Below are 72,089 nucleotides of genomic sequence, written 5' to 3'. Positions count from 1 at the left end.
GCGAGCCTGCTATGGATCTGGAGTCGGTCGGCTCCAACGATTCGATGCTTGTCGACTCCGACACCGCATCGCTCGACGCTTTCCCCACCAATGTGGTGGTCTTCGAAGATCCTCTCCCACGAGCCGACAGTGGCGGCAGCACCGTTACCGAGGTGCTGGTCATTAGCCACGAAGTTGCCTCCGGCGAGAACACCCATGACGCCCTGCAAGAGGCGCGACAGGACTAGTCCGTCCCCATCCCGGCCGACACCGACGCCGAGGCGCTAGAGGCACGCCGCCTTGCCCTCGTCGTGGAGGGCCAGAAGCTAGCCACCATGAGACGCCTCACCGAGGCCCACCAGCACGAAGTCGACCGCGCCGCCTTCGGCACGCCACCTCCCGATGGACCGAGTCGGGCCGGTGTTGTCCAGAAATGCGGCGCGGCCATCGCCGACAAGCTAGGGGCAGAGCGCCCAGTTTACGCCATGCCTCTTCAGAACCTACGCGCCGCCTAGTTGGTCGTAGATGAGCTGAACGGGGTAGGGGCCGATGAGCTACCCTACATGACCAGGCGAATCCAGCAGCTGATCGACGCGGCCGCAAAGCGGCACGAAGCCGGCGTCCGCGCCCAAAGCCCTCCCCCACGCCGAGAACATGATGCAACGTCATGTACACCGACTGCGGGCGGAGCCCGCACAAGGCAGGAAAAGGAGCCGGCTGCAAGTCGTAGCCGGACTCGAGTCACTATCGAGCGCGACGCACAAGGCTGCCCTCGACCCGTGGAGCGACGAGGCGATCCGCCTCCTCCTCCACCTCGTGGGGATAGATTTCCCACCCCACTGCCTGTCACGCATCCGACTCTCAGCGGCCAACTAGGTCACTGCGAAGGAGTCGGCGAAAAGGATGCCCGCCATCGGATCGACCGCCTTGCGCAATCCCTGGCGTTGGAAGAAGAATATGATGTCGGCCCACCTTGCTTCGGCCCCCGCATCCGCGACGAGCCCTTCCCCAAAGGGTTCTCGCTCAGAAGAGACACACCCAAGTACAACGGCTCCGTGAAGCCGGAAGATTGGCTGATTGACTACTCCACCACAGTCTGCATAGCGAACGACAACAGGCATGTTGCCGTGAAATACGTCCCCCTGATGCTCCAGGGCATGACGCGCACCTGGCTCAATAGCCTCAAGCCCTACAACATCAACAGCTGGCTTGACTTCACGTAAGCCTTCATCCGCAAGTTCACCAGCACCTACAAGCGGGCTCCCAAGCCCCGGCAGCTCTCCTTGTGCGTGCAAGGACCCAACGAATCGACTCGCAACTATCTTACGCTTTGGGCTGAGCTCTGAAACTCCTGCGAAGGGGTGCACGAGGTTCAGGCCATAGAGTACTTCACGACCGGGTGCCGAGAAGGCACCCTCCTCAAGCACCGACTCCTCTGTGATGAGCCAACTACCCTCGACGAGCCGACTACCCTCGACAAGCTGCTAGTCATCGCGGACAAATGCGCCCTGACTGTCTCCTCCATGAAGACCGATCTCCGAGTAGATGCTTCCGGGAAGGTGCTCGCGCCGGCTCCCAAGACGCCGGCTGGAGAGTCCACTCGGCGCCCGTACCAGAGTGACAATAAGCGCAAGGCTCCGATGCCGACTTCCTCTAGTCGGCAAGTAGCCACAGTCGAAGAGGAACAACCTGAGGGGCGCCCCGCGCCCAAGAAGCAAAAGGGCGGCAGGCCGGCTTGGCAGCCGGGTTTCTCCTACGAGCAAGCCCTTGATGCCCCCTACAAGTTTCATAGCGGCGTGAAGGCCTCCAACCACACCACTCGAAAATGCCATTGGCTCACGCGAATCTCCAAGGCGAGGGACTGGTGCCGCCTCCACCTGCTGGTCAACCACCTCCGTCTCCTCAACCACCGGTGGCTCGGCAAGCAGTCGGAGCTGTCCACAACGAATTCCCTGATGAGCATGCCGCCTACATCATCTTTACAAGCCAGCGAGAAGATCGGCGAAGTCGGCGCCGACAACACCAAGAAGTCAACGCGGTTGCATCCAACAACCCTGAGTTCATGCACTGGTCGGAGAAACCTATCAGTTGGAGCCGGGCCGATCACCCATAGGTGATGCCATCTCCCGACTCTTATGCATTGGTTTTGGATGCCACCCTCGCAACAGATTGACGGGCTGCCCGATTCTCCCGCGTGCTGATAGATGGCGGAAGCAGCATCAACATACTGTACCGTGATACTATGGAGAAGTTGAATATCGAACCCAAGCAGCTCATGCTGAGTCGGACTGTGTTTCATGGCATCATACCTGGTCTGTCCTGTGCTCCGATCGGCAAGATCAAGATAGACGTCCTCTTTGGAGACAATGATCATTTCCGCTGAGAAGCCATATGGTTTGAGGTAGTGGATTGGAGAGCCCTTACCACGCGCTGCTTGCCGACCCGCCTTGGCCAAGTTCATGGCTGTGCCCCACTATGCCTACCTCAAGATGATGATGCTGAGTTCCAAGGGCGTCATCACCATATCCAGAGACTACAAGAAATCCGCCAAGTGTGCGGCTGCTAGTAGCCGGCTGGCCGAGTCCCTCGTGATTGCTGAAGAGAAGAAGATACTGGACCGGGTCATGGCCATGGCCGGAAAGCAGCCAGCCTTGTCCCCCGATCCCAAGGAATATGAAGCTCAGTTTTCTTTCTAGCCAGCCAAAGAAACCAAGAAGATACCTCTAGACCCGGAGCACCCGAAGAGGTACGCGGTCATGGGAACCGGCCTTGACAGCAAATAGGAAAGCGAGCTCGTCGATTTCCTCCATGAGAATCAGGACATCTTTGCATGGTCTCCAAACGACATGCTGGGTGTTCCGATGGATTTCGTCGAGCATAAGCTACACGTCCGGAAGGACGCCAAGCCGGTCAAGTAGCCCTTGCACCGCCTACCGTTTGGGAGTTGCCGACTGACGAGATCTCGGCAAGACAAGTCCAACGCCGAGCCAGAGCTTACACAATAGTGAACCGAGAGCTTGTTAGACGCAGTGTCACTGGAGTCTTCCAGCACTGTCGAGCCAGAGAAGGGCATCGCAATCCTCAAAGATATACACCAAGGCGAATGCGGCCACCACGTAGCCTCAAGATCACTCATCGCCAAAGCTTTCCGCCATGGTTTCTTTTGGCCGACTGCTTTGGACGACGCCAAGGAACTAGTCAAACACTGCAAAGGGTGTCAAGTCTTCATCTCCAAGCAACACCTGCCAACTTCTGCCCTCAAGACCATCCCCCTCACTTGGCCCTTTGCCGTTTGGGGGTTGGATATGGTGGGCCCATTAAAGACGGCATGCGGCGGCATGACACATCTGCTTGTCGCCATGGACAAATTTACCAAGTGGATTGAAGCAAAGCCGATCAAGAAGCTGAATGGGCCGACTGCCGTAACATTCATTGCAGATATCACAACCCGGTACGGCGTACCGCATAGCATCATCACTGACAACGGCACGAACTTCGCCAAAGGAGCACTGGCACGTTTCTGCACAACTCATGGCATCCGACTGGACTTAGCGTCCGTTGCCCACCCGCAGTTAAACAGCCAAGCCGAGCGAGCAAACGGCCTCATCCTCTCCGGCATCAAGCCTCGATTGGTCGTACCACTGGAGCGTTCATCCGGCTGTTGGCTCGACGAGCTGCCGGCCGTCCTCTGGAGCTTGCGCACTACTCCAAACAAGTCAACCGGCTTCACTCCTTTCTTCCTTGTATATGGTGCCGAGGCTGTCATCCCGACTGACATTGATTTGACTCACCTCGGGTTACCATGTACACGGAAGCGGAGGCGAAGGAAGCACGAGCAGACGGCATCGATCTGCTGGAAGGGAGCCGGCTGTTAGCCCTCAGCAAGGTCTACGCCGTTACCACAGTCGGAAGGTCAAGCCGAGATCCTTTCAAGAGGGCAACCTTGTGCTCCGGCTGATCCAGCGAACAGCCGGCCAGCACAAGCTCTCGGCCCCTTGGGAAGGCCCATTCGTCATTAGCCAAGCCCTAGACAACGATTCCTACTACTTGATCGACGCACAGAAGCCGAAGGCATGCAAGAGGGATGACTCCGGCAAGGAGTCGGAACGACCATGGAACGCCAATCTCCTCCGAAGATTTTACAGTTAAGATGCAGTATGTACTTCGTTACCTTTTGTACTAAGTATGAGACAACGGGCTCCCCGAGGAGAACTCCGGGACTACCCTCCTTTTATCTATGAATGATGGGTATCACACCCACGTCTACGTCATCACATTCATTATCTCGTCCGGCACCGGGTTCGATCAGTCGGCCCGGGGACTTGCCGTCTTGGTTTATGTTTAAGTTCTACCTGAAGTCAGACAAGTAGTGTGCCGGCACCTAAGCCCTCTCTTGTTGAAAGTTGCAGCTCAAAGAACTGATTGTCCGACTAACAAGAGCCAAAGGCAGGAAGGGATGCCCACACGAAAAACGGCTAAGGACTAAACAAACTAACATAACTCAGGCCGGCTTCCTTTCCTACTTCGCTACAATCTAAAAAGCTCGAGTACTTGCCCTCCCAGACGGCCAGGTCCTTACCCGGCCACAGACTGTAGAGCAGCTGTCCGACTAGGAAGGCGGCGGCCAAGGGAGGGCGGCGAAGGAAAGCAGCCAAAGATGAAAAGCAACTAGGAATGGAAGCTAAGCACATGCATAATTATATTTACACAAAAAGGCCTTCGAAAGGCCGACATTCAACATAGTTTAAATACACCCCAGTGGGTGGAACTGCGCAAATTTAATAAAAAGTTGTTCAAAAGTAACTAGCAGGAAGGTAAAGGCGGCAAGTCAGGCCAAGGGAGCAACAGGCGTGTCGGGCAGGATGGTGGAGACGGCAGTGTTGGCCGGGGGAGTGGCCGGCTGGCGAGTCTCGGCTTGGTCACCGCCTGCGGTAGGCGGTGTTCCCACGCGTGTCTCATTGCTAGAGGCACGGTCAGGCTGAGGTTGGTTGGTTGCCCCACCGTCCGGCACGGCATCCTCACCATCCTCCTCCTCCTCTTCGCCCTCGTCGCTAGAGTCAATCTCCTTCGCCGAGTCCTCTCCCTCTACCGAGTTTAGCACGAACCACTCCTCCGGCTGAGCGACGCCGTCTTCGTTCACCTCAGGAGTAAAGGCGCTGGTGTCGGTGAAGTCAGCGATCGCCGAGGCACGCTGAATGATAGCCGGCCGTACCGCCTCCAGCTTCTCGTCAACCTCCTGCCGCCAGGTGCGTAGCTGGTCCAAGCTCAGCCCAGGATACCAGGCCCGGACGAACTCCAGTGCTCGCCGAGCCCCGCACTGAGCTGCAGAAGCCTTACAGGCCTCGAAGCGGTCGACTGCTACCTCCAACCAGTCGGTAGTCCGATTGGGGGTGTGGGGAATCATCTCGCCGGGCCAGAGGGCAGTCAGCACTTGCGCTCCAGCACGCTGAAGGCGGCGGAGCATGCGGTAGGCTGGCTGGAGCCGGGCTTGAATCGCCATAAGCTGCTCTTCAAGCGTCCGGTTGGCACCCGGTGTGATCTCGGCCCCAGCCTGGCGTCGGGCCTCGCGATGAGCTTCAATGGCCTAGTTGGCGGCAACAGAGTAGCCGGGAAAGTATTCTGCGCAAAGAAGAAAGAAATAAAGCAAGTCAGAGGACTGATCCGATGACGGAGACAAGCAAAGGGACGAAGAGGGAGGTGGCCTACCATCAGCGCTTGCCTCGCCTCGGCCCAGCTTGTCTCCTCTGTCTCAAACTCAGCTTCGAGGGCGGCCTCGCTGTCCTATGCCGCCTTCAAGGCCGCCTTGTGGTTCTCCTCCTGGTCGGCCAGCTTCTTGGCCAGGTGATCACGCTCCTGGGCCAAGGTGCTACACTCAGTCTCCTTGGCACGAAGGGCTGTTTGAGATATGCCGAGCTCCTCCCTCAGGTCGACATTGGCCCCTACACACGTAAAGAAGAAGAAGATGAGGAAGAAGTTCTCAAGAAAGATCTGACCCGACTGCTCGACAGTCGGCCCGCATCTCAGGGACTACACCCAGTGGGTGCGCTGACGTGCCCCTGCATGAGATAGAAAAATGAAAACACTTACTTGGGCTCTCCGTCAGATCAGCGGCCTTCTGGCCCATATCCCGAGCCTGGGAGTTGAAGGCAGCAGCATGGAGGTTGTGGTAGTCCTGCGAAATAAGACGAAGGCACAAACAAGAACAAGCCATTAAAACCAAAGCCTTCTGAGAAGTTCCAAGCCGCCTTCTTGGCAGCCGGCTCGGAACTCGGGGACTACACCCAGTGGGTGCGCTGACGCACCCCCACGGAAGAAATCAAGAAAACTTACCTGGATGGCCGACCGCGTCGCACGGAACTCTTGGGGGCACTGCTTCAATGAGGCGGCCTGGGCCTGAAGCCGGCTCCGGATATCTTGCGCAACTACGTTTAGCACGGCCGCCCCGCCGCCCGACGTCCATCCCGGCAAGCTGACACAGGCCGTCTCCAGGTCATGGGACAACGAGATGGAGCCCGCGGCCCTTTGGGGCTCTGGCGGAAGTCGGCTTGCCTGCGCGCTGACGAGTCAGCGAAAGGACTACGAGATCTGCCCCCACGGCCGGGTCGCCTCCAGTCGGCTGTGCAGGCGGCACTTCCGGCCGGCCGCCTTGGCCCGTCCCGGCCAACGGCGGCGGCACCGCTTCACCCTCCAGGACGACTACTTTGCCCCCCTCCCTCTCCATTGCCGGTTGGTCGAGGCCGGCTTCCTCTGGCGGGGGCACCGAGACTTCGGGAACCACGATGCAGAGGGGGATGATGAGTCGCAAAGCTGGTTACGCAGGGCCTCCGCCGCTCTCTCCGCAGCCGCGGCCTCCACTTGGGCCCTAGCTGTCGCGTCGGCCTACGTCTCCGCTGACTCCGCCGTCGTCTCCTGGGTCGCCCTGGCAGCGCCCGCCCTCTGCTCCTCCGCCTCCTGCTCCCCCCGCGCCTCCCGCGCATTCCGCTCCGTCGCCGCCTGGAGCTCGTCGCGGGGGTCCACGCGGCGAGAGCTTGAGGATCCCCCCGCCCCTCCGACTATGGAGGCGGCCGAAGTCCGCTCAAGAGTAAGCGGGGCCCTGTTCAGCAAATTAAGAAAGGCTTAGAAGGATGCCGACCGAAGAAGAAGAAAGAAGAAAGACATACGAGAGTTAAACTTACGCCGAAACCGCTTGCGGCTGCTTCACCACCTTGCGGAAGCGGGCTGCCTTTGCGGCCGCCTCGTCTCGCTTGGTCGCCGCTGCGGTACCCTTGGGCTTCTTCGGTCGACTACCAAAGAGAGACGGCGCCGCCCGACGTTTCCGTATGCCGCCTCGGGCAGCCGGCCTGGCAGATGAGCCTGCACCTTGATGGTCGGACGCCGGCTGGCGGCGCGGATTCGGCTCGGCCTCGTCGTCGTTCGGCCAGTCCTCGAAGTTGGCGAAGACCCTAGAGCCGCTTGCCTCGCTTCCTCCCCCCACGGCATCATTGTCCAAGGCAGCTGCCCCCAAGTCGAGGTCATCGAAGTCGTCCGCCGCGCGGTCGGGAGTGAACTCACGTTCCGCCCCCACGGTCCCGGCCGGCTGATGAAGGAGGGGATTCTCGTTAAAAGAAGAGAAAGCCGACTGGTCGGAAGTCGGCCAGAAAATAAAACTCGGCAACAAAGAAAAGAAAGAAAGAAGGTTTACCATGGGTGGTGGATCGGTGCGAGAATACGGCGCCTTGCGATACTGCCAGTCTTCAGTGAGCTTGCAGTTTGCGATGTATTTCACCATGTAATATACCTCGTCGTGAGGCATCTCCCTGGTGCTGAGCCGACATGGGTTGAAGCGGACGCTCATCTGGCTTATCAGATGAGTTCGGCCTTGGAGCGGGAGCACCCGACGCTCCACGAAGGTGGCAATCAGATCGGGCCCGGTCAGGCCCTCCGACTGGATCAGCACCCGAAGCTGGGCAACGGTGCCTGCCCCAGCCGGCGTCAGCGACCTGGCCCGATAGGACCATGAAGGCTGCCTCCCAGCCGGTGCACCGGCTGTGTAAGCCGGCAGGTTGACGTAGTAGCCCTGCGGGGCGACGTTCTTCACATAAAAATAGGACTTCTGCCAAAGCTTCATCGATTGGATCAGCGCAATGGTCGGGAACAGGTTGTCGGCCATCGTCCGTCGCATGGCGATGAAGGCACCGCATGTAGCCGGCACGCCCGTGGTGACGGTGCCGAGCTTGGACTGGAAGAAGTCCCCCCACAGCTCGAGGGTGGGGAGGATGCCGAGGAAGCCTTCGCACAGGGTAACAAAGGCCGACAGCAGCACCACCGTGTTTGGAGTGAGGTGGTGCGGCTGAACATGGTAGAACTCAAGGAACAAGCGGAAAAAGCCGCTCGCAGGAAGGCCGACGCCGCGTAAGCAGTGCGAGCAGAAGATCACCCGCTCGCCCTCCTCCGGCGCCGGCGAGATCTCCCCCTCCGGCGCGAGCCAGACCTGCACATGGTCCTTGCCCGGCAGCCGCCATGTCTTGTGGAGGAAGTCGATGTGGTCATCGTGAACATTGGAGCCGTCCCAGTTGCTCGATGTTGGAGCCATGAGGACGAGAAGGCGCCTGGCAACGCACGGCGACGGAGGATGCCCGGGTCAGCGGCGGCAAGGCTGCGACGTGCCGATGAGAATGGTGGAGCGGTGGCGCGGCGAGGAGTAGCTGCTGCAGCGGCAAAAAGGAAGAAGAAGGAGAGAAAGGTGGAGCGGGGGTGAGCGTGCGGGCGTCATCCGCTCTCCCCCTCCCCCTACTTATAGCCTCGTGCGGCGAAGCCGGGGAGGCAAGGCGTGGGGGGACGTGGGATTAACTGCGCCCACTCCCCCATGTCGCATGATTTCCATGCAATAACGGCGCGCGGAAACCGCCACCGGAAGGTGAGAAGCCAGTTCAGGCCGCAAAGGATCCTCGCTTGGGCCGAGGCACCGTAGTGGTGGGCCCCGGTCTGTAGTGGCGTCCCGTCACGCGCGTGGGCTGGCAGGCCCTTCTAGCCAGAGGGCACCACGTGGCGCGCGAGCAGCGGGCGATCAACCTGCCGCCTGGTTGGCACGCCAATTAGTTCCCGCCTTCGGATTTCAGAGGAGACTTCGCCAAGAAGGCAAACATAAATTGATGCCGGCTCCTACCTACAGGCTCTTCAGGGTAGGAAGCTGATTGAGCTTCTAGTTTCCCTTCGCAGCCACGAAGCATAACCAGCTTCGGGGACTACTGTCGGAGTAAATGACCACGGGTAGCCTAGCCGGCTCCCCCTGGTTCTTGAAAAAATAACAAGGCTGATCAAGCCATCGAGCATCCAAGACACGGGGCCTCCTTCCCCTGGCCGGTTACCCCATCGGCCGACTACCAGGAGGCGGCCTGACCAAGAATCCTCCTAAAGAAAGCCGGCCACCACATGGCCGACTCAAAGAAGCCGGCCCTTGATAGGCGGCCCAGATCGGGCCCTTGAAGTTTGTACCAATGTAATGGCGACGAGATGGGGCATGGTTACAGTGAAGCGCGCCGCCCCCGAATCCCCGGGTTCGCATGGCTATAGTACGCCGTACGGGGCTGCCATGACCCGTCCGGCGTGGCACTGTTGCCATGCTGACCATGACGTCACCCACGATGGGCCGACAGTACGTCCTGCCGGCGGTGGGCCCCTTCTGCCAGAGAGACATCCGAGGGCGGACACATGCCCCCTAGTCGGCCAGGGATGAAGCCGGCTCTCCCAAGCCGGCTCATTCCCTCCCTCGTGGCATGAGCCTCATTAAGGAGACAAGACGAGGTAAGGCTACAGTGAGCGCTCGCAAGACAGCGGCACTGTAGCCACTCTTACCTCGACCAAGCCCTCGTCATCAAGGGTGAAGCAATAGTAACCAGACCACGACAAGACCCCCAAGCGGTGGGGCCTACCTGTCTACCAGGAAGCCGGCAGCCAGCGGGACCCACCAGTCGGTGGGCCCAGCTGTCGGCGGAGAAGCCGGCCGGCGTGGACACTGATGACTGGGCCCAGGCCCAGCCGGATTACCATTGTACCCCCGGGGGGTAGGCCTATATAAACCCCCCGGGGCACCCATGCAAAGGGTTGGACTCTGATAGTTTTAGACACTACTTCGAGAGGAGAAGAGAGCTAGCCCTGCCCCTTCTTCCTCCTCTCACCAAACAGCTCAAGGAGCCTCTTGTAGCTACTTGTTGATCTACTGACCATGTGGAGACCCCGCAGAGCGGGATTAGGGGTGTTATCTCCTCGGAGAGCCCCGAACCTGGGTAAGATTCGCCGGCGTGCATGTCTTCGCCTTATCCCGTTTCCAGGCACCGGCGACGTCTTATTGGCTCCTACAATGATAAGCCACCCATTGGCATATGTCGCACCTACCACCCGACAAGGAAAAAATGAAAATCAGAATTCAAGCTGTCAACTATGATCTATGTCAGATTGTGGAAGATGGCTTAACCATTTTGCAACAAAACAATCTGACTTCCGATGATAAAGCAAATCTGTAGGTGGATGCTCAAGTGAAAGATATTATATGTGGTAGTCTTTCAGAAGACATTTTCCTTTGGTTCCACTGGCTTAACACTGCAAAGAAAATTTGTGATGCTCTCAATGGTGCTCACGAAGATTTTGTTTTCCAATTAGATCCTCACATTCAAATGCTTCGTGTTGTGTTCTCTAGATTCAGAAGCCTGCATAGAGAAAGTTTAATGTAACTCACTGATCGATTGACAAACATTGTCGAACAACTATATCAATGAGGAGTAACTAATATCTCCGATAGAGATGTTGTCAACAAGCTTCTGAGTGCACTTGATGAATCCTTCAACTCTATTGTGTCTGAAATCAAGCAAAGACCTGACTATGAAGAGCTTCACTATGATGAGGTCATGACTTTGCTATCCATTCACGATGAAAAGGTGGAGCTAGAAAATGCTAATCAAGAATCTTCTTTGAAAAGTGAAGGATAAATTTTCTCACACTATGGCAGTTCTGAAGAAGAAGAAGAAGAAGAAGAAGAAGAAGATGTCAAAAATGAACACACCATCACACAAGAACTTGAAATGCTTACACAAAGGCTAAGTGATCTAAAAAGACACAATCTCTATCTCATCGATGATGAAGATTTTCATACACCAGAATCATCAAGAAGACGACTGCCTCCGAAAGATATGAAGTGCTTCGAGTGCAAATTATATGGCCATGTCATTGCTGATTGCCCTGGTTGGGAATGAAAACCAAGCAACAGATGGAAATACCTTCACTACAGTGGTTTTACTCGAGTGGACCGTCATACTAAGCTCTTGAAAGAAATTACATCTTCTTCATCTTCTTCGACGATACCAGTCACTGACGTGAAAGACAGAGCTATTGTTGGGGATATGACTATTGGGTATGACCCGCCCGGGAGGGGCCGGGTCATACCACCGGTGGTTCATAATGAGAAGGCCCAAAGAAGATGTTGAAGATGGTAGTTCATGAAGTAAGCTTACTGAAGGACCAAGACCCGGAGGAGACTTCAGGCCCACTGGCATAAATCACCATATGTTTAACTTGTATGTAAGGAAAGTTTAGTTCTGTCACCCAGCCTAAGATGTTGTGTATGAGCCGGCTGGGACTCTGTAAGCCGCCTGGCATCAGCCTTTATATATTGAGGGGTGCCCCAGCGGCGGGTTAGGGCAATAAACAACAAGTCGAGAACTAGGTCAAGCGTATTTGCTCCCTGGTAATCGAGACCCAAGCAATACAACCAAAAACAGGAGTAGGTCTTTACATCCCTGCGAGGGGACGAACCTGGGTAAATACTCTTTGTGTCCCATGTCCCGTTTTAAGCCCTTCAAGCTAACTATGTTGTGATGGCTCCACACCTAAGTCCTCATGCTAGGGCATCTGTCGTGACAATTCCACGACAGTTGGCGCCCACCGTGGGGCCAGCACATGATGGTTTCGAGTTCTTGAAGGGCAGCTTCGCAAGGCTCAAGGGATACGCTATGGGCCGGATGACCATGAGTTGTTGCGGCAAGCTCTACATCGATGATGCAGGTTGGGGCCCCGAGGCCGGCTCAATCGAGTACTGGTAGCGGATCCCCTTTGGCGGAATTCATGTCTTCATCAACAAGATTAGTGAGTCGAAAGCTGAGCCGGACACTTGCACCGACATCGTCGAGACGACTCGGCGCACGCTACCCGCCAAGGTTCAAGCTGCCCCGAAGCATGTCTTTGTTAGCTTTACTCAAGGAGTGGATCTGGATCCAGGATCTTAATCTGGTGGTGAGACGGCCGTCTATTCAGGCAATGAGTCCTCAACCTGCAAGACCAATTACATGTACCAGGATTAGGATGGTGGGCTTGGGGGCTGTTCTGATGGTGACAGTATGCCGGACCCCTAAGAACCGCCAAACCGTACAATCTTCATGACCGGTACAAAGCCAGGGCAGAATTCTTCAACTGCGGCAGCAATGATCTCCGGTTCAGCAATGGCAATGGCAGCTGGGGCATGAGGCCCTGTGCGATGTTGCTAGCAGCGGAGGTGAGCCCGGTGAACCAAACTCAACATAATGTAGACGTTGCAAAGTTAATTTATGACATAGCCCAAGCCAAGCAGGAGTTAAGTACTGAGAATATCCGGATGGCGACAGAACAAGCCACCTTCGAGAGGGAGGCAGAACGGCTTCAAGCACAGAATTTTCGCTTGAGCATGGACCGGGACGCATCAAACGTTGTCTTTAACAGAAGGCATGTGAGTCGTTTGCCCCTGGTTTACGATGCGAGGAACCTTTTCAACACGCTTGGGGCAGGGATTAGTAACCCACCTGGTGCGCATTGGGCCATTGAGGCACCGACGGCTGGAGTGTCGGTTCAGCCACGTGTTGCAAACCTCTTCAGCATGTTCCGACGCCCCCGGGTAATTTTCTAATCCTTTGGATAACATGATAGCTGCGGCCACTCGATTGGCGGCTCTCCCGGTTCAGGATGAGTTGCCAGCGGCGATGGAAATACAGAGATCCAGAGAACTTCTTCAGACAGTGGTTGCTCAACAAGCGGCCTATTCATATAGTCTTGATCGGATTCATTCAACCCCATGCCCAAGCCGGAGTTACAGCAGACACATTGATGAATCGACCGTATCGAGTAGTGAGCGGCACCGCAATCAACCTTGTAAGCCTTACCCGCCACACGCTGGTAATGAAGCTCAGACTTTGGTAGACCACGGCAAAGAGCAGCGTGAGGCGGAGTTGGCAGCTCAGCTGGCGGCTCAACAGCAATCTTCTGTTTATCCGTTAGCGTCTGTCGAGGCAGGAGTAACCTCTAGAACCTTGGGTGTGCCATGTTTAGTGTCGGCTCTGTGCAATGAGCGCTTACCTAAGGATTTTAAGGGCCCTCGCAAGGTGCCTAATTACATGGCAGATCAGCCCCCAGATGCTTGGATTGAGAGATATGAGATGTTTCTAGAGATGCTGGATGTTAGTGATGCTGTATGTGCTAAGTATTTCACCATGGTGTTTGATGGGCCGGCTCGTACTTGGTTGAAAGGGCTGCCTGCTAACTCCATCGGGTCATGGGCGTAGTTGGAAAAGCTATTTATTCAAAATTTGAAAGACACATGCAAATATCCTACGTCGACTCTGGATTTGGACTCTTGCTTCCAGGGTGGGGGTGAGTTAACAATAAACTGGGTGCGCCGGATCTCAGCTATTATACACTCATCAAACAGTACCAACGCCGGTTCAGCAGTCCTGATGTTGGAGAAGAGCTATTGTTTTCTTCCCCTTGAGCGGAAATTGGGGCGGCTTAAGCATAATTACAATGATATTGGGGAGCTCATGGCGGCTCTCATCAAGTATGCCGACTCTGATAGCACTAAAGACACTGAGTTTGATGAGGAGAAGACTAGGAGAGGGAAGAAGAGTGGCAATACAAAGGGATAACATAATACGGTGAGTCAAGGTGGCAATGGCAAACTTAAGGTGGACAGCGGTTTAGACTTCGTGGCTAACACCAACACGCAGAATAATAACCAGCGTTGTAAGAGGAAAACGCTAGCACCCTGGTTTGGAGGACCGAAGTTTAACCTTGAAGCCATGATGAATCAGCCTTGCCCAAAGCAAGGAACCCAGGATAAGCTGGCTAGTCTTCTGTGGAAGGATTGCTTCATCATGAGGGAGTATAGAAATTCTAATTTTTTCCAGAACAATCATGGTCCGCACGATGGTTCAGGCTCTGTCTCTAATGGACCTGGTTTCAGAGGTGGTGGTTCAAGCTCTGGCTATCAGGGCCAAGGCATTCAAGGTGGTTTTACTCAGCAATCTAGCCAAGGGAATCAACAGCAGCAGTCTAGTTATCAGAGCAATCCAAAGCAACTAAATAGTGGTCAATATCATGTGTTCACCACAAGTCTGTGCAAGCGATATCATAAAATCCATAAGCGGGCGGTGAACTCCGTTGAGCCGGCGGTGCCTCGTTATTTGAGATGGTCTAGCATCCTATTGTATGGAGCCGTGAGGATCACCCACCTTGGGTTGGCAATCCAGGTCAGTTCGCGTTGGTGGTTGCGCCACAGTTAGGAGGGTACAAGCTTACAAAGGTGGTCATGGATGGGGGCAGCAGTATCAATATCCTTTACTATGAGACTTTTCGTCGCATGAATTTGAATGACAAAGATCTTAAGGCGTCTTCTACTATTTTCCATGGGGTAGTGCCTGGTAAGTCAGTGTATCCATTAGGTAAGATAACCCTAGAGGTGGCCTTTGGAGACGATCAAGATTAAGAGCATGTATCATGCTTTGTTCGGTCTGCCGGCTTATGCCAAATTGATGGTATGACCTTGTTATATTTATTTGCAGCTTAAAATATCGGGTCATAAGGGCACAATCACGATGCATGGTGATAGAAAGATTGCTCTGGATTGTGAAGAAGGTGATGCTGCTCATGTTGAGTCTGCCTGTGCTACTGAGGAGTTAAAATTTTATAAAGATAATGTTGACCCGGCGGATATGACGCCTTTGAAGAAGGCGACTACAGAAAATGGCCCCCTGTTGAAGTTTAAGTCGGCAGATGACACTAAGATGGTTGATTTTGTGCCTGGCGACTCGTCCAAGCAGTTCAGCATCAGTGCTAATATGGATCCGAATAGGAAAGCATGCTCATCGAGTTCATCCATGAGAATAGGGACATCTTTGCATGGAAACTTTCTGACATGCCAGGTGTGCCGAGGGAAATTGCTGAGCACACTCTTAATGTGGATCCAAAGTTTACACCGGTCAAGCAATTTCTTCGTTATTTTAATGAAGAGAGGCGAAAGGCAATTGGTGAAGAAGTGGCCTGGCTCTTGGCGGCTGGGTTCATCATTGAAGTTTTCATCCTGAGTGGTTGGCTAACCCAATGCTGGTACTTAAGAAAAATGGCACTTGACATATGTGTGTGGATTATGCAGGCCTTAATAAGGCCTGTCCGGCTAACCCCTTTGCTCTCGCTCGTATTGATCAGATTATTGATGCTACGGCGGGTTGTGAGCGTTTGAGTTTTTTGGATGCTTATTCTGGTTATCATCAGATCACGATGGCAGTCAAGGACCAGTAGAAGACATCTTACATCACTCCCTTTGGAGCCTTCTGCTATGTGTCTATACCCTTTGGGCTCAAGAGTGCCCAGGCGCCTTACAACAGTGTGTTCAGAATTGCCTCCATGACCAGATTGGGCGCACTGTTCATGCCTATGTGGATGATATCATTGTAAAATCCAGGTAAAAGGAGACTTTGATAGATGATTTGAAAGAGACCTTTGACAATCTCTGGGTTTATAAGATGATGCTTAACCCAGCCAAGTGTGGCTTTGGCGTGCCAACAGGTAAGCTTTTGGGTTTCCTGGTTTCTGAGAGGGGCATTGAAGCTAGCCTGGAAAAATCAGGGCTATCACTTCTTTGGCTAAGCTGGCGTGTATCAATGACATCCAGCGTTAGGCGGGTCGTATTGCAGCTTTGAGACGGTTTATAAGCCGCCTGGGAGAGAAGGCCATCCCTTTGTATCAAATGATGAAAAAGACAGATGACTTTTTCTGGAGTGATGGTGCTAATGAGGCGTTTCAGGCGCTTAAGAGACAGCTGGGTGAACCGTCGGTTCTTGCAGCTCCTATTGAGAAGGATCCCTTGCTGTTGTATGTGGCTACAAACAACAGAGCTGTCAGTGTGGCAGTTGTGGTTGAAAGGTAGGAGTTAGGCAAGGAGTATCCAGTTCAAAGGCCGATTTATTATGTGAGTGAGGTGCTCATTGAGTCTAAGCAACGATACCCACATTGGCAGAAGTTGGTATACGGCATGTTCATGGCTAGGCGCAAGTTGAAGCAATATTTCCTTGGTCATCCCATCACTGTGGTTAGTTCTGCTCCCTTCGGAGATATTATTCACAACAGAGAAGCCACAGGTCGGGTAGCTAAGTGGGCCATTGATCTTGTACCCCATGGCTTAAAGTATATGCCTCAGACAACTATAAAATCTCAAGCACTTGTGGATTTCATCAATTACTGGACGGAATTGCAGATGCCTGAGGATAATCCGGATAGCACATATTGGACTATTCACTTTGATGGATCCAGGCAATTGGAAGGCTCGGGGGCTGGAGTTATATTGACTTCCCCACGAGGTGATAAATTTTGTTATGTTTTAAGGTTGTTGTTACCTTGTATAACAATGCAACTGAGTATGAAGCCTTGCTCCATGGTCTTCGGATGGCTAAAGAGATGAATCTAAGCCGGGTGAGGTGTTTTGGCGACTCAGACCTTGTGGCTCAACAAGTGTCAGGAACTTGGGATTCAAAGGATCCACTCATGGTGGCTTATTGCCGCGAGGTTCACCCTATTGCTGGTCATTTCAAAGGTTATCAAGTGGAGCATGTTGATCGATGGAAAAATGAAGCCGCTGATGCTTTAAGCCGGCTGGGGTCTCAGCGTAAGCTAGTACCCCCTAATGTTTTCCTCGATGTTTTCCATAACCCATCAGCCAAATTGCCTACAGAAGAAGATCTTGCAATTCCTGATTCGGAGGCACAATTGGTGGCGGATCTCCATGTTATTCTAGATTGGACTGTTCCATATTTGGCTTATATGACCTGGGGCGCATTACCTGAGGATGAAACCTTGGCTAGGCAAATAACCCGGAGGTCTAAGTCAATGACTAATGTCAATTGTGAGCTACACAAATGCAATGTTATAGGAGTGTTTTAGCGATGCATTTCTCCTGAGGAGGGTCGTGAAATTCCAAGGGAGATTCATGAAGGAGATTGCGGTCATCATGCCGGATCTAAGTCTCTCATTGCTAAAGCTTTTTGTCATGGGTTTTATTGGCTGGTGGCTGATACGTCTCCAACATATCTATATTTTTTGGTTGTTCCATGCTATTATATTATCTGTTTTGGATGTTTAATGGGCTTTAATATGCTCTTCTATATTATTTTTGGGACTAACCTATTAACCGGAGGCCCAGTGCCAGTTTCTGTTTTTTTGCCTATTTTAGTGTTTTACATAAAAGGAATATCAAACGGAGTCCAAACGGAATGAAACCTTCGCGAGGATGTTTCTTGGACCGAAAGCAATCCAGAAGACTTGAAGTTGAAGTCTGGGACTCTACGAGGAAGCCACGAGGCAGGAGGGTGCGCCTGGGGGTGGGGGGGGGGGTAGGCGCGCCCCCACCCTTGTGGGCCCCTCGTAGCTCAAGTGACGTACTTCTTTCGCCTATATATACTCTTATACCCTAGAAACATCAAGGGGAGCCATGAAACCACTTTTCTACCGACGCAACCTTCTGTACCCATGAGATCCCATCTTGGGGCCTTTTCCGGTGATCTGCCGGAGGGGGAATCGATCACGGAGGGATTCTACCTCAACACCATTGCCTATCCGATGAAGCGTGAGTAGTTTACCACAGACCTTCGGGTCCATAGTTATTAGCTAGATTGCTTCTTCTCTCTCTTTGATTCTCAATACAAAGTTCTCCTCGATGTACTTGGAGATCTATTCGATGTAATACTCTTTTGCGATGTGTTTGCCAAGGTCCGATGAATTGTGGATTTATGAACTTTATTATCTATGAATATTATTTGGTTCTTCTCTGAATTCTTATATGCATGATTTGATATCTTTGCAAGTCTCTTCAAATTTATCTGTTTAGTTTGGCCTACTAGATTGATCTTTCTTGCAATGGGAGAAGTGCTTAGCTTTGGGTTCAATCTTGCGGTGTCCTTTCCCAATGACAGTAGGGGCATCAAGGCACGTATTGTATTGTTGCCATCAAGGATAAAAAGATGGGATTTATATCATATTGCTTGAGTTTATCCCTCTACATCATGTCATCTTGCTTAATGTGTTACTCCGTTCTTATGAACTTAATACTCTAGATGCATGCTGGATAGTGGTCGATGTGTGGAGTAATAGTAGTAGATGCAGAATCATTTCGATCTACTTGACACGGACGCGATGCCTATATTCATGGTCATTGCCTTAGATATCTTCATAATTATGCGCTTTTCTATCAATTGCTCGGCAGTAATTTGTTCACCCACTGTAATACATGCTATCTTGAGAGAAGCCACTAGTGAAACCTATGGTCCCCGGGTATGTTTTCTATCATATTACATCTCTTTTATTTACATCGCATCTCGTTTACTATTTTGCAATCTTTACTTTCCAATCTATACAACAAAAATACCAAAAATATTTACTTTACTATATTTAATAGATCTCACTTTTGCGAGTGACCGTGAAGGGACTGACAACCCCTTTACGGCATTGGTTGCAAGGTTCTTGACTGTTTCTGCAGGTACTAGGTGACTTGTGTGTCGTCTCCTACTGGATTGATACCTTCGTTCTCAAAACTGAGGGAAATACTTATGCTAATTTGCTGCATCACCCTTTCCTCTTCAAGGGAAAACTAGCGCATGCTCAAGAGGTAGCAAGAACGATTTTTGGCACCATTGTTGGGGACATCTACACCAAGTCAAGACATACCAAGTACCCATCATAAACTCTTCTCCCTCGCATTACATTATTTGTCATTCGCCTCTCGTTTTCCTCTCCCCCACTTCTAAAACGATTTTCAAAAACCTTTGCCTTTTCTTTGCCCCTCTTCCGTTCATCCCTTTTCGTTTGCTTCTTGTGTGCTCGTGTGTAAGATACCTTGATTCGCCTTCATGGCTAGTCCTCCTATCATTGTTAGTACTCCCGATAATGAAGTTATCAATTTTAAACAAAGGGAGGGAGAAAATCAAAAAGATGCTTGGTATAGAATTTGCAATGCTCAAAATAGATCTACTAGGAAGAAATCTACTTCCATTCTTCTTCACAATTTTTACATAGGCATTACTCCTTGGAATAGACATGTTCTTGACACCATTACCGGAGGGAAGTTTTTGGGAAGCCATACTTGATTCTTATAATGCCATGATAGATCTGTTAGGCCCACCACCTATTTTGGTCAATGGAACTATTTTAACCTTGGAACATGTGATGCAAAGGCTTGATATCATTGAAAATAAAATTGCCACTATCAAGTTAATCGAAAATTTAGAAAAAAAGATCGACAACCAAATTACACAATATGGATCTAAGGGAGGAGTAACTATGAAAAAACATAGCGAAAAGGAACCCATAGTAAATGAAAGGATAGATCAAGATTCTACTAGAATTGATATACTCGAAGATACTATTACCAACTTGGGTTCCGCTTTTTCCGCCGTTAAAAATCCCTCACATCCTCCTCCTACCAAAGTTGCCAAGTTTATTTACGTTCCTAATAATAAGTGTGAATCTTTTAGTAAGGAAAATAAAGATCTCAAATCAATAAGTATTCAGCCGAATTTTTTGGATATCATTAAGGAACCTTTTGCCACAAATGAATTTCTTGATTTCTTGCCTAGAAGTTTGATCGTTAACAAAACCAAAGAACCTCCTAAGGATTATGTGTGTTCAATTGAAGAATTGCATACCGAAGATGGCAATACCTAGATCTATTCTTGCTTTTATGCCTAGCTAGGGGCGTTAAACGACAGTGCTTGTTGAGAGGCAACCCAATTTTATTTTTGTTCTTTGATTTTTGCTCCTGTTTAGTAATAAATAATTCATATAAATTCTAGTTAGATGTGGTTTTATGTTTTAATTAGTATTTTTTCCAAGTAGAACCTTTGGGAAGACTTAGGTGAAGTCTTTGCGATCTTTGTGTAAAAAACAGAAACTTTTGTGCTCGCGAGAATAGCTGTCATTTTTTACTCGAGAGTTCTTTTAGGTTGATTATTTTTTTAGATGATTAATAGACAAATTTATCACGTCCACCAATTTATTTAAGAATTGTTGGAGTTACATAAGTATTCTAAAGTTACAGATTCCTACAGACTATTCTGTTTTTGACAGATTCTGTTTTTTCATGTGTTGTTTGCTTATTTTGATGAATCTATGAGTAGTATCGGGGGGTATGAACCATAGAGAAGTTGGAATACAGTAGGTTTAACACCAATATAAATAAAGAATGAGTTAATTACAGTACCTTAAAGTGGTGATTTATTTTCTTATACTAACGGAGCTCATGAGATTCTGTGTTGAAGTTTTGTGTTGTGAAGTTTTCAAGTTTTTGGGTAAAGATTTGATGGATTTTGGAATAAGGACTGGCAAGAGCCTAATCTTGGGGATTTCCAAGGCATCCCAAGATAATTCAAGGATAACCAAAATCCTAAGCTTGGGGATGCCCCAGAAGGCATCCCCTCTTTCGTTGTCGTCTATCGGTAACTTTACTTGGAGGTATATTTTTATTCACCACATGATATGTGTTTTGCTTGGAGCGCCTTGTATAATTTTATTCTTTGCTTTTTAGCTTACCACAATCATCCTTGCTATACACATCTTTTGGGAGAGACACGCATGAATCGGAATTTATTAGAATACTCTATGTGCTTCACTTATATCTTTTGAGCTAGATAATTTTGCTCTAGTGCTTCACTTACGTCTTTTTAGAGCACGGTGGTGGTTTTATTTTATAGAAATTATTGATCTCTCATGCTTCACTTATATTATTTTGAGAGTCTTTTAGAACAGCATGGTAATTTGCTTTGGTTATGAAATTAGTCCTAATATGATGGGCATCCAAGACGAGTATAATAAAAACTTTCATATAAAGTGCGTTGAATACTATGAGAAGTTTGATGCTTGATGATTGTTTTGAGATATGAAGATGATGATATCAGAGTCATGCTAGTTGAGTAATTATGAATTTGAGAGATACTTGTGTTAAAGTTTGTGATTCACGTAGCATGCACGTATGGTGAACCGTTATGTGATGAAGTTGGAGCATGATTTATTTATTGATTGCCTTCCTTATGTGTGGAGGTCGGGATCGCGCGATGGTTAACTCCTACCAACCCTTCCCCTAGGAGCATGCATGTAGTACTTTGTTTTGATTACTTGTAGATTTTTGCAATAAGTATGTGAGTTCTTTATGACTAATGTTGAGTCCATGGATTATACGCACTCTCACCCTTCCATCATTGCTATCCTCTCTAGTATCACGCAACTCTCGCCGGTACCATAAACCCACCATATACCTTCCTCAAAACAGCCACCATACCTACCTATTATGGCATTTCCATAGCCATTCCGAGATATATTGCCATGCAACTTTCCACCGTTCCGTTTATTATGACACGCTCCATCATTGTCATATTGCTAGCATGATCATGTAGTTGATATTGTATTTGTGGAAAAGCCACCGTTCATAATTTTTCATACATGTCACTCTTGAATCATTGCACATCCCAGTACACCGTCGGAAGCATTCACATAGAGTCATATTTTGTTCTATGTATCAAGTTATAATTCTTGAGTAGTAAGTAAATAAAAGTGTAATGATCTTCATTAGAGCATTGTCCCATGTGAGGAAAGGATGATGGAGACTATGATTCCCCCACAAGTCAGGATGAGACTCCGTACTAAATAAAAAAAATAGGCCATAAAAAAGAGAAAAGGACCAAATAAAAAATGAGAGAGAAGGAGAGAAGGGACAATTCTACTATCCTTTAACCACACTTGTGCTTCAAAGTAACACCATGATCTTCATGATAGAGAGTCTACTATGTTGTCGGTTTCATATACTAGTGGGAACTTTTCATTATAGAACTTGTCTTGTATATTCCAGTGATGGGCTTCCTCAAAGTGCCCTAGGTCTTCGTGAGCAAGCAAGTTGGATGCACACCCACTTAGTTTCTTTTGTTGACCTTTTATACACTTATAGCTCTAGTGCATCCGTTGCATGGCAATCCCTACTCACTCACATTGATATCTATTGATGGGCATCTCTATAGCCCATTGATACGCCTAGTTGATGTGAGACTATCTTCTCCTTTTTGTCTTCTCCACAACCACCATTCTATTCCACCTATAGTGCTATGTCCATGACTCACGCTCATGTATTGCGTGAAGACTGAATTTTTTTGAAAATACCGAAGTATGAAAAAATTGGTTGGCTAAAACCGGGGTTGTGCATGATTAAATACTTTGTGTGATGAAGATGGAGCATAGCTAGAATATATGATTTTGTAGGGATAACTTTCTTTGGCCATGTTATTTTGAGAAGACAAGATTGCTTTGTTAGTATGCTTGAAGTATTATTATTTTAATGTCAATATTAAACTTTTGTCTTGAATCTTTCAGATCTGAAAATTCATGCCACAATAAAGAAAAATTACATTGAGAAATATGCTAGGTAGCATTCCACATCAAAAATTCTGTTTTTATCATTTACCTACTCAAGGACGAGCGGGAATTAAGCTTGGGGATGCTTGATACGTCTCCAACGTATCTATAATTTTTGATTGTTCCATGTTATTGTATTATCAGTTTTGGATGTTTAATGGGCTTTAATATGCTCTTTTATATTATTTTTGGGACTAAACTATTAACCAGAGGCCCAGTGCCAGTTTCTGTTTTTTTCCCTATTTTAGTGTTTTACAGAAAAGGAATATCAAACGGAGTCCAAACGGAATGAAACCTTCGCGAAGATCTTTCTTGGACCGAAAGCAATCCAGAAGACTTAGAGTTGAAGTCTGGGACTTTACGAGGAAGCCATGAGGCAGGAGGGCGCACCCCCCACCCTCGTGGGCCCCTCATAGCTCCACCAACGTACTTCTTTCGCCTATATATACTCTTATACCCTAGAAACATCAGGGGGTTCCAGGAAACCACTTTTCCACGCCGCAACCTTCTGTACCCGTGAGATCCCATCTTGGGGCCTTTTCCGGTGATCTGCCGGAGGGGGAATCGATCATGGAGGGCTTCTACATCAACACCGTTGCCTCTCTGATGAAGCGTGAGTAGTTTTCCACAGACCTTTGGGTCCATATTTAATAGCTAGATGGCTTCTTCTCTCTCTTTGGTTCTCAATACAAAGTTCTGCTCGATGTTCTTGGAGATCTATTCAATGTAATACTCTTTTGCGGTGTGTTTGCCGAGATCCGATGAATTGTGAATTTATGAACTTGATTATCTATGAATATTATTTGGTTCTTCTCTGAATTCTTATATGCATGATTTGATATCTTTGCAAGTCTCTATCAATTATCGGTTTAGTTTGGCCTACTAGATTGATCTTTCTTGCAATGGGAGAACTGCTTCGCTTTGGCTTCAACCTTGCGGTGTCCTTTCCCAGTGACAGTAGGGGCAGCAAGGCACATATTGTATTGGTTCCATCGAGGATATAAGATGGGATTTATATCATATTGCGTTAGTTTATCCCTCTACATCATGTCATCTTGCTTAATGCGTTACTCCGTTCTTATGAACTTAATACTCTAGATGCATGCTGGATGGCGGTGGATGTGTGGAGTAATAGTAGTAGATGCATAATCATTTCGGTCTACTTGACACGGATCTGATGCCTATATTCATGATCATTGCCTTAGATATCTTCAATTATGCGCTTTTCTATCAATTTCCCGACAGTAATTTGTTCACCCATCATAATACATGCTATCTCGAGAGAAGCCACTAGTGAAACCTATGCCCCCCGGGTCTCTTTTCTACCATATTACATCGCTTTTATTTACATCACATCTCGTTTACTATTTTGCAATCTTTACTTTTCAATCTATACAACAAAAATGCAAAAAATATTTATTTTACTACCTTTATTAGATCTCACTTTTGGGAGTGACCGTGAAGGGATTAACGACCCCTTTATTGCGTTGGTTGCAAGGTTCTTGATTGTTTGTGCAGGTACTAGGTGACTTGTGTGCCGGCTCCTACTGGATTGATACCTTGGTTCTCAAAACTGAGGGAAATACTTACGCTACTTTGCTGCATCACCCTTTCCTCTTCAAGGGAAAACCAACACATGCTCAATAGGTAGCAATGGCTCATGCTAATGCGGAAGATCTGGTCAGTATATGTGATGGCTGCCAGAAATTTTCAAGAAGAGCTCATGTGACGGCTCAAGAATTGAGGATGATTCCAATTACTTGGCTGTTTGTAGTCTGGCGGCTGGATATGGTTGGGCCTTTTAAAAAGTCCAAGGACAAAAAGACTCATCTTCTGGTAGTTGTTGACAAGTTTGCAAAGTGGGTTGAAGCTGGGCCAGTCAGCAAATGTGATGCAGCCATGGCGGTTCAATTCATCAAAAAGGTGATCTTTCATTTTGGATACCCTCATAGTATCATCACTGATAAAGGTACTAATCTTTCTAAGGGTGCAATGAAAGAGTTCTGTCAACAAGAGCATATCCGGCTTGATGTATCATCGGTGGCTCACCCCTAGTCTAATGGTCAAGCTGAAAGAGCCAATCAAGAAATCTTGAGAGGTATCAAACCTCGGCTTATGGTCCCTTTGCAAAGGACATTGGGTTGTTGGGTGGAAGAATTTCCCTTAGTGCTTTGGAGTATCAATACCACCCCCAATGGATCCATGGGTTACATGCCTTTCTTCATGGTTTACGAAGAAGAGGCGGTTCTCCCTAGTGAGATACATCACGATTCGCCACGTGTGGCGGCTTATGTTGAAGATGATAATGAGAAAGCATGTCAGGATGCTGTTGACCTTTTGTATGAAGACAGTGACCTTGCGGCGGCTCGTTCGGTCATTTACCAGCAAGATTTGCGTCGTTATCACAGCAGCCGGGTTAAAACCAGGACCTTTCAAGAAGGAGATTTGGTGCTCTGGCTCATCCAGGAGCAAATTGATATGCACAAGTTATCCCCGCCTTGGTAAGGGCCTTTTGTGGTCAGCAAAAATCTGAACAACGGGTCATACGACCTTATCAATGTTCGAGACCACAAGGACTCGCGCACGTCGGAGGAGGAGAGCCACCAACCGTGGAATATTGTTCATCTTTGGCCTTATTACACCCAAGCCACCGGCTCTTGTGATGTACATACCTTTACCAATGTATATATTATGATTAGTGTAATAAAGCCGGCATCCCTGATGATTCAGGGCTTCTATCATTTCATTTCTGAGAATCTGAGTCTTTATTGCTACTTCATAAGGTCACTTGGAGGCTTCCTGCTTAGTGAGCATAGCTATGATTACCCTTTTGATCCGGCTTCTACGCCTTGATTGCAAATACTTGGGGGCTTTCTGCTCATTGCGCATATCTATGATACCCTACTGATCCGGCTTGAATGTCTGGATCAAAATATTACTTGTGGGGCTCCTTGTTAAATGAACATGAGCTTTGTTGTCCCTCGTAATAGGCTTGGACACCAGGTGTATTCACCAAAAATGCGGGTTATCCCGCCTTTGTATACTTTCCACTCCGACCAGGTAATCCTGGAATGACTCGACGTACTCTTGACAGTCAATCTTCTAAAGAACCTGAACTTGTCAAAGTTTGGCGATTGGTCATGTGAGGCCCGGCTTACAAGTTTGAATTAAGGAGTAAGTCAGTGATTGTGTAGCCCTTGAATAGCACTTGATGTTGAGGCTTGGCATCCTTTGAATGCCTTGGTCTTTTGTGTTCTATTGCTTTTGAATATTTTTGGTGTTTTCTGTTTGTGCCATATTGATATATGGTTGCAACCTGATTTAGGCCATGATGCCTTGATCTTTCATTGATAATATCTGGTGTTTTGTTAACCCGGCCTGGCTTTGGACGTTAAGTGGCCAGTGTATAATGAGCATGTGTTTGTAGTCTTGTACTCTAAAGATTTGGATGTCACCCTTTGTTGTCTATAACATTGTAAGCCGGAAGTATGAATAAGTTGCACCGAGCGCTGCGCTCTAAGTATGGGCTATTACCCTTACTGCATATGGCATGGTAAGCCGGCAATACATATAAGTATCACAGGTATGATATTTATTTAAATATGATTATATGAGGTATTGATAAGCCGACCCTGATTATGGCTGATGCAGTCACCAATGGTTTTTTATGGGTATTATGACCCGCCTTGGAGTAAAACGCCAAGGCACTTGTGCTCTGTTTGTATGCAGGGTTTATGACAACATGATCAAGCAAAGTTGATAATTGTTATGAGCAGAAATAGTGGATAGTTAAATAAGATTAAATGGTTCATAAATGTTACGCAGATCAACATGCGCGATGGCATGCCAGATAATTGTTTTCCAGCTAGCCTATTACAAGGCAATAGACGGCTTAAAAGAATAAGTGTTTTGGTAAAGTATCTCAGCTGACAGATGCTAAGCCGTCCTATGGATTACTAATCTTGACCATGGGAGGGTAGAGGGCTCCGGGTCATCGAGCACCGGTTCATCATCATCCTCTTCACCCATTGGCTGGAAGTCAGAGGCTGTCTAGTTGATCCCAGTCAAAGCTTTGAATACAGCCTTGTCACTAATAAGTGTTGATGGGTCAATGTCAGGGGCGAAAGTATGCCTACGAATTGGAGGAGTAAGGTCCTGGGATTCATGGATCGGCGCTTTGACCTTATTCTCAGCATTGTGAACCGCCTAATAATGGGACAGGTTGGTCTCCTCAGCCAGTTTGCTTGCTAGTGGGCGCATCTCTCTTGCTATCGCCGCAAAATCATCAGTGCTGAAGGGAGATCCGTCCTCCTTGACACTAGGGCAGACAATGGCCAAGTCTTCTGGGTCAAGATCTGCTTGCCATGCTTTAGCCCGGGTTAGTGCGGTGATTGCACCGGCTCTAGCCATTGATTTCTTCAGTTCTTGAACTCGCTGGGACATCACAGATATTTTCTCCAGCGTGTCCTTGATGAGGGTTAGCATTTGTTTCTTGTGCGAGGCAGCAGAGATAGCTCGTTGCGCGCCAGTGTACAATTGCTCTATAAGAGTATAGGCGGCTCTCAACTTCTTGCGCATGTTTGAGCCAAGGTGTGTGATTTTGGAGCCTGCATTGTCGAGTACATCTATGAGCCGGCGAAATGATATGGCAATTCCTTAATGGTAATAAATTGGGTTAATGTTACTTACCAAAGATGGCAGTTGTCATGGTGTTTATTTGACGTTTTAAGCCAGCATGCTCTTCAGCGACCGGCTTAAGTGCCGCTTCTGCTTCCTCGGCCCTCTTCAATAGAGTTGTTTTGTTTGTCTCCCAGCCTGTTTGGTCAACCTTGAAGTTCTTCTTCAGCTCTTCCATCTCTGCCAAAGCAGTGGTCAATTCTGTTTTGGCCTTGGAGGTTTCAGATTGTTGAGACTTTATGTTCTCTTGAAGATCGGCGACTTGGGGTTCTTTGACATCAAGTTCAGCCTGCAGGATATAAACAATAGGCGGGCTTACAATCATGTTATTTTAAATTCCAAAGCACAATACAAGTATTTCACATGGCACTTGGGGGCTAATGCACATTGCTATTTTTTTGAAGACAATTTTGTGGTAACCCGGCTACATTAGGGGGGCTATAGCCGATTAATGGGGGCTATATTCTTGGATTTTATGGACAAATATGGTAATGAGACCCGGCTGATCTTGAAAGTTTAAGCCGGCCCTTGGGGGCTACAGGTGCAAAATTGAATCGTTACTATTTGAAGTCTCGACTTATCTTGAAAGTTTAAGCCGGTCCTTGGGGGCTACACATGCAAAATTGAAGGATTATTGCTTGAAGTCCCGACTTATCTTATAAGCTGGACCTTGGGGGCTACCTGATCTGATCTAGAATGCTATTTAAAAGTCTACAGTACATTCACATCTATCATATCATGTAGACTTGGCGACTGATAAAGTGTGTTCATATAAAGAGAGCTATAATGTTTACCTCAAAACACTCCTTCATCAAGTTGACTAAGTCGGCTTCAAAGTCACGGCTTCTGTGCAAGCGGTTCAAGTACCCAGAATGGATCTCTTGAGCATTGAAGTGGGCATAACTCTCTAAATTGACTGACCAGTTGCCTTTCTCAGCAATAGAAATTTCTTCCTTGGCGTTGTGCTTTGACAAGACAGTGGGATTGATGGCAACATCATCAGCCTTTTATTCAGTAGGCTTGATGGGGCTTGGCGGCTTAATGGGGCTTGGCGGCTTGGTGGTGGCTGGATCAACATCCATCTGGTATATGACAATGTTGTGCTCTTCCAATGGCGGCTCATCAGCTATGGCTTCAGGGGCTTCGAAGGAGGTGTCTGTTGACTGCTTTTCTAGTTCAGAAGGGTTCTCAGTCGTTTTTGTCACCTTTATTTTCTTGGTGGGCTTTGCCATAGCTCTGTGAATGACACACAAGACAAGGTTAAACACAACAATTGAGTACATAGTTGAAAGCAGAGGTTTAGCAGTCTTACCCAAGCACAAGTTTAAAGGCTCGAACATGAGTTCCCATCGAATCGCCAGAAGAGGATCGCGATGTTCCCTGATAATTTGAGTCGGAAGGATTAAGAGGTTGTCAAAAAACACCCGCCTTGGGATAAGTTAAGTCGGAAATTGTTGAGACCTCTGGACGATGTTTGCGGGGAGCTGGAGTGTTTGGTAAGCCGGAGGAAAGGATCCCGCCTCCGCTGTTCTGGGTTGTGCGGCTAGCTTCATGTTGCTGCTTCTTCAAAATAAAGATGGGATCCAAATAAGCAAAAGGATGAGAAAACCTTACTTTCCGGCTTTCTTGTCAAGTTTTCTGTTTTGGCAGAGATTCTGAGCCGGAGGAAAGAACAATTACCTCTTCTTCACCTGCACGACTGGCTTCTGCTTCCTCCTGATAATAGTCATTGTCAATGAGATGTACAAAAAATGAGCCAAGAGAATCAAGTTCTACCTCCGACTCATCAGCATCACCATCATCATCCAAGTACAGTAACTCAGAGGGGTCGGTGTTCTTCTTGGCAGGTTTTTTTGATAACCTTGGTTTTGGTTTGGGTCTGCTTGGCCGTCTTGTCTTGCAACTTCTTCTTCCAAAAAGGAGAATCAGCCTGTGGATGTTAGATGATTATATGAGGACGGTGCTAAGGAAAACATGATTCAACTGAAAAAGTATGTGCAAAACTTACAGCTGGCGGCTGTTTAAAGGCGCAGAAAGGACCAAGTTCGGTTTTACTGCACCCTGCCCAGCATTCATTCAACAAAGCCTTGTTCGCTTCATTGACTTCTGCGTCAGATAATTGGATTTCGTAGTGGCGTAGCGAATCTTTCAAATCGCTGGTGTATTCGCACATTAAGCCGGGTTGGTGGCTTAAGGAAAGAATCCTCCAGGCGACCCAACACCAAACAACGTCGATGCCGGTTAAGCCATGAGCCATGAAGGCTCTGATCTTTTAAAAAATGAGCGTATACTTGGCCTGTTCCTTCGTGCTGATCCGCTATGGGAGCTGATGTGTGTTGCTAAGCCAGTGTTCACGGTAACCCGGCAGGGGATTCTCACCCTCTGGACATGTATCTTGGCAATAGAACCAAGTCTTGTTCCAGTCCTTGGGATGACTAGGTAGCTTGGCATATGGGAAGGTGGCTTCTTTCCGTTTCTTAATTGAAATGCCGCCTAGTTCCAAGCTGGGCCCGTCGGTGAACTCAGTCTGCCGGTTCAAGTAATAAAATTCCCTGAACAGTTCGATAGTGGGATCTTCTTGAAGATAAGCTTCACAAAAGACATGGAAGTTGCGGACATAATTGGGACCAATGCCTTAAGGATGAAGTTGGAAGAATTGCAGCACATCTCGAAAGTATTTGAGCCGGACGGGGTAAACCCGCAGACCATATGATCAGTAAAAATAACCACTTCTCCTTCTTTGGGTTGAGGAGGATTTTCAGTGCCTGGGACCCTCCAATGGATGTCATTTTTCTTGGTTAAAATGCCAGTGTGGACAAAATTGTAGAGATCAACCTCGGTAACCCGGGATGGCACCCAATTGCATGACGTGAAGGTGTTAGTTATTGTTGAGGAATATTTGAAAAGAAAATATTGCGGTTTAAGACTATATTGATTAAGCCGAACATTGGTTCAAAGGTAAGAACTATAAACATGCAGTATGTTAAGCCTGAGTTTAGTGTTGAGACATGCAGAGCAATCCGTTGGTGGCTTAAGAGGGGACTAATGTTACCTGGCAGGTTATGGTTTATTAGTTAAGCCACCCACACAGCTATTAGTTTTTCAGTTCTATGAGTGAAGAATTGCTAAGTGTTGGACAAACAGTTTTCACAGATCGAGGCTATAATTTTGGATCTACAGCAGTTCAGAGAATGAAGAAAATTCTAAACCTAAGTGGCGGCAGCAGAACAGTTCAGGGGTCCCGATGAGATCTCTCATGGAGGGGAGGCGCTCAAATATCAAAAATGAGTGCTAAACTGACGTCGTGCAAAGATAAGCACTAAAGTCAGATCAAAACTACAGAAAACAGGGAGGAACGAAGAGGAACGAAGATGAACTCCGAAGAACTCGAGCAAACCCTAATGGGGATCTATGGTTAGGAAAGATGAAAGCTTAGCGGGGCTGTTGGACAGCGGAGGCACGCGGAGGAATTCTGGTGCGTTCAGGATGATGCAGCGGCCGAGGTTGAGGCAGTAGCTAAAGGTCGACGACGGCGGCTGAGCTCAGGCGCTTGAGGCGTCGTGAGGAAGAGGACAAATACAAGGAGGCAGGGGGGAAATGAAAAGGGCCCCTGTCCCTATTTATAAGGTAGTGGATGGATAGCATGCACGGGAATTGAGGATTATGTGACAGCACAGATACCTCGATTTATGGGAGGTTCATTAAAAGTGAAGACGTGTTGAGATTTGGGCCTCGTGTGATATTAATGCGAGATGACATCACAGCGGGTTAACACGATTCTGAGAGCTGACATCATGGCGGGTTATAAGATTTGATACAGATTGATGATGAAGGATTTTTCTAAGTCAAGTATTGAAGATTGATATTAACAAGTTCACATCAACCTGGGGCCTAATGTTGGGGATATGACTATTGGGTATGACCCGCCAAGGAGGGGCCGGGTCATACCACTGGCGGTTCATAATGAGAAGGCCGAAAGAAGATGTTGAAGATGGCGGTTCATGAAGCAAGCTTACTGAAGGCCCAAGACCAGGAGTTGACTTGAGGCCCACGGGCATAAACCACCATATGTTTAACTTGTATGATAAGGAAAGTTTAGTTCTGTCACCGAGCCGGACACGTTGTGTATGAGCCAGCCGGGACTCTGTAAGCCGCCGGGCATTAGCCTGTGTATATAAAGGGGTGACACGGTGGCGGGTTAGGGCAAGAAATAACAAGTCGAGAACTAGGTCAAGCGTATTCGCTCCCTGGTAATCGAGACCCAAGCAATACAACCTAAAGCAGGAGTAGGCCGTTACCTCCTTGCGAGGGGCCGAACTAGGGTAAAAACTCTCTGTGTCCCTTGTCTCGTTTTAACCCCTTCAAGCTAACGATGTTGCGATGGCTCCACACCCAAGTCCTCATGCTAGGGCATCTTCTGTGACGATTCCATGACAGCTATCATTGAATCAAATATGAAGAGGATGTCACGGCTAAACAGAGCATGTGCTGATCTAACAATGGACTCGGAAGAAGAAGTCACTAACACTGATTCAGACAATGAAGAATTCTACATAAATATTGGGAGAAGCAATGCATATGCTGCCATTGAATCATTGAAGAATATTAGCAAATCAGACACCGATGATGATACTTCAAGTTATGATGATTCAAGCGATGATGAATCAGTCACCTTTTGTCTCACGACAAAATCATCTAAGGGTCAGGTATCCACAAGACACCAAAAATCCATGAACGAATATTCTCTTGAATATATGTCCTATGCCAAGCTAGTCAAGATTGCTAAATCTCAACATGATGAACTTGAAATTCTTGAGAGAAATCTCAGGAAAACTAAAGTATTACTGGTCGAAGAGAAGGATAAGAATCAAAAGTTGATCGAAGAGCAAGATGCTTTTTATCAACTATTGAAGATCTTTCAAATCGATATGATTCACTTACAGTTGACTACGGGAGTTTATCTAATGAACTTCTTAACATGAATCAAGAACTCATGTCACTGAAAGAGTCTCATAACGAGTTGTCTTTACAAAAAGTTTTTCTCTTCGTCGAGCAATCTGTTCAACTTCCTGATGATTTTGTACCCCAAGCTTAAGATGCCTAGAGCGTCGCCATGCAGATTCTCATGTTGAACCATCTAATACTGTGATGAAGAATACTGCCACTATCAGGTACTACTGACCCCTCTTTCGAGGATTTTGCTGCTATTACTGAAGAAAATTGCAGGTTAAAGGACTTACTTGAGACTAGAATGCTGAGGAGCCTAAAAGGGCATCAAACCTTATGTGATGTGCTCAAGAACTCCATCCTTCACAAAAATCCCCAGAAGGAAGGATTAGGTTTCGAAAAGAAACTTAATGTTGATGAATCATACTGGACTCCCGAATAGTATCCTTGCATGACTTGGATTCGAGCAAAGAGTAAAACACTCGAACCTGAAACTCTATCTGGTTATCTTTCTCCCATTCCTATTGATATTGAGGTGTCAATTGACTCTAACTGCAAACTCTTCAAACAACAAAATGGTAAGGTTTTTGCTCGATATGTTGGACCTAACTGCAGGTCTAGTCCACCCAAGAAGAAAATTTGGGTAAAGAAATGCACTGTTGAAAATCTGCCTGTTACTGCTAACATGACTGTGCAGGATAACTCTCGACAAGGAAATGGCTATCACTCTCAGCCTACTCAAATATCAATCTCGAATGATTATCACCCTCAACTTCGTCAGAGGGAGTACATGTGCACATCTTCAAATCATTACATTCATGCATCTGGAAACAACTTCAATGCCTACTCATATGATTATCATCATAGTGCATAGGTGTCTCGCAGGACACGCGGAAGAAATATCCCAAACCGGGCAATGCAAATTAGATCCTCACCTCCCACGCAAGTGTGGGTTGTGAAGAAGAACTAATCATTTCTTGCAGGAAACTCTCTCAGGGATGTCGAATGCTCAACAGATGCCCTGAGTTCATTTAGTGTTGGTGCTTTCTCTTACAGGTTTATCTTTCGAAGTGTTTTGTGTTTTTCCTTCTGTTGGTGTTTTGCTTCCGATTATGTTCTTTATCTAGATTTCTAATAAGTTCTTCGTGTCATAAACATGCAACTTGATCTAAAGAAGATTTCCTTCCAACATCCTTAGTCGCGAATCAAATCATCTTCAAATATTTTATCTGTTTTGGCGCTTGCCCTTCCTCAAACCTATCGGCATCCAGTTCAGTTACTGAGATTTTTGCAGGAAATGGCTGACTGATGAGCCACTAGTATATGGGGTCAATTGTAGCCTTTTAGATAAGTAAGAGTGTCAAACTCAATGAGGAGCATAAGGAAATGACAAGTGGTTTTCAGCAAGGTAATGCCTGCAAGTGCTAAAATTGTAAGTAGCGGGGTAGTTCGATAGTAAGGTAGTTTGTAACAAGCAAGTCTTGATAGTAGTAAAAAAAGTTCAGCAAGGTAGCCCAATTGTTTTGAGGCAAAGGACAGGCCAAAACAGTCTCTTATGATAAGCAAAGTGTTACTGAGAGTACATGGGAATTTCATCTAGTCACTTTCATCATGTTGGCTTAATTCGTGTTACTACTTTGATAACTTGATATGTGGGTGGACCGGTTCTTAGGTGTTGTTCTTACTTGAACAAACCTCCTACTGATGATTAACTCTCTCGCAAGATTCCGCAACTACCAGAAAAGTATTAAGAATAAATTCTAACCATAGCATTAAACTTTTGGATCCAATCGGTCCCTTACGGAATAGCGCATAAACTGGGGTTTAAGCATCGGTCACTCTCACAAACCACCATCTCATAACTACACCACAATGCATCCCCTTAGGCCAAAATATGGTGAAGTGTCATGTAGTCGACGTTCACATGACACCAATAAGAGAATAACAACATACATATCATCAAAATATTGAACACATACCAAGTTCGCATGATTACTTGCAACATGATTTCTACCGTGACCTCAAGAACGAAAGTAACTACTCCACAAATGATAATCATGCTCAAGATCAAAGGGGTATTAAATAGCATAATGGATCTAAACATATATAAACCATATAGTAATCAACTACAAGATGTAATCAACACTACTAGTCACCCACAAGCACTAATCTAAAGTTCCGGTACAAAGATTGAACATAAGAGATGAAGTAGGGTTTGAGAGGAGTTGGTGTTGTTGAAGATGTTGATGAACCTTCTCGGCTTCAGCAAGGGCGCTTTTTAGAGACTTGACCTCATCGGTGCAACTTTGGCACAGTTAAAACATTTTTAGTCTGTTTCAAATGATCAAAACATATACAATTGGAGATATATACTTAGTGCATGCATGCCTCGCGTCTCCTCCAACCGCTTGTTGATGCTGATTACTTCTTCATCGGCCAGCCGTAGGTTCCAGTGAGTTCGGAAACTTTGGCGGACTAGGCGCTCGCCGCCAGCAGGGAAGCTTGTTTTACAATAGAGTGTCACATCTTCTGAACACTATGTGATCCTCTGCCCGGCTTCTTCAAAGCCGGACAGAGTGTCAGGGGCTACTGTCTATACACAGGCATAACCCTTTATTAAAATCAGTTAGAAAATTACATTACATACCTCAAAGCCTGTTAATAGGCTGGTAAAGGCTTTGTTCAGCCCACTTTTGGCGGACTGAATCTACTAAGCCAACATACCCATCAAGGTACGGTGCTCCTCCACGACGGAGGCGCGACGAAGCGCTTCTGCCAAAATATCTGGCGCCTCCAGATTGATGGAGGCCGCCGGTGGAGTCGACATTCCCCCTCCTTAAAATGGGGTCTATTGCCTGATTCCAGAACCACGGGGGTCTCTGGAACAGTGTTCAGCTGGGGGCCGGATTGGTGATGGCTTCCATCATCAGTCTCCATGGGGGTTGGCCCTCCCATGTCTTTGGCTGCTGATTTCTTACCCTCTGGTGCCATCCTGACGGACTCCTGCACCTCTCCGTGCCCTGGAGAGGCTCTTCGGGACAAGGCTTCGGTGTCGTCCGGAGCAGTAGGCGGGGAGGCCCGCGGAGGTGTCTCGCTTTCCACCATCCTTGGCTCTAGCGAATTCCCTGGAGACGATATTTCAGGGAGATCGCGGGCCGGACTAAAACACACAGTACAACATGTTAAAAACGATTATTGTAAATGCTGATGTATGTAAGGCATCTGAGATACTTATGATTCGGCTAGGGGCTTTGACCTGGGGCGGTACTCGGGGATGACTTCGGCATCCGAATCCGAGTCATCCATGAGGGATACTCTCCCCGTTTTGGACGCCTCCGCTTCTGGGCCTACGGAAGCCGCCCTTTTCTTCCTCCTCCTTCTTTTCGTCTTCATCTCCCTCGTGGGAGGAGAGGGCTTCGTACTCCCCGGACATAGTGTCCGAGGGACCTTTACAGCGGGGGCCGCTTTTGGCCTCCTTGCCCTTCTTCTTGGTCTTATTCTCCGGGGCATGGTACGGTGCTGGAACCAGCATCCTTGTCAGTAGAGGATCAGCGGGGTTTTCGGGCAACGGAGCCGGACACTTGATTCGCTCCGCCTTCTTCGTCCAGCCCTATTTCAAATATGAGAATCTCAATACACCCCTGTGATTTCCGGATCAAGTTGTGTTCGGAAACTAAAGAACATACTGGAGTGGCTGGGTGAGCACAGTCGAGGCCGATGTCGTCGGTCGTCTCCAGCCACGACTTCTGCTTCTGGGCCTTGAAAAGAAGCCTCCAGATATCTTCGTGCATCGTGCCGAAGAACCACTGCAAGATCCGCGGCCCCTCCAGATTGAACTCCCACATGTGGAGAGGCCGGTGTTGGCAGGGAAGGGTCCGGCAGAACAACATCACCTGAACTACGTCGGTGAGGTTGGTGTTCCTTTCTATGTGTTTTGATGCGCTTTTGCAGCATCAACACCTCGCCTGCTAACCCCCAGTCCAGACCCTTGTTGATCCATGATGCTAGTTGCACTGCGGTCCGGATTTAAACTCAGGAGTGGCTGCCTAGTTGGCGGTGCGAGGTTCGGTGATGTAGAATAACTCCTGCTGCCATACCTTCACAGTTTCCATGAAAGCCCCTTTGGGCCAGGTGACATTGGGAAGTTTCCTCACCATCGCACCTCCGCAATCTGTGTGCTCCCCGTCCACCACCTTTGGCTTCACGTTGAAGGTCTTGAGCCAAAAGACAAAGTGGGGGGGGGGATGCGATGGAGCGCTTCGCACACGACAATAAACACCGAGATGTGGAGAAAGGAGTTAGGGGTTAAATCATGGAAATCCAGCCCGTAATAGAACATGAGGTCACGGACAAAAGGGTGAAGTGGAAACCCTAGTCCGTGGAGGAAGTGGGGGATAAATACCACCCTTTCGCCGGGATCTGGGGTGGGGATGACTTGCTTCTTGGCAGGGATCCTGTACGCGATGTCCGTAGTCAGGTACCCCACATCCTGGAGCTCCTTGATGTCCTTCTCCCTCATGGAGGAGGCTGCCCATTTGCCCTGAAAGCCGGATCCAGACATGACTGGAGGGTTTGGTGGCAGTGGGAGGTTTCAAGGCTCGGGCACTAGAGCTCGAAGATAGGGAGGCTGAGGAAGGAAGAAGGCGTGGGATAGAAAAGATGAATCTTTACCCGTTTATATAAGCCGTGAATACCAAGCACCCGCCTCCCTAGCCTTAAAACCTCGTCTGTTCCTGATGTGGGTATGCGCTGCAGTCAGTTGGATTACCCAAATATCATTAATATGCAATCCCATATTAAGTGGGCACCATCTCTGTTTTGACGGGACGTGCTAATGAGGCGTGGCCTTGAAACATGCAGCGCGGGGTGTGGAAATGGTTCAAAATACCGAAAGGTCAAGTATGACGCTTCGCCGTAAAAGTTGTCAGTAAAATACACTATTCTCATTTTTTATATATCCTGCCTTCGTGGCTAAGGGTTCTGTTTATTACGAAAAGCCGGATATAATTCTTTTTAGAGAGGAAAGCCGATGTGTATTCTCTAAGGAACCTGCCTTGGAATGCCGAAGACAATCCAAGCGCCGAATATATCATCATTGAAGACTGGTTCAGGGGCTACTGTGGGAGTCCTGGATTAGGGGGTCCTTGGGCGTCCGGTCTACTGATGTGGGCCAGACAAATGGGCCGTGAAGACACAAGACCGAAGATCATCTCCCGTGTCTGGTGGGGACTCTCACTTGCATGGATGGCAGGTATAGGTGTCAGGATATATTGTTCCTCTCTATAAAACCGACTTTGTACAAACGCTAAGCCTCTCTGGTGTCTATATAAACCGGAGGGTTAGATCGGAGGTAGGATCACAACATTGCTAGGCTAGCTATCTAGGGTTAGCCAAATTGTTCTTGTGGTAGATCAACTCTTGTAACCCCTATACCCTCGAATATAATCAAGCAGGAGTAGGGTATTACCTCCATTAAGAGGGCCCGAACCTCGGTAAACACTGTGTCCCTTCTCCATTTTTACCATTGATCTTCAGACGCACAGCTTGGTCCCCCCTACCCGAGATCTGCCGGTTTTGACACCAACAGTGGGCGAGGGAGATAAGATGCGTAATGCTACACAATGAACCAATCCATCTTCCCGTAATATAAGAGTGTTTTCAACACTGGTGTACTGTACAGAACATTCTTATATTATGGGATGGCGGGAGTAGCTGTTAATGTAAGCACAGTGATAGACAACGTTCAGTCGTTTAAGAGGACTGTAGAACTAAACCTCTTCAAAAGCATTGAGTTGATTCTAAATTTATGTAAGAGTCCATACGGATCTTATAATGTCCACCAAATGGACGATAACGAGGCTAACATGTGCAGTGATTCTACATTATCAACCAGCTATGAAAGTAAGTATGGTCATACAGGGCAAGAGGTACCCATAAAGCAATGTAGTGTGCAGTATAGTTGAGAGATTTTGTGGTCCCTTGAGAATGAATGTTCTTCTGCAAATAGTTTTCATAAAAGTGAGACGTTAAGGAACATGCAGAAATGTAGTTCAAATTTTGATGTGATATCATAGACAGTACCTTACGATGTAGACGAGACCAATGTTTAAGAAGATTATTCTAGTCACTGTCTGATAATTGTAGCACCAGAGACTCTACATAAATTTCATTTAGAGGCTTTCCATCGAAGTTTGCTTGCCTCGGGTAGGAACAATACTTCATCAATGAGTGCTTGAAAAGTGCAACCAACCCTTACTCATCTAGACTATCCAGTTTGGTCCTCGCCTATTTAAAAGAATGAAATCTTGTGTCTTCTGTTAGAAGAAACATATGCAATAATTACCATGAATAATATTAGTACATTCCTTACACGTAAGTTGCGGAGGAAGACTGGAAATTGTTCTGTGTCTGTGGTATAATCTTTCCATGAAGGAAAGTGTGCACAAAGTTCCTGACATCAATATAAGCTTCATCTTCTAAACTGGGAAGAACAGGAACATGGGTCCTATTTGCACAATTGGGGATCTCTCCCGTTCGAAAAGGGATTTCGCAACTGGATTTGGTGTAATCTTTGCTGGAATGGGGGTTTTGCATCATAGAGTTGGTGCTATGTCAACTAGTATCATCATACTGTTTGCGGCAGTTGGGGTCTGCTGAGTTGGGGCATCAGAGTAGGCCAGTGTAGTAGGGCTAGAGTCTGCTAGAGTTGTGGTCGTGTTTTCTGGGTCTGGTGATATTGCAACTACACCCGATGGGCTATTTGATTTATCAGGTGTCACTGCCTTTTCCAAATACTTTGTTGATGCTCCTCCGCGATCAGCAATCTACCTCTTCCTTTTGAATGTCTGATACACAAGAATAGCATTTGAATGGATAAATAGGGTATGATGACAGATGGAATATGTACTAAAAATGGATAGGCAAGGCGTATTAACATACACAATGTGTAAACTAAGCTAATGGTAGTGCAACAAAGAAGAAGCAATGCAAAGCATCAGTTCCAAGATATGTGTGACCAATGTAACCTTGGAAAGTTAGAGCAAGCACCTTGATGAGTGAATAAGATAGGGCATCTGCCTCTGACTCCTCCACTAGGGAGCTACATTGAGTTAGGTTTCCCTCTAGCTCAGAATCACCGTTAGGATCATATTCTGAGCATGAATCTGTAGGTGGAGAGTGTTTGCATTGCATTGCATCCAAACTTGATTTTAGTCCCTTAATGCCAAGTTTGATAGCCATGGCATTGTTCTGCTTTATTCTTTTCATGCGCGCAAGCTCATAATCATTATGATGTTGTTAAGTATCTGAGATTCATGAAAACATAAAAAGTAGTCAGATTATCTATGGAATGCATTGTGGATTCAACTCGAAGAGTGTCTCCCTATAAAGCCTCTACATATGCAAAGTTCACCACCAACCATGCTGACCAGACCACACACATAAATACAAACCTCTTATGTCTCTATAACAGGAAGACACACATTTCAAAACTGGAGTAGGAACATTAGAATCGTATCAAATTCGTATTTGAACAAAAAAACTAAGAAAATATGAGTGGCATAATGTTTAGCTTCAAGGGTGGATGATACGTCTCCGTCGTTTCTATAATTTTTGACTGTTTTATGGCAATATTATTCAACTTTTACATACTTTTGGCAACTTTTTATATGATTTATTTGGACTAACTTACTTATCCAGTGCCCAGTGCCAGTTCTTATTTGTTGCCTGTGCTTGTATCGCAGAAAATCCATATCAAACAAAGTGCAAACGTGATGCAACTCCACAGAGAATTATTTTGAATATTTGTGATTTTTGGGAGTTAGAATCACCACAAACTGTGGCCCACATGGACCGTGATACACCAGGGCGCGACCCATGCCCCTAGCGCGTGGTGGTGGGTTGTGCTCACCTCGTACGTTGGTTGGAGCTATACTCTGGGCGCAAGGAAGCTTATATCAGGAAAAAAATAGTGTAAAATATCAGCACAATCGGAGTTATGGATCTCCAGGAATATAAGAAACGGTTTTAGGCCAGCTCTAGGGAGCGCGAAACAGAAGAGAACAGAGAGGGAGATCCAATCTCGGAGGGGCTTCTGACCCTCCTCCGCCATGGAAGCCACGGACCAGAGGGGTGACTCTCCTCCCATCTAGGGGGGGAGGCCATGGGAGAAGAAGAAGGAGGGGGCCTCTCCCGCTCGCTTCCCGGTGGCGCCGAAGTGCCACCGGGGCAACGATCATGTGACATCGATCTACTCCGACAACTCCGTTTTCTTCATCAACACCTCCATCACCTTCCCCCATCTATATTCAGCGGTCCACTCTCCCACAAGCCGATGTACCCTCTACTAGAACATGATGCTTTATGCTTCATATTATTATCCAATGATGTGTTGCCATCCTATGATGCTTGAGTAGATTTTTGTTTTCCTATGGGTTAATCATGATCTTGGTGGTATGATTGTATATTTTATTTTGGTGATGTCCTACGGTGCCCTCCGTTATCGCGCAAACATGAGGGGCCCCGCTGTAGGGTGTTGCAATATGTTCGTGGTTTGCTTATTGTCAGCGTTGCGGGGTGACAGCAGCCTAAATGCGGATAAGTGGGTCATGGCGTATGGGAGTAAAGAGGACATGATACTCAATGCTATGGTTGGGTTTCAGAACCTTAATGATCTTTAGTAGTTGCGTATGCTTGCTAGAGTTCCAATCATAAGTGAATATGATCCAAGTAGAGAAAGTATGTTAGCTCATGCCTCTCCCTCATATAAAATTACAAGAATGATTACCGGTACTTCTTATCGATTGCCTAAGGATAGTTCCGCAAATCCTACCACCACTTTTGCACACTCGCTTTATTTACTTTTTGCACTTTTATTTAAACAGCACCTAAATTTCATTTTCCCGTTCTTTATTATCTTTCAAACATTTCCTAGAAAGTACTTCTAGTTTCATACTTGTTCTAGGCACTGTTCAAAAAATCTTCCGATTCAGCGATTAATCTTCTAATTTATTGCTACTCGTGGGGTGACCAATAAGATTTGCCTTATCTTCACTGTTTATCTTTTGGACCAATTTATCGCTCTGACAAGCGATTTATCGGGAATCTACCAATAAATCAAACCTATTCATAACACTATGTTTATTTGTGTTTTGTGGACCTTGTTACACAATATGTATTGTTGTCCTATTTTGTTGCCATTATACGAGGACTCAAAGGCTAGGAATCGAGGTAAAACTTCTGTCAAATATTGGTTTGGTATTGAATATAGCGTATTTTAGTGTTGGGGACCTGGGATTTGCAACAAAATGTCCGATCAATAGTTGACCGATAAAATTGATTAATCTGCCAATTTCCAATTAATCTCTAATCCCCAGCTGATCGAGACGCTAACGATAAGCGATATCCTCAACATTGGTTCTAGGTAAACCAAACGTCAAGTGTGAGTAGAGTTGTATCGGTGGTTTATAGAACTTGAGGGAATATTTGTTATGCCTTTATCTGCTCGTTTGCTTCGACACTCTTATTTATCAAAGAAGGCTACAAATGATCCCCTATACTTGTGGGTTATCAAGACCTATTTCTGGCGCCTTTGCCGAGGAGTTATAGCGTGGGGTGAATATTCTCGTGTGTGCTTGTTTGCTTTATCACTAAGTAGTTCTCTATCTTTAGTTATGGATATGGAACACAAAACACAAAAAAGTGGTACTTGCTACTCATGGAGATGGGGAACCTCCTAAAACCCTTGATAATCGTTATGTGAAAGATATTATGCACTACTTTGATAATCCTGAGAAAACCCCATTCAACTTGATAATGGGAGTAACGTTGGATCAATGTGAATAGTTTAGGGATTATCGCTTGACACAAAAAGGAATGTTTTATGGGATCAAATTTATATGTTGCATTGGTATGCTAGGCAATTATGCTTGAGATATGATTATACTTGTTTCTCTAGGATGAATGCTCCACATGTTTCCTTTTCACGTGAATTTAAGGATAATGAAACATTGGCTTGTTATGGTAATGGTATATATGATTACTATGATGTGGAACGAGTAGAAGAACTTGTTTCTTTTAAGGGTGCTTATGAAATTTAATCTTTGTTTGAAAAGTTTGAAGATCTTGATGATGCAGTTTATAGACCTGAAAATCTTGCTATCCTTAAATATTGCTATGATAATTATAAATGCAATTACGATATTAATGTATTTATTGAGAATAACTCCGCTGTCCAAGAAGAGACTAACATTTTTCAGGAGTCTATGGAAGAAGGAATTGATGAAACTATGAGCTCATTGGATGAAAAAGATGATGAGGAGAGTGAAGAAAAAAAGGAGGAAGAGCGGATTAGCTACCCATGCCCACCTTCTAATGAGATTAACTCTTCAACTCATACATTGTTTAATGTCCCTTTGTTCTTACCGAATGATGAATGCTATGATAATTGCTATGATCCCGTTGATTATTTTGAAATATCCCTTTTTGATGGTGCTTGCTATGCTTGTGGCTAAGATTCTAATATGAATTATGCTACTGGAGATGAACTTGATATTGTTCCTTATGTTAAACATGAAGTTGTTGCTATTGCACCCACACATGATAGTCCAATTATCTTTTTGAATTCTCCAAACTTATGTTTATTGGTTACCTTTTACTGTTGCACATGATGATTTTTATGAATGTAATATGCATGTGCTTGCTGCTCCTACTTGCAATTATTATGAGAGAGGAACTACATCTCCACCTCTTTATACTTCCAACACGATAGAATTGCAAGAAACCACTTATGCTATGTATTGGCCTTTATGATGTACATGAATTGTTCTTGTATGACATGCCGATGCATAGGAAGAGAGTTAGACTTTGTCATTGCAAGATATATGTTTCTTTGCGCTCACTACTAAATGCCAAATCATTGTTAGTTCAAATTGGCTTTGATATACCTTGGGATCTGGGTGGATTCATTACTTGAGCACTTTATGCCTAGCTTAATGGCTTTAATGAAAGCACTGCCAGGGAGACGACTCGAAAGTTTTAGAGAGTCATTTATTTCTGTTGAGTGCTTTTATAAAGTTTAAAAACAAAAAAATATAGAGGGGAACACAAAACTTTTCAAAAAGGAAAATGAAAGTGAGAGAGACAAGCATTGTTGAAGTGGGGGAGCTCCTTGAACTTTGTTCATGCTCATGATAACTTTGTGAATCTTCCTCGGGATGGTTTGATGAGGTGAGGGGCAGGTGTGGCTGGTTTCAAGATAATAATAGATTTTTGAAACATTGGAGCAGATTTTTTTCCTAACATTTTGTAGCATGGTACGCATCCCATGCACCTAAGCATCTAAAAAAAGGTGAAGTGCACTCTAAAGATATATACATGCTCCCATTTAGTGGAGCGCACTCTAATCAGATTATCTATTTATTTTGCTCTAGCCTTTCCTAGCCATGCAACCAAGCCACATAAGCTAGTCATGCATGCAATCCATTAAATGCAATATACTCCAACATGCAACGCCGCCACATCATCTATTTATGCCTGTTAGTCATAGGTTGTTTTTTTGCATTAGTGCAAATATTAATGTTCCATAAAACTAAACTCCGAATGTCTACCAGAGCCGAGGCAGAGGACTCACGATGATGGCGGTGAAGGCGTCTTCATAAGAGGAGGATAGCTCGAAGGATAATCTTGCACGTCCGCCGCCACATGCATATCAGCCGGGACTCCTCGAGCGCCCACAGGAGCTCGCGCTCCTCCAGGGAGCAGCAGAGTCACGAGATTTTCCTAAAACATGATGGGCACCATGTAGTACTCCTCATACCAGGGGGCGCGGTGCTCGCGTCCCGACTCTTGGGGTACTGTTTGGAGCACACACTCAACCACCTCGTGAGACGCGAGGATGCCATGCTCGTTGTCGTGTTGTTGGAGCACACGCTCGTGTGCCTGAGCGGTGAGGATGCAATGTTCACGGGCGTACTGCTGGAGCACGTGCTAAACCACGTCGAGAGCGGCGATGATGCGATGTTCGCGGGCGGCGAAGATGTGATGCTCGCGAGCATGCCGCTGGAGAACGCGCTCATCCACATTGTGAGCGGCGAGGATTCAATGTCCATGGGCGTGCTGCCGGAGCACGCGCTCGTCCACGTCGAGAGTGGAGACGATGCGATGCTCATGGGCACGCTGCTGGAGAACCCGCTCGTCCACATTGTGAGTGGCGAGGACGCGATGCATCTCCTCGTGAACGACCAGGGCGTGCTGCTAGAGCACAACTACTGTTCATGGCCGATGGGGGAGAGCCGCTAGATCACACTGTCCTCCCCGTGGACAGTTAGCGCGTGCTACTCGCGGCCATAGTGGGCGTGGTCCACCTCGGCGATGTCAGAGACTCCTTCCTCTTCCCAGGCCGCAGCGCTGTCCACTTCGGCAACGGCTGCATGCTCTGGTTGGTGTTGTGTCCATACGAGAGCTTCGAGCTACAATACTAGTGGGGGCGGGGGTGACCTTTTTGTGGTTTCACATGGTCTTAGGAGAAAAATAGTATCGGAAGTAGCACAATATGTTGGAACGTGTCGTAGGAAGGCTGCCAGGAGCAGTACAATAAACATCACATGTGCAACATATTTTGAGAAGGGTTTAATGCACTTTCTATGAAATGGGTCTCTGTGATGTATGAGTAGCACATCCATATCATTGACATTCATGCAAACAATTTTTTTTGTGTGCATGATTTTAGCCTATTTTCATATTTTATTGCGAGTGGATTTGATTTTTGTAATCGGAGCTCATTTTTGTAGTTGGTTTCAATTTAGACTATGCATGTATTATTGCAAGAGATAGATATAGAAAGAATATTTGTGTGACAAAGAGGGGGGCGGGGCAGCGGTACCTAACGAGATAGGGGCATATGCGTGTTCGAAAGACTTTGTGTGTCATAGAGAGAGAGAGAGAGGAGTGTCCAAAAGGGAGAGAGAGAGAGGGTGTGTGCGTGTGTGTGTTAGGGAGAGATGCGTGTAACGTCGGGATTGACAAGGTTATGAGATTGCGTATATGGGAGAGCGATAGTGTGTGCAATGAAGGGACACACAAACATCATATGTTTGCGTGTGAGAGAGCTGGATGGACCTCGACAACACGGCTGGCTAGGTGTGGAAGGTTATGTGTGCAAGAAAGATATAGTAGAGAGACAGATGAATGATTGTTTGTTGCAAGAAGACCTAACAACATAGATGGGGGTAGCAACAAGAAGAGAAAGGTGGTGTGCCTTTTTGTCATGGGATGGAAGAGAGACCAAGAGACACGCATCATGTGGATAGGTGTGGGTGTTTAAAGAGAGGGAGGGAGGCATGGACCTGAATAATGAGATGGGTGCTCATATGTTATAGGGAAGGAATTGTCTAGGTGGTATTCTTATGATGGCAACCCAATCTTTCAATGAGAGTGGGGATAAGTATCGACTTGGTGGATTTTGACATTGATGATCTAGCTATATCGTACCCCAGTGATACAAATCAACAATCTTTACTAAACAAATCTTCAATGGATGATGATCTCGTTGTATGCACAAAATCAACCAGAATAACGAGATGGAGTCCCTCCAGGCAACCGAAGAATTGGCTAGAACTAAGATAATGCAATCTTAATTTCCAACATGAATTAATTAAGGATAATGGTGGGGTTGCTGGTACTGAACAAAAGGCGGTAATCCTACACACAACCCGCAAATGCAAATTATAGCAAAAACATAACAATGTGTACACAACAACGCGAGTTCTAACCTAGAAAAAGGTAGTAGCCTTATTTATATCTATAGACTATATTACTATATTTTTTAGTTCTATAGTTATATCTATATCTATTCCACTCCCTCCGTTTGTAATTTAGTTCGCACATATATAGCTTTGACTGCAGCCAAATTTTATAAAGCTTGACCGAATTTGGTGAAAACAATATGAACATTTACACTAACAAATTTACCCGATGTGGAGATAAAAGCATTGATGAATCAAATGATATATATTTGGTGGTGTATGTGTTAATAATTTTTCATACAAATTGTTGAAAGTATACAAAGTTCGACTTTAGAGAAACCCAATATGCGGTATATGTATTATACATTCTATATTCATTGTTTTTCCGGAGTAAATGCGTGTATTTGCACGTACACGATATAAACAGTTGATTGATGTTGATCCAATGGTCCTGGTGGCTGCGATTCGGATCTACTATAAGTACCCATACACGTTCTTCTCAAATGACAGCACGATAGTGTGATCGATCCACACAAGAAGCTCTAAATAAGATCTCTAGGCGTTCGACATGGCTTCATGGGTGCCCCCCACATCATATTATTCTTACTACGTTGACTGAAATAAAGATAAACACCCAAAACAAGATCTTCCCATTTGTTTGTTACTATGATGCTCCGTCGTGCATGTACCTAGTTGTATAGTGGTAGTAGTGGTAGTGAAAACTTCATAGTAGGAGTAGTATGGAGTGCTCCTACTCTATCAACAAGTACCATCTGATACCAAATTTCTTGGCTTCCCTACTACAGCTAGATCTTCCCCTCCTCGTTTCTGTTTTCCAACGCGGTGGGCGGGCTGCGGTTTGTCGATAGTCGGTTTGCTCAACTGCGGTCCCACATCAAAGTGAAAATGCTAGCACTACTAGGAAAAGGTATGCTAGTGGCGCACCAGTTTTGCCTATTAATGGTGCACTACTGTTGCGCAACTAACATCACGCCATTAGAAGTAAATTCTAATGGCGCACCAGTGGTGCGCCATTAGTATCTGGTGTTCTAATGGCGCACCATGTAGTGCGCCATTAGTATTGCCCATAGTGCGCCATTAGAATTCCTCCCAGGGTAATGGCGCACCACATAGAAGTGCGCCATTAGTAACAATTTTTTTCAAATTTGTTTTTAGAAAAACAATTTTAATTTTTTTTCAATTTTTTTCAATTTTTTTTCGTTTTTTCTTAATCTCAGGTCACTATGGCTTAATCTCGGGTCAATATGCTTAATCTCAGGTCAAATCGCACTCCGTTGTCAAACTTCCCAAAAAGACACCCATCCTCACACTACTCCAGCCAAGCACGCTTAACTTCAGAGTTCTATCCAACCCCAGCAACAGCTCAATTCACAGGAACTTGTTTATATATCTAGCATATCAATCCTATTATACCTTGTTGATGTCTAGGACTTTGTTCATGTTCATGACTATGATGAAATTTTGAAAAATATTTCAAACTTCCCGGTCATATTATGTATCCTTTTTTGAAAAAAATACTCAAAAAAAAATTTCAAAACCAAATTTTTTTTCTGTTACTAGTGGCGCACCACATCCACGGTGCGCCACTAGTAAGTTTGAAATTTTTTGAATTTTTTTGCCTCTAGATCTTGAAAGCCCCGTAACTTTTTTTTCTGTTAGGTTTTTGGGGATTTTGAAAATGTTTAATGGGGTTCCCCCGGTTAAATTCGGATGTAACTTATCGAGTAGATGATTTTTCATATATAAAACTTTTTAATCCGAGTTCGTATGCAAAAGTTATGCCCATTTTACAAATTTCCAGAGAGATTTTGCAAATAAAGTCGAAAATCATATTTGTAAATTTTCACAACAACTAGACCACATATCACATGGGAAACTTATTTTATTTTATTTTTTTTGACATTTGCATCATTTTCTTTTATTTTTTTTAAAACTGAAAAGGCGGTCTAGGGAGGGGGGTGGGGTGCATTCGGTGTTGGGCCAAGTTAGTAATGGCGCAGCACCGTGGGGTGGTGCGCCATTACTAGTTTTGAAAAAAAATAAAAAAAATTGAATTGTTTTTTGACAAAAACTTAGTAATGGCGCACCAGTGGACAGTGCGCCATTACTAGTTAAAAGTAGTAATGGCGCACTGTCCACAGGTGCACCATTACTAACATTTTTTTTACTTTTTTTCAAAACTACTAATGGCCCATGGTGGGTGTGGTGCGCCATTACTATGTCAACTAGTAATGGCGCACTATCCCACGGTGCGCCATTAGTAACAATTTTTTTTTTCAAAACTTCTAATGGCGCACCACACACCAGGTGCGCCATTAGTAATATATTACTAATGGCGCACCTGTATGTGGTGCGCCATTGCTATATACTAATGGCGCACCACACATGTGGTGCGCCATTAGTGTCCATTTCATCTATAGCCGTTTTGCTAGTAGTGTAGGCAACACGCCTTGCGTAGCTATGTGCCGTGCCGGACAGGCCGTGGAGTACTCTCGATTCTCAGGTGTGTGGAGGTGCGGTGCAAATGCGGCAAGCCTTTTCCTTTTACTAGCAATGTGCCCATGCGTTGCAACAGATCCAAAGTAGAATAGTTCTTGTTCACAAACTTGAAAGAAAACACTCTTGTTTCGATATACACATATACCACTAAAATTATATTATTTTTTCACTCAAAATATATTTCTCAGGCTATTTTATGAGGTGAGGGAGGGATGTGGTTGCTTATAAGATAATAAGGGGTTTTCTACAAATTGGAGCAGAGAAGTGGGCTATTGTTGCAAAAATGCCACAACTTACCTCACACCTGTTAGATGCATATCTAATTGTCATAAATGATGGATGGCAGATACACCAGCATCACCAACTGAGTCTTTTATAGGAGTAGAGAAACATGTATAAATTGTAACATTTGGTTCTGCTCCTTAGCACGATCGATAGATAGTAATAACGATTGGAAACGCTAGGGTGGGGCTTTTTCCCCCAGATAAGCAGGGTAGTAGGTAGGTTGGCGCATCATCGGTTTGGTCACATGCAGTCCCACATGTTGTAGTGATATAAAGCCTGCCAATGTGTGTTGACCTGGGGGGGGGGGGGGTGGAATGAAGTGTGGTATGCGACGGGGAAGGGACATGCTTCATGTATGTGTTCTAGTTTCTCGTTTTGAACTTGCGAACATGACACGTGTGCTGCACGAGTAGTTTTGAATTTATGAGTAGTTCATCGTACGTAAATTACAAAGTTGATGCAAAAGGTAAGAACAACTTATAAATTGATGGAGGGATTACTAGTTATAGACTTACAGTGATGCATATAATTTACACCAAATGTGAGCAAAGGGATCACACATGACTTTATTGGCTAGAACGACAATGCACTAGTACAATAAGAATTAAGGCCATGACACGCGATCGCATAGGTGATTACAGGAGGCAAGAAGAAAGATGCATCCATCAACGACCTCCTCCTCCTTGACTCAGTGCGCTGGGCCACCGACCGGCGGCTGAGGAGCGACGGCTTTTGTGGCGAGGTGAAGGTGCTTCTCAACAAAGGCATCCAAGGCTTCCAGCTGGTTGATGAAGGCCAACATCGTAGCGTCCTTAGTGGCCTTGTAGATGCCTATGTACACGACTTCCTCGTACACGTGGATGTGTAGGTTGATGAATTCTTGCAAGGCGAGGTGCCTAGCGGCGAGCACGACATCTACGTGGACATTCTTCATTGCATTGGCGGGCAGTCGCAGGGCCACTAGTGCTTGAAAGAGTTTTTCACCGTGGATGCCAATTAGGGCGGCAGGCAATGATGAGCCTGGGCGCGCAGGCTGGAGGAGTACGACGATGTCGTCCGTGAGCTTCTTCCCGACGATGAACTTGTTGATGGTGGCAACGATCATCTTGTCCAACTGAGAATCGTAGCTGGCATCGACGATGGGCATGAACCTGCCGGTCGCCAACACTGTCTGGAGATGATCCTCGATGCCATGCTATAGGCCGGCATCATGGGCCATCTGTCACAGCGGCTGGCTGCTCGCGTGCATCGCCTCCATGGGTCTGGTGTGAGAACTTTTGTGCTTAGTGTAGGAGCTTAGGTGCGTATGATGTCCTAGATGGATTGGAATGGAGGGGCGCCTTTATATGAGTGCAAACTGTGTTGCATTCACATCATGCTACCTCTTTTCCCCGTCCTCCTCCCATTACTTCCCTCATTTTCATCAACATGCTTCATTGGTCGTTCATCTTTCAGGAAAAGCTACTCTCTCCCTCGTCCGCATTAAAGCTGTATCGGGAACTGTCATGGTTTACTGTAGCTTTCAAATCGAATAGTACTGCATCGACCACTGCACGCCCGGCGAAACATGCCTCCTCGTCTCCATCAAATGCCTCCATTAAACCCACATGCAAACTGAGAAACCTACTCTAGACACACGTCTGTTCATTAGCGGGTCGGAATTAAACGCAATGCTAGTCGAGCTCCTCCCGTCCGCCCTCAATTGAAATGAGGCCAGACGCTGGCCAAGCTCCTACCGTCCGCCCTCTATTTAAACGAGACCAGAAAGTGGGCAAGAATCGCACCCCTCCATCGCTCCCCCATCTCCTCTTTCACCATTTTCTCCACTCATTTGATGGCTTCTGAGGAGCCATTCTCTGGTATACTACCGAGCTGTGGGGGGCCCGAGCCCTCCGGATATGAGCGAGGCCACTGGGTGCTTCACCTACCTCGCCTGGACCAATGGAGCCAGTTGCCACCGTAAGCCGGCGTGTGGTTCAACAAATTGCCGCTCCAGTTCAGCTCGATGAAGAGTGGTGAGTTGCTCCATGCAGGCACGGCAGCACAGGCATCATCGCTGTCGTGTCGTACTGTGAGCCCAGCGTCTGCGGCCGCACCTCCCATTTTTGTGATGCGCGCGCCTCGCGTGCTTGCGGCAGTGCCATGCAGGCAGAGACACAAACGGGGTGTGCGGAGAGCGACAAGTTGATGGCCAGCTTCTCCGTGTCCGCTGCCATCATCGAGGGGAAGTAGAACACGGGAGGCTGCCGCCGCTTGGGTCCCATGAAGGCCACCGCCGAGGCGACGACTGTGTATACATGTGGTTTCTTGGCTGCTTTGTCTCTTGCAAGGACCTTCATTGACCCCGCAAGTGTCTGTCGGACATGAGGAAGACAAAGGAATTCACGGGCGGCCATTTGGATTAGGTATTAATTATACCACGAGAGCTTGATTAGAACTGCTTAGTTCATGTAAATGTAATGAAAAACGTCATGTTTATATGAAGATCTGGCTTTTTATACGAAATCCTTCATGCTTATATGACATTAGTCTGTGTTTGCATAAATTTTGTCTGGTTGGTTAGAGTTGTGAAAATGTATGCCGCTGGCGTTGGATGTCATCCTCTGCGGAAGAAAGCGGGTGGAATTTTGCCGGTTGCCATTGGAGACGCTCTTATACTCGAAATAATAGAGTCACAACAAATCAATTTGATTTAATTGTGTGTATGATTCTCCCTCTACAAGAAGTTAATTGCACATTCAGTGTACATGACTTGCAGGGTGGCTACAAATTCGTATAGAAACTTAAAAAGAAACAAATCCATCCTTAACCTTATTCTAAGTACTCTATGGTTTCCACTGTCAGTACAGTAGCGAAAGAAGTATATATTAAAAATATATAAAAATCTAAAGTTTAAGACAGAATTCGAACTCATGTCATCGCGTTGCGAGTAACCGGTGCTAAGCAGTCCACCAGATTTTTGTTGTGGACGATGCAAGAGATATATCTCTGCTCTTATAAAAATAGAGTTTGTGATGACGGTGTGCCTGCCATCCTACAATATAGGCCGTCCAGTTTATATCTGATGGATAGGAAGGAAACTATGGCAATTTTGCAAAAAGATACCCACACCCTGCTCCACATTTGAAAATAAGGCCTTCCCTTGTCCATCCTTTTCTCTCACAAGATGAACTACTCATACAAATGCATCTTGATGTTCCGTGCAACACACGAGCATCTTGCAAGTTTCTTTTTAAATAATTACTGTGATAATTGGGTTGAAGTGATATATTTTATGTCTGCCCCGAATGATCTCAAATTCACTAGTAGTAAAAAAGAAAGGTTTCCTTGTTAATTAACAGAAAACAGGGTGAAAACTATCACATGAGGCCGGTAAAACAAGGCACACTGGTTCAACATTATCGTCACAACAGTTGTGTGTGTGCGAGAAGTCTACAAATCGAGGGGGCTACGGAGAAAAAGACGTATCGAGTGTGTGTGTGTGAGCGAGGCATAGAGACAAAATCAGTGTGTGTGTGTGTGTGAGAGAGAGAGAGAGAGAATCCAATTTATAGATTAAAATCAATATCAATTTGTCACCCTTCTGTTGTCATTGTTGGGGGGTGGGGAGGGGAGAGGGAGAGAAAGACATATCGAGAGTGTGCGCAGTATGCACAGAGGCACAACTAGCGAGTGTTTGTGTGTGTGTGTGTGTTTGAGAGAGAAGCCAGTAGATAGATTAGTATCAAGATCGAGGTGTCACCCTACTCCTTCGGTGTCGGGAAGTGTGTGTGTGCGTGTGTGTTTGAGAGAGAAGCTAGTAGATAGATTAGTATCAAGATCGAGGTGTCACCCTAGTCCTTCGGTGTCGGGAGGTGGCTGTGTGTGGGGGGCGGGAGTGCCAGTGACACTTAGATAAAGGAAGAATGAGTTTGTGTGATATATATCTATATTAAAGGATAGGTAGAGAGCATGTGTGTGAGGCATCCTTAAAGCATCACGGAGATAAATAAGCGGTGTGCATGCAAGTGCTAGAAAAAAATGAAGAGAGAAAGAATGTCTGCGCTGCGCGCGCATATGTGTTTGTGTGTGTGTGTGCGAGAGCGAAATATCAAAACAAAAGTTGCTATGCTAGAATCCCATTGTATGTATTCATATGGTTCCAGGACTCGAGTTAACCTTACGCATATGTGCGCGAGACATAGTTATACTTTGAGACATTAGTGGCGGTGGGTGGGCGGAATTAAAGGGGTGGGCATGTTCAACAGAGAGAGCGTGTGTGTTCTTGTGTGATAGACTTGTAGGAAAGGGTAGAAAGACGTATTCTGTTGGGGATATAACTATTAGGTATGACCCACCCAGGAGGGGCCGGGTCATACCACTGGCTGTTCATAACAAGAAGGCCCTTGAAGATGTTCAAGATGGCGGTTCACGAAGCAAGCTTACTTAAGGCCCAAGACCCAAAGGCGACTTGAGGCCCATGGGCGTAAACCCCCATATGTTAACTTGTATGTTAAGGAAAGTGTAGATTCTGTCACTAAACCAGACATGTTGTGTATGAGCCGGCTGGGACTCCGTAGGCCGCCGGGCATCAGCCTATGTATATAAAGAGGTGACCCGACGGCGGTTTAGGGCAAGAAAGAAGAGATCGAGAACTAGGTCAAGCGTATTCGCTCCCTGGTAATCGAAGCCCGAGCAATACAACCCTAAACTGGAGTAGGCCTTTACCTCCACCGCGAGGGGCTGAACCAGTATAAACTCTCTGTGTCCTTTGACCTGTTTAAACCCCTTGAAGCTAACTACCTTGTGATGGCTCCGCACCTAAGATCTCATGTTAGGGCATTGGACATGACAATTCCATGACACTTGGCGCCCACTGTGGGGCCAGCGCACAGTGGTTTCGAGTTCTTGAAGGGAAGCTTCGAAGGGCTCAAGGGATACACTGTGGACCAGATGACCAAGAGTCGTCGCGGCAAGCTCTACATCGATGACGAGGTCTGGGGCCCCGAGGCCAGCTCAATCGAGTACGGGTATCAGGTCCTCTTTGGCGGAATCCACATCTTGATCGACAAGATTGGTGAGTCGGAAGATGAGCCGGACATCTGCACCGACATCATCGAGTCGGCTTGGCGCACGCGACCCGCCAAGTTTAAAGCCGCCCCGAAGCATGTCTTTGTTGGTTTCGTTTATGAAGCGGAGCCGGAAGGAGGATCTGAATCTGGTGGTGAGACGGTTGTCTACTCAGGCGACGAGTCCTCAACTGGTGAGACCAACTCCATCTATCAGGTTCATGATGGTGGGCTTGGGGGCTGTTCCATTGGTGATAGTATTCCAGGCCCCTACAAGCCGCCACACCGCGTCGCGTTCGTCATGGCCGGTACATAGCCAGGGCAGGATTCTACAACTATAGCAGCAATGATCTCCGGGTCAGCGACAGCGACGGCTGCCAGGGCAGGAGGCCCTGTGCGCCCACCGGCTCAAGTCTTGTCCAATCTGTTGGATGCCCTAACAATGTTGTTGATGGCGGAGGTTAACCCGGCGAATCAAACTCAACATAACATGGAGGTTGTAGAATTACATGAAGAGATAGCACAAGCCAACGAGGAGTTAAACACGAAGAACACCCAAATGGCAACAGAGCAGGCCACCTTGCAGAGGGAGGCGGAACGGCTTCAGGTAGAGAGCTTCCACTTAAGCCTGGACCGGGATGCACCAAATGCTGTCTTTGACAAAAGGCATGTGAGCAGGCTGCCCCCAACTTACGATGCGAGGAACCTTTTCAACACGCCTGGGGCAGGAACCAGTAACCCGCCTGGTGTGGATCAGGCCGTTGGGGCGCCGGCGGCTGGAGAACTGGTTCAGCCACATGCTACAAATGCCCCACGTTTGAACTTGACCCCTCCTTAGCACATTCCGACGCCCCCGGGGCATTTTTCTAACCCCTTGGATAACATTATAGCTGCGGCTACTCGGCTGGCAGCTCTCCCAGCTCAGGATGAGTAGCCAGCAGCAATGGAAATACGGCGAGCCGGAGAACTTCTTTAGACGGTTGTGGCCCAACAGGCGGCTTATTATACAGTCGTGATCATATCCACTCAACACCATGTCCAAGCAGGAGTTATAACAAGCATATTGATGAACCGACCATGTCAAGCAGTGAACGGCACTACAATCAGCCTCGTAGGCCTGACCCTCCACGCGTTGGAAATGATGCTCAGGCTTCGGTAGACCAGGGCAAAGCATGGCGTGAGGCAGAGCTGGCTGATTAGTTGGCGGCTGAACAACAATATCCGGTTTATCCGTCAGTGTCCATGGAGGCAGGAGTGACCTCTAGAATCTTGGGTGTGCCATGTTTAGTGTTGACTTTACGCAATGAGCGCTTGCCTAATGATTTCAAAGGAACACGTAAGGTGCCTTAATACATGGCGGATCAGCCCCCAGAGGCTTGGATTGAGAGTTATGAGATGGCTATGGAGATGCTAGATGTCAGTGATGCTCCATGTGCTAAGTATTTCACCATGATGTTGGACAGGCCGGCTCGTACTTTGTTGAAAGCCTGCCCGCTAACTCCACTTGATCATCGGCAGAGTTGAAGAAGCATTTTATTCAAAATTTTAAAGACACATGCAAGAAGCCTATGTCGATTATGGATTTGGATTCTTGCGCTCAAGGTGAAGGCGAGTCAACAACCAATTGGGTGCACCAGATTTCAGCTATTATACACTCGTCCGACAATATCAACGTCGGTTCAGCAGTCCTGATGTTAGAAAAGGATTGTCGCTTCCTTCCCCTTAAGCAAAAATTGGGGCGGCTTAAGTGTCATTGCAATGATATGGGGGAGCTCATGGAGGTTCTCGTCAAGTATGTCGACTCTGATAGCTCTAAAGATGTGGATTCTAATGATGAGAAAACTGGGAAGGGGAAGAAGGGTGGCAATGCAAAATGACAACATAACACGACGGGTCAAGGTGGTAATGGTAAACATAAGGCGGACGGCGGTTTAGATATTGTGGTTAACACCAGCACGCAGAATAAGAACCTGCATCGTAAGGGGAAAGCTCAAGCGCCCCAGTTTGGAGGGCCAAAGTTCAACCTTGAAGCTATGATGAATCAACCTTGTCCGAAACATGGGACCCAGGATAAGCCGGCCAGTCATTTGTAGAAGGATTGCTTCATCATGGGGGAGTATAGAAATTCTAACTTTTTTCAGAACAATCATGGCCCGAACAATGGTTCAGGTTCCGGTTCTCATGGACCTGGCTTTGGATGAGGCGGCTAAAACTCTGGTTTTCAAGGCCAAGGTAATCATGGTGGTTTTAATCAGCAATCTGGTCAAGGGACTCAACACCAGCAGTCTGATTACCAGAGTAATCCAAAGCTGTTGAATGGTGGTCGGTATCATGTGTTCACCACGAGCCTATGCAAGCGAGATCAGAAAATCCATAAGCGGGCGGTGAACTCTGTTGAGCTGGCGGTGCCTCGTTATTTAAGGTGGTCTGAGCAGCCCATTGTATGGAGCTGTGAGGATCACCCGCCCCGGGTTGATAATCAGGTTAGTTGGCATTGGTGGTTGCTCCACAGGTAGGAGGATATAAGCTTACGAAGGTTCTCATGGATGGGGGCAGCAATGTCAATATCCTTTACTATGAGACTTTTTGTCTTATGAATTTGACTGACAAAGATCTTAAGGCGTCTTCTACTATTTTCCATGGGGTGGTACCTGGTAAGTCGGCATATCCAGTGGGAAAGATAACGTTGGAGGTGGCTTTTGGAGATGACAATGATTCCAGAGCTAAGAAGTTGACCTTTGAGGTGGTAAAGATCAAGAGCTCGTACCATGCTTTGTATGGGGCGGCCAGCTTATACCAAGTTTATTGCACGACCATGTTATGTTTATTTGCAGCTAAAGATGTCAGGTCATAAGGGCACCATCATGGTGCATGGTAAAAGAAGAATTGCTCTGGATTGTGAAGAGGGTGATGCTACTTATGCTAAGTCAGCATGTGCCACTGAGGAGTTGAGGTTTTATAAGGATAATGTTGACCCGGTGGATATGATGCCTTTGAAGAAGCCAACCATAGAGAATGAACCCCTAATGAAGTTTAAGTCGGCAGATGATACTAAGATGGTTGATTTTGTTCCTGGCGATTCATCAAAGCAGTTCAAAATTAGTGCTAATATGGATCCGAAATAGGAAAGCGCGCTCATCGAGTTCATCCATGAGAACCGGGACATCTTTGCATGGAAGCCTTCTGACATGCCAGGTGTACCGAGGGAACTCGATGAACACACTCTTAATGTGGATCCCAGATTTAAACCGATCACGCAGTTTCTTCGTCAGGTTAGTGAGGAGAGGCGCAAGGCAATTTTTGAAGAGGTGGCCCGGCTCTTGGCTGCAGGGTTCATCCTTGAAGTTTTTTATCCTGAGTGGTTGGCTAACCCGGTGCTAGTACTTCAGAAAAATGGCACTTGGCGTATGTGTGTAGCTTATACAAACCATAACAAGGCCTGTCCGGCTGATCCTTTTGCTCTCCCGCGTATTGATCAAATTATTGATGCTATGGCGGATTGTGAGCGTTTGAGCTTTTTAGATGCTTACTCTGGTTATCATCAGATCAAAATGGCAGTTAAGGACTAAGAGAAGACAACTTTCATCACTCCCTTTGGAGCCTTCTGCTATGTGTCTATGCCTTTTGGGCTCAAGAGTGCCCAGGCAACTTACCAACAGTGTGTTCAGAATTGCCTCCATGGCTAGATTGGGCGCAATGTTCATGCTTATGTGGATGATGTTGTTGTGAAATCCAGGAAGAAGGAGACATTGATTGAGGATCTGAAAGAGACCTTTGACAACCTACGGGTCTATAAAATGATGCTTAACCCGGCCAAATGTGTTTTTGGCATCCCAACAGGCAAGTTATTGGGTTTCTTAGTTTCTAAGAGGGGCATTGAAGTTAACCCGGAGAAGATCAAGCCTATCACTTCTTTGTTTAAGCCGGCGTGTATCAATGACGTCCAGCGTTTGGTGGTCGTATCGCGGCTTTGAGACGGTTTATAAGCCGCCTGGGAGAGAAGGCTATCCCTATGTATCTGATGATGAAGCTGACTTTGTCTGGAGTGATGCTGCTAATGAGGCATTTGAGGCACTTAAGAAACAACTAGCTGAGCCGCCGGTTCTTGAAGCTCCTATTGAGAAGGAGCCCTTGTTGTTATATGTGGCTACAAACAACAGGGTTGTTAGTGTGGAAGTTGTGGTTGAAAGGAAGGAGTCAGGCAAGGAGTATCCGGTTCAAGGGCCGGTTTATTATGTCAGTGAGGTGCTCATTGAGTCTATACAGAGATACCCAATTGGCAGAAACTAGTTTACAGTGTGTTCATGGCTAGTCGCAAGTTGAAGCAATATTTCCTTGGTCATCCCATCACTATGGTTAGCTCTACTCCATTGGGGGATATTATTCAAAACAGAGAAGCCACAGATCGGGTAGCTAAGTGGGCCATTGAGCTTGGACCCCTTGGCTTGAAGTATGTGGCTTGGATGGCTATAAAATCTGAAGCACTTGTGGACTTTATCAATGATTGGACAGAGCTGCAGATGCCTGAGGATAAGTCGGACAATACATATTGGACTATTCATTTTGATGGGTCCAGGAAATTGGAAGGCTCGGAAGCTGGAGTTATATTGACTTCCCCACGAGGTGAGAAATTTTGTTATGTTTTAAGGTTGATGTTCCCTTGTACTAACAATGCAGCTAATTATGAAGCCTTACTCCATGGTCTTCGGATGGCTAAAGAGATGAATCTAAGCCGGGTAAGATGCTTTGGCGACTGAGATTTTGTGGCTCAGCAAGTCTCAGGGACTTGGGATTCAAAGGATCCACTTATGGTGGCTTATCGCCGAGAGGTTGATACTATTGCTGGTCACTTCAGGGGTTATCAAGTGGAGCATGTTGATCGCAGGAAAAATGAGGTTGCTGGTGCGTTAAGCCGGCTGGGGTATCAGCGTAAGCTGGTCCCCCCTAATGTTTTCCTTGATGTTTTGCATAACCCATCGGTAAAGTTGACTACAGAGGAGGACTTGGCAGTTCCTGACCCGGAGGCACAGTTGGTGGCGGCTCTTCGTGCTATTCCTGATCTGACTGTTCCATATCTAACTTATATGACCTGGGGCAAGTTACCTGAGGATGAAATCTTGGCTAGGCAGATAACCCGGAGGTCTAAGTCAATGACTATTGTCAAGGGTGAGCTCCACAGATGTAGTGTTACTGGAGTGTTTCAATGGTACGTATCTCCAGAGAAGGGCCGTGACATTTTAAGGGAGATTCATGAAGGAGATTGCGGTCATCAAGCCGGCTTAAGTCTCTCATTGCTAAAGCTTTATGTCATGGGTTTTATTGGCTGACGGCTCATGCTGATGCAATAGATCTGGTTAGTAAGTGTGGTTGTCAGAAATTTTCAAGACGATCTCATATGCCGGCTCAAGAATTGAGGACGATTCCAATTACTTGACTGTTTGCAGTATGAGGGCTGGATATGGTTGGGCCTTTCAAAAGGTCTAAAGATAAAAAGACTCACCTCTTGGTACCAGTTGACAAGTTTACAAAGTGGGTTGAGATTGAGCTTCTCAGCAAATGTGATGCAGCCACGGCGGTTCAATTTATCAAAAAGGTGATCTTTTGTTTTGGATATCCTCATAGTATCATCACTGATAATGGTACTAATCTGTCTAAGGGGGCAATGAAAGAATTCTGTCAAGAAGAGCATATCCGGCTTGATGTGTCATCAGTGGCTCACCCTTAGTCTAATGGCCAAGCTGAATGAGCTAATCAGGAAATCTTGAGAGGTATCAAGCCTCGACTTATGATCCCTTTACAGAGGACACCGGGTTGTTGGGTGGAGGAGCTGCCTTCAGTGATTTGGAGTATCAATACCACCCCAACAGATCTACAGGTTACACGCCTTTCTTCATGGTTTACGGAGCTGAGGAGGTTCTCCCTAGTGACATACCTCACGACTCGCCTTGTGTAGCGGCTTATGTTGATGTTGATAAAGAGAAGGCACATCAGGATGCTATTGACCTGTTTGATGAGGAGCGTGACCTTGCGGTGCCTCGTTCAGTGATTTACCAGCAATATCTGCGTCGTTATCACAGCCGCTATGTTAAGACCAGGACCTTTCAAGAAAGATTTGGTGCTCCGGCTCATCCAGGATCAAACTGACATGCACAAGCGATCCCTATCTTGGGAAGGACCGTTTCTGGTCAGCAAGAATGTGAACAATAGGTCATACTACCTTATAGATGTTTGAGACCACAAGGACTCACGCACATCGAAGGAGGAAACCCATCGGCCGTGGAATATTGCTCATCTTTGGCCTTATTACACCTGAGCCACTAGCTCTTTGTGATGTACATACTTTTATTAATGTGTATATTATGATTAGTATAACAAAGCCAGCATCCCTGATGATTCAGGGCCTCTGTCATTTCATTTCTAAGCATCTGAGTCTTTATTTACTTCATAAGGTAACTCGGGGCTTCCTGCTCATTGAGCATAGCTATGACCCTTTTGATCTAGCTTGTATGCCTTGATTGCAAAAATTTGGGGGCTTCCTGCTCATTGAGCATAGCTGTGACTACCCTATTGATCCGGCTTGTATGCCTGGATCACAGTATTACTTGGGGGATTTTTGTTAAATGAACAAAACCTTTGTTGTCCCTCGTCATAGGCTTGGTCGCCAGGTGTATTCACCAATAAACCGGTTTGTCCTGCCTGTGTAAGTTTGCCACTTCGTCCAGGTAATCCTGGAATGACTCGTCGTATGCTTGACAGTTAATCTTTTAAAGACCATAAACTTGTCAAAGTTAAAACGGTGATTTGGTCATCTCAGGCCCGACTTACAGGTTTGAATTAAGGAACAACTCAGTGGCTATGCAGCCCTTGAATAGCACTTGATGTTGAGGCCTGGCAACCTTTTAATGCCTTGATTTTCTATTTTCTTTTTGCCTTTGAATATTTTTTGACTTATATATTTGTGCCATATTGATATATGGTCGAAATTCGATTCAGGCCATGATGCCTTGATCTTTTTTTGATAAAAATCCGGTGTTTTGATAACCCGGCCTGGCTTTGGACGTCGAGTCGCCAGTGTATCATGTTTATATTCATGGAATTCTGTCCAAGGAGTTATAAGCCGGTGGCGTGGATAAGTTACATAGAGTGATGCACTTTGTATTGGGATTGTTGCCCTTATTGCATTTGGCCTTGTAAGCCGGCAATACACATAAGTATCACAGGTATGATGTTTATTTTGTTATACTCATATGAGGTTTTGATAAACCGGCCCTGGTTCTGGACTATATAGTCACCAGTGGTTTGTTATATGGGGCTTTTTGACCCGCCTTAGGGTAAACCGCCAAGGTACTTGTGCTCTATTTGTATGCACGGTATATGAAAATATGCTTAGGCAAAATTGATAATGACTATGAGCTTGAATATTAGATCATCAAAGAAGATCAATACAGCTAATCAAAGTATTTTGCAAGCAAACATGCGCGGCGGCATGACAGATAAAGTGTTTGATAGCTAGACTATTACGAGGCAACTAATGGCCCAAAAGAATAATTGTTTTGGCAGTCTCACAGAGAGAAGATGCTAAGCCGGCCTGCGGCTTACTGGTCTTGGCCTTGACAAGTTGAAGGTCGTGGATCATCCAGCACCAGTTCATCCTGCTCCTCTTCACCCATTGGCGGGAAATAAGTGGTTGCCCACTTGATCCCAGTCAAAGCTCTGAATATAGATTCATCACTTATAAGTGTTGATGGGTCAATATCACGGGCAAAGTGTGCTTACGGATTGGCGGAGTCAGGTCTTGTGAATCGTGAATCGACGCCTTGACCTTCTTGTTGTCGGCGTCGTAACCCAGCTGATAATGTGAAAGATTAGTATCTTCAGCCATCTTACTGGCCAGAGGACGCATTTCCCATGCTATTGTGGCAAAGTCTTCTGCACTGAAGGGTGACCCATCCTCTTTTACTCTAGCTAGGGCAGTTGTTCGCTAACCGGCTCAAGATCGTCTTGCCATGCTTTGGCCCGGGTTAGCGCGGTGAGTGCACCGGCTCTTGTAGCTGATTTCTTCAACTCTTTGATCCGCAGAGGCAGCAGCGAAAGCTTATCCAATGTATCTTGGATGAGGGTTGGAGGCTGTTTCTTGTGAACAGCTGTGCAGATGGCTCGTTGTGCGCCCGTGTAAAACTGCTCTATGAGCGTGTAGGCGGCTTTCAATTTCTTGTGCATATCTGTGCCAAGGTTGGCAACACTGGAGCCTGCATCATCAAGAAAAATTTATAAGCCGGATAAATATTGGTTGAAATACATTCAAAGCAAATATTGAGATGAAGTTACTTACCGAAGATGGCAGCAGATATGGCATTGACTTGATGTTGTAAATCGGCGAGCCCTTCAGCTACCGACATAAGAGCCGCTTCAGCATCATCTGCTCTCTTCAACAGGGCTGACTTTTCTGTTTCCCAGCCCACCTGTTTAGCTTTGAAGTCTTTTTTCAGCTTCTCCATATCTACTAAAGAAGTGGTCAACTCAGTTTTGGCCTCGGAGGCTTCTACTTGCTGAGACTTGATGTTTTTTTGAAGGTCGGGGACTTGGGAGTCTTTGCTATTAAGCTCAGCCTGAAAGATAGGAACAATGAGTGGGATTGCAATTAATTTATTTTAGAAGTCCCAAGCACCACTACTAGTAAAAACCTTACCAGTAGCATGGGATTTTTGCATACCAGTAGCGTGGGTGCCGGCGCTACTGCTAAATATTAGCAGTAGCGCGTTTTCTACCCCATGTTGCAGATATGATAAGTACTAGTAGTGCTGCCTTCTCCACACATGCTACTACTATGGTATGTACTAGTAGTGCCGCTTTATCCACCCCATGCTACAGCTAATTAATTAGAAATTTCAAATGCAGTATTCATGGATGCAAATTCAGATGCATTTGCTTCACCAACAATGATTAGTAGTAGCATCAACATAGCCTCTAATTCAGCATAGGAGTTGCAAGTAAGGGAAAATTACCACCAACACTAGCTAATAATCATCATAGCTAGTCATTACCACCAACATTGTCTAATCATCATAGCTACATAGTGTAGCACATCATCATCATCTTGAAATTCATTCTAGCTAGCTAATCACTCCTACTGCTCTCTCTTAGGTAAAATAGCATAGAACATGTGGAGCGCTCTTGATTCATCATATTGAAGCATGCAGATGAACCTGTCTCCTAATTCCGGGCTACGCTTCTGATTGCTGCCCCTAGTACTTCTCTGTGATCCTACACAATTTTGTACCAGTCTTTGACTATTAAGACTTTCTCGCTTCTAGAAATCCTGAATGCACTCATGTGCAATGTAGGAAGTCTTGGATTTATGCTAACCATGGACATACGACATTTAGCTTCGATCCACTAAGGCACAACTATCATCGAGAGTCCCTGTTGAAGAACATCATAGTAACATACTTAGCAATGAAGTTTAGCTTAAAAAATAATGTATGCAAAAGATGCATTGAGGACAAATAGTAAAAATCTTACCATCTTTCCTAAATAGATGTGACCATAGTTTAGTACGAATACTTTTGGTCGCACATTTTGAGTACTAACATTTCTAAGTCCAGGAAAATAATTTGTCTTGACAGTATGAAGATCCTCAAGCCATGAAATATAATGACTTGTCTCCTCGCAGTTTAGTTCAGCCCCGGGACAGTAGTAGGTCATGTATACCAAGCGCCGGACATGTTTGCTTGAATGGAAATAAGCTATCAATAGAAATTAGTTGTCAACTACTTATTGAATAAACAACATCCAAGAACTAAATATGGTTGAGAAACTTACATAAAGGTAGAATTGGAGGCGTCTGCACATTGACCCAAATGTCGATATTATCTTCAATATCATCTTCCGGACGAATATCAAATGAGACAAGCATATCAGGCTCAAATGCCTAAGCCTTGCATAGTGCTCTCCATTGTTTGCATTCAAAATTGGTATAGGTGTCTGTATTGTATAATTTTGCGAGAAAACTATAACCATGCTCCGTCCTCAAGTTAACTCTTTTTACCTCCGTAGTTTCCATAGTACTGAAACCAATATTATCTAAGACATATATTCCTGCATGGCAGGGGATACGCTAGTAGAATAGTAAAAAAATTACGGTATGCACTTCCAAGACATATATTCTTCCAAGACATATATTCTTCCAAGACAATATTCCAAGTCATGCTTAATTACAAAAAAACACTTGTCGTTGTGACTTACTGTATGCACTTCGAAGTTCTCATCCAGCTTGATGCTGAAGCGCCTACCACCAACTAGGTGAGGCCTGTCGCACCGGCCGCGCTCGTCTTCGCAGTATTCGCACATACTGAATTCCCTTTCGCTATCGTTGTCAGACATTTCCTATGTTAATATAGTTGAAACAGACATGCATTCAATAAGCAAAACTAAATCATAAAATGAATTACTATTCAAATTAGCATGCATTCAATAAGAAAACTAAATCATCTCTTGCGTCCGTACATCGTCAAATATTATCACTAATACATCTCAAATAGTATCATACATATAACATCACTAATACAGCTAGAACCCTAGCGAACGACGGGTATCCGCACGGGCAGTGGACACCCAAAGAGAAGGAACCATCACAGGATCATAGCTCCAGCAAGATCCATGAAGAGCCATCCAGGTGTTGTCGGACCTACCCTCCAACGCAACCATGTAGCGATGGACGTGCTCATCCTCCTCGCTGACACGATGAGATACCACCTCTGCGGTGGATGAAGGCCTCCCCACCATCACTGGTCCATGCGACCGCCACCAAATAAGGTCCAAGTCGATGACAGGCTGCCTCCTCACCAAGTTGCGCGCCCCGGAAGGTAGCACCTCCCAGTCCAGCTAGGCGGAACCCAGTGCCGAACATGGCCCCTATAATCAAGCAAGCCTCCCCCACCGAGTCGACGACGAGGATGCGGGCCAGGCATCATCGATGTCGAGAACAAATGCTTACTTACGAAAACAAAATTAATAAACACTAGCAAAATTCAGCACGACCTTTTCTCAAAGCAAGACATATCGAGTGCCTGAAATTTTACATAACATAAACAAATCGACATTCTGGCAAAACATAGGCCACTCGGAAAAATATGACATGTTCAAAATATGACATGTCCACTACAAATTTGCATATAACAGGAAAAATTGCTTTAACTAAAAAAATGACAACAATTACTTTAACTAAATAAATACCTAGAATTTGTTAACTACACCTAAAACAACTAAAACATCTAGAATTATGTTAAATACACCTAAAACACCTAAATTCTATTAAGTACACCTAATTAAAAACCTAGCTAAATTTTTGTCCTAATTTTAAAACCTAGCTAATTTAAAAATCTAGGGTTCATACAAATTAACTAGGGTTAATACTACCTAATCTGTCCTAGCTAGGGTTCGATCATAACCTACATTATTCTAAGAACCTACATTTTTTCAACTATATAGGATTCAAAATAACTACTCTCTAATAATTATAACTAGGGAGGGACGGAGGAGGAGGAGGAAGGAGGGAGGAGAACCTCTCGGTGGAAGAGGGCCGACGCGGGGGGGGGGGAGGGAGGATGGCTGCCGCGAGGGAGGGCGGCCGGCAGGGGAGGAGGGCCGGCATGGGGGAGGGCGGCCGGCGTAGGACACGGGGGCGGCGGCTAGAGAGAGGGATTGAGGAATCGAGTCTGTGAGTGTGAGCTGTGAGTGTGAGCGTGTGAGTGTGAGTGTGATAGTGAGTGAGTGAGAGGGGGGCGCGCGTGGGCCGGAGTAGGGAGGAAGCAGAGGTGGGCTTAGGAGCAGTGTGGGGGAGGAGGCCTAGCACTATAGCTAAAGCTGCAACAAGGGGCCGAGTGCGTGGCCCACTAACAGCAGCGCTAGCCAGGAAATCATGCGCTACTGCTAACATGCACTTGCAGTGCTGGTTTTGGCCGGCGCTACGGCTAAGTACCAGTAGCGTGGGGTATATAACCAACGCTATTGCTAAATGTCTACCTATAAGCATTTTCCTAGCAGTGCACAATACAAGTATTTTACTTGGCACTTGGGGGATAATGCACCTTGCCCTTTTTAAGACAATTTATGGTAACCTGATTACTATATGATGACTATAGACGGTTCATGGGGGCTACATGCTCAAATTTTCTGAGCACATGTGGTATTAATACCCGTCTTGTCTTAACAGATTAAGCCGGCCCTTGAGGTCTATAGATGTGAAATTAAATCATTATTATATAAAGTCCCAGCTCATCTTGACAGATTAAGCTGGCCCTTGGGGGCTACACATGCAAATTTGAAGTTCTATTATTGGAAGTCCTGGTTTATCTTGAAAGTGTAAACCGGCCCTTGGGGGCTACTGGAATTGAACTATAGAGTTATTGAAGTTTACAACACATTTTATTCTATCATGTCCAATAAAGTTGGTGGCTAATGGAAGTATGTTTACATGAAGAGAGTTGTAGTGTTTACCTCAAAACGCTCCTTCGTAAAGTTCACTAACCCGGCTTCATATTCACGACTTGTGTAAAGACGGTTCAAATACCCGGAGTGAATCTCTTGGGCACTAAAATTGGCATAGTTGTCCAGATTGGTTGACCACTTGCCCTAGTCAGCCATGGAAATTTCCTCCATGGCACATTGCTTGGGTAAGATAGTGGGGTTGCCCGGCTCTACATAGCCATGCCCAGTGATGGTAACATCAACATCTTTTTCTTTAGCCGTCTTGATAGGGCTTGCCGGCTTGATGGGGCTTGGTGGGTTGGTGATGGTTGCATGAACTTCCATCTGGTCCATGTCAACATTGTGGTCGACCAACGACGGTTCATCGATGGTGACTTCGGGGGCTTGGTGGGAGGTTTCTGCTGATTGTTGTTCCGGCTCAGAAGGGTTTTCAGGAGTTTTTGTCACCTTCTTCTTTTTACTAGGCTTTGCGATAGCCTTTTAAAGAAAGACAAGATAAGATTAGTAAAAAAATTGAGTATATAATTGAAAGGAAAGGCTGGATTGTCTTACGCTGCCACCGGTTTGAAGGCTGAGACATGAGTCCCCGTTGAGTCGCCAAAGGAAGAGTGAGACGTTCCCTGATAATTTGAATCGGAAGGATTAAGAGATTGTCGGTAAAGACCGGCCTTGGGATAAGTTAAGTCAAAGTTTGTTGAAACCTCTGGACGATGTTTGTGAGGGGCTGGGGTGTTTGGTAAGCCGGAGGAAAGGATCCCGCTTCCGCTGTGCCAGGTTGTGCGGCGAGCTTCATGTTGCTGCTTCTTCAGATTAAAATTGGGATCTAGATAAGCCAAAGGATGAGAAAACCTTACTTATCGGCTTGCTTGGAGAGTTTGGCATAGACTCTGGACCAGAGGAAAGAACAATTACCTTGTCGTCACCCGCACGGCTGGCCTCGGCTTCCTCCTGATAACAATCATTGTCAATGAGATGTATAAAAAATGAGCCAAGAGAGTTATGTTCTACCTCTGACTCATCATCATCACCGTCGTCATCCAAGCTTAACCTGGCGGGATCGGTGGTCTTCTTCTTGGCAGGCCTTTTGGTGGCCTTGGTCTTGGTACGAGCCGGTTTGGCCGGTTTATCTTGTGGCTTCTTCTTCCAAAATGGAGAGTCGGCATGTTGAGATCAAAATATCATAAGTGGGTTGTGTTAATGCAAATATTATTTAGTGGAAGGTGTGCAACAGTTACAGCTGGCGGCTTTCTGAAAGTGCAGTAAGGACTAAGTCCTGTCTTATTGCATTCTGCAAAAGATTCGTTCAACAACGCCTTGGTGGCTTCAGTGATTTCTGTGTCAGAGAGTTGAATGTCATAGTGGCGCTGGGGATCTTTCAAATCGCCAGTATATTCGCACATTAAGCCGGGGCGACGGCTTAATGGCAAGATCCTCCAGGAGACCCAGCACCGAAGAAGGTTGATGCCAGTTAAACCATTAGCCCTGAAGGCTCTGAGCTTTGAAAAGGTTGGTGCATATTTGGCCTGCTCCTTCATGCTGATCTGTGGGAGGAGTGGATGTGCGTTGCTAAGCCGATGGTCACGGTAACCTGGCAGAGCATTTTTGTCTGCTGGAGAAGTGTTTTTGGCAGTAGAACCAAGTTTAGTTCCAGTCTTCGGCTTGGCATAAGGAAAACTAGCTTCTTTCCTCTTTTGAATTGAAACTCCACCTAGTTCCAAGCTGAGCCCGTCAGTAAACTCTGTCTGATGGTTTAAGTGGCAAAATACTCTAAACAGTTCAACTTTGGGCTACTCTTGAAGATAAGCTTCACAAAATACTTGGATATTGCAAATATTGGACAGAGAGTAGGGCTTAATGTCTTGAGGATGAAGTTGGAAAAAGTGAAGTACGTCTTGGAAGAACTTTGAGCCGGGCGGGCTGAACCCCCGAATCATGTGGTCAGTGAAAACAATCACTTCTCCATCCTTGGACTTGGGAGGATTTTCTTCCCCTGGGATCCTGCAGTGGATGACCTCCTTTTTGGCTAGAGTGCTAGTTGCAACGAAATTGTTCAGGTCTTCAACGGTAACCCGGGATGGGACCCAGTTGCAGGCAGAGTATGTCTTAGTCATTTTTGATGATCTGAAAGGAAGATAATGCCGGTTTAAGATTATGTGGCTAAGCGATTGTTGGCTTAAAGGCAAACAAACGATGAAACATGCATTCAATGGTGTTAAACTAGAGGATAGCATTGAAGTTATAAATGTGAGCTATTGGCGGCTTAAGAGGGGACTAATGGTACCTGGCGAGTTACGGTTTATGATCTAATCCGCCCACACAGTTATTGATATACAAATCTGAAAGTGAAAAAATCGCTAAGTGTTGGAAAATAGATTTCATAGATTGATGCTATGATTTTGGATGTACGACACTTCAAATAATGGAAAATATCTAAACCTAAGTTGCAGCAATTGAGCAGTTTATGTGTCCAGATTGGATTTCTCACGCAGAGGAGATGCTCGAATATAAAAATGAGTACTACAACTAATCCTGCGCAGGATTAGTATTAAGATTGGATCAAAATCGCAAAATATAGTGAAGAACGAAGAAGGGCGGCGATGAACTCCGACCAACTCATGGAAACCCTAATGGGATCTACGATGAGAGGAAAGGGGAAAACTCACCGAAGCTGTTGAACAACGGAGGCGCACGGACGGACTCTGGTCAGTTCAGGTTGATGCAACGGCCGTAGTCGAGGCAGTGGCAAAGATCGACGGCGGCGACAGAGCTTGGGCGCTGAGGCTTCGTGAGGTAGAAGATGGAGACGAGGAGGCAAGGGGGGAAGTGAAAGGGATGCCTGGCCCTATTTATAAGGCAGAAAGGATAAGTGGCATGCACGGGAATCGAGGAAGCTAAAAAATGGATATGTGACAGCATAGACGCCTTGATTTCCGGAGATTCATTAAAAGTGAAGGCATATTAAGATTTGGTCCTTGTGTGATATTAATGATGTCATGGCGGGTTACAAGATCTCACAAGGATAGATGAGGGAAGATTTTTCTAAGTGTTAAAGACTAATCTAAACAAGTTCACGTCAACCTGGGGCCTAATGTTGGGGATATAACTATTGGGTATGACCTGCCCAGGAGGGGCCGGGTCATACCACTGGCCGTTTATAACAAGAAGGCCCAGGAAGATGTTGAAGATGGTGGTTCACGAAGCAAGCTTACTAAAGGCCCAAGACCCAAAGGCGACTTGAGGCCCATGGGCATAAACCACCATATGTTAACTTATATGTTAAGGAAAGTGTAGATTATGTCACTGAGCTAGACACATTGTGTATGAGCCGGTCGGGACTCTGTAGGTTGCCAGGCATCAGCCTATGTATATAAAGGGGTGACCCAGCGGTGGTTTAGGGCAAGAAAGAACAGATCAAGAACTAGGTCAAGCGTATTCGCTCCTTGGTAATTGAAGGCCAAGCAATACAACCCTAAAGTGGAGTAGGCCTTTACCTCCACCGCGACGGGCTCAACCAATATAAACTCTCTGTGTCGCTTGACCTGTTTAAACTCCTTCAAGCTAACTACGTTGTGATGGCTTCACACCTAAGTCCTCATGTTAGGGCATCTCACGTGAAAATTCCACGACAAATTCTAACATTGACGGATGGAGAGAATTACACGACATGTGCGTGTGTGATTCCAATGCCCATGGAGAAATGAGATATGTATGCGTGTGAGAGAGATTGCACAATTCATTCATGTATCACTATCCATCGTCCATGGACGTGCATCACTTGAAAATAAATCAATATCTACTTCATATCGTGGCCAAAGATACAATATCGATTCAACGCTATAAAGATTGGACACTCACATATGTCATTTTTTTCAAATTGTCCTTTTCAATTATGCATGCCAAAGTTACAGTGGTGTTTCTTCAACAACCACTGTAGTTATCATGTACATGCACCATTGTTAGTTTTGCATTCAAATTCATTAGTCCTAGATGATTTAAGATTCTATTATGTAGTAATATATGTAATATTTATATATGAATTAACGGGTGTGCAATTTATGAAATGGAGGCCATGTAATCATATGAGGTAACACTTTTAACTAGTGGACTACAATATCCATTTCTTTTGTGGTTCTAAAATATCCATTTCTTTTTGTGCCTCTATATTAGAATTGACACATCAATGCATTATGTTTATCCCCCGCCAAAAAAGCATTATGTTTAAAATAAAAAACCAATGACACTAAATTATATATTTACATGAGAAATACATACGCTGAGGGTTTGATCCATTTTTTTTGTGAACGCACCTCTACACCCGTACGATTGGCCGCACCCATGTGAACGTCCAAGTTATCGGTGCATCATCCCGAGTTATTGTCTTTTTCTCTGGGGTGGAATTCATACCACTTATTAAGTGTTGATGTGTTCCCCGTGTACACAGTCTCCCATGACCTTCCCGCATCACTGTCCAAAATTAGTTGAAAGTGGATAAGAACGATCCCGCAGGCGGCAAAATCTCCCGCCTCCTTCTAAATTTTTCGCCACCTAGTCTTTAACATGCGAAATTCCCCTTGGGGTACGGAGAACAATAGTTACAATACGACCCTCAATTACATAATAGGTCGGTGCTGCTTTCGTAACTTCCAGTTCCCCCACCACACGGCACCCCCATTTCCTCTCCCCTCCCACAAAAACGACAACTCCACAACACCAAAGCATCTTACATCACTCCGTCCGTACTTCATCGGCCTTTCTGCCCCTCCCCTCTTGAAAACCTAGACCTCTCATCCACCGGCGTACTAGAGCCCATTCACTGCCAACGGCATCCACCTCGCCGGATCTTCTTCTGTGGCAGCATCTACCCCTCCCACCTCCCCTAGAAACAAGTAGACTTCTCATCCAACACTGTACCACAGCCCATTCAGTACTGGCGTTATCCACAACGTCGGATCTGCTTTGCCGGTACTCTCGTCAACTGCAACGCATATGCAGCGGCTCCTTCCTACTCCCCACCGGAGATGCTTCGTCCACACCCTCAGATCCGCCCCACCGATGCCCCTATCATCGGCCTTTGATCCTCTTCATCGACACCTTCCTCAAACCTACCGGAGCCGCTTCACCGACACCATCCTCAATCCTACCGGAGTAGCTTCACCTATACAATTCTCAACCCTAGAGGGGCCGCTTTGCCAACGCCAAGTCCACGGCCTCAGATTCGCATCATCGCAGCCTCGTCCAACCTACTAGAGCACTTCTGACGGCCCATCCATGGCCGCAGATCCGCATCATTAACACCATCATGAACCCAACCATTGGACCAGCTTCATCGACGCCCTCGTCCACGGCCTCAGATCCGCTTTGCCCACACCATAGTCCACCCTACCGGAGCTGCTCCACAAACACGCTACTCCACGGTTCTAGATCTCCTTACTGGACCCCGAAATCAAGCGCAACTTCATCATCGTTGACATTTCTAACCTGATTCCCACCGTCTGGCAGGATGCCAAGCACCCGTCGCGGCCTAGGTACTTGTCACATTTAAACCCGTCCAGCATCACCTGCCCGATGTAATTCAAATATACTAATAGGTCGCTGTTACATGTTATGCAACTGGCAAAAACTACAAGTACGATGTTTCTTCTAGAACTAATAGCTTGGCTAACCAAGATCATGGACTAATAGC

This window comes from Triticum aestivum, chromosome 6B (assembly GCF_018294505.1).
Source record: "Triticum aestivum cultivar Chinese Spring chromosome 6B, IWGSC CS RefSeq v2.1, whole genome shotgun sequence".
NCBI lineage: Eukaryota > Viridiplantae > Streptophyta > Magnoliopsida > Poales > Poaceae > Triticum > Triticum aestivum.
This window is presented reverse-complemented; position numbering follows the sequence as displayed.